Source organism: Orbicella faveolata, unplaced genomic scaffold (genome assembly GCF_042242905.1).
Source record: "Orbicella faveolata isolate gen_17 unplaced genomic scaffold, um_ofav_v1 contig_47, whole genome shotgun sequence".
Lineage (NCBI taxonomy): Eukaryota > Metazoa > Cnidaria > Anthozoa > Scleractinia > Merulinidae > Orbicella > Orbicella faveolata.
In genome coordinates this window covers 14,103,607-14,175,170 of record NW_028301577.1, presented here as the reverse complement: position 1 = coordinate 14,175,170, position 71,564 = coordinate 14,103,607, and the positions used below count along the sequence as shown (strand labels likewise).

At 39.1% G+C, this 71,564-nt stretch overlaps 4 protein-coding genes, 2 long non-coding RNA genes and 2 pseudogenes across 10 annotated transcripts; 3 read left to right on the top strand and 5 right to left on the bottom strand.

Annotated features, from left to right (window-relative positions):
• Positions 1-15,175: 15,175 nt before the first annotated feature.
• LOC110056983 (protein phosphatase 1F-like) lies at positions 15,176-52,306 on the bottom strand. Its single transcript, XM_089279655.1, has 7 exons — positions 51,661-52,306; positions 39,884-39,987; positions 39,156-39,358; positions 37,009-37,197; positions 19,348-19,491; positions 18,715-18,871; positions 15,176-18,624 (listed from the first exon to the last, which is right to left on the bottom strand). The coding sequence occupies exons 1-7, from the start codon at positions 51,846-51,848 to the stop codon at positions 18,125-18,127; spliced, it is 1,485 nt and encodes a 494-aa protein (XP_089135781.1). The 5' UTR covers positions 51,849-52,306; the 3' UTR covers positions 15,176-18,124.
• LOC110043853 (uncharacterized) lies at positions 32,766-34,426 on the bottom strand (annotated as a pseudogene).
• LOC110056952 (uncharacterized) lies at positions 34,603-36,782 on the bottom strand. The gene is made up of 3 exons (XM_020763515.2): positions 35,824-36,782; positions 35,622-35,721; positions 34,603-35,162 (listed from the first exon to the last, which is right to left on the bottom strand). Exons 1-3 carry the CDS (start codon positions 35,953-35,955, stop codon positions 35,062-35,064), a joined length of 333 nt encoding a protein of 110 aa, XP_020619174.1. The 5' UTR covers positions 35,956-36,782; the 3' UTR covers positions 34,603-35,061.
• Positions 52,269-54,370, top strand: LOC149097255 (uncharacterized). Of its 2 annotated transcripts, XM_089279657.1 has the most exons (3): positions 52,275-52,878; positions 53,145-53,244; positions 53,733-54,370. In XM_089279657.1, exons 1-3 carry the CDS (start codon positions 52,324-52,326, stop codon positions 53,777-53,779), a joined length of 702 nt encoding a protein of 233 aa, XP_089135783.1. In that variant the 5' UTR covers positions 52,275-52,323; the 3' UTR covers positions 53,780-54,370. The 2 variants fall into 2 exon arrangements, with proteins under 2 accessions (XP_089135782.1, XP_089135783.1); XM_089279656.1 differs by lacking the exon at positions 53,733-54,370 and having other exon boundaries at positions 52,269-52,878; positions 53,145-53,494.
• Positions 53,971-55,250, top strand: LOC149097254 (uncharacterized; annotated as a pseudogene).
• A 2,056-nt stretch (positions 55,251-57,306) lies between these two features.
• On the bottom strand, positions 57,307-57,948 carry LOC110060488 (uncharacterized). Its single transcript, XM_089279876.1, has 2 exons — positions 57,757-57,948; positions 57,307-57,489 (listed from the first exon to the last, which is right to left on the bottom strand). The coding sequence occupies exons 1-2, from the start codon at positions 57,946-57,948 to the stop codon at positions 57,307-57,309; spliced, it is 375 nt and encodes a 124-aa protein (XP_089136002.1).
• Positions 57,949-62,262: 4,314 nt separating this feature from the next.
• On the top strand, positions 62,263-63,511 carry LOC149097253 (uncharacterized). Of its 2 annotated transcripts, XR_016204189.1 has the most exons (3): positions 62,307-62,447; positions 62,528-62,642; positions 63,273-63,511. It is a non-coding gene; the product is annotated as an uncharacterized LOC149097253 (long non-coding RNA). The 2 variants fall into 2 exon arrangements; XR_016204188.1 differs by having other exon boundaries at positions 62,263-62,642.
• LOC149097252 (uncharacterized) lies at positions 63,235-66,008 on the bottom strand. Of its 3 annotated transcripts, none has more exons than XR_016204191.1 (3): positions 64,384-65,639; positions 63,772-64,130; positions 63,235-63,314 (listed from the first exon to the last, which is right to left on the bottom strand). It is a non-coding gene; the product is annotated as an uncharacterized LOC149097252 (long non-coding RNA). The 3 variants fall into 3 exon arrangements; XR_016204190.1 differs by having other exon boundaries at positions 63,782-64,130; XR_016204193.1 differs by lacking the exon at positions 63,772-64,130 and having other exon boundaries at positions 64,384-66,008.
• Positions 66,009-71,564: the final 5,556 nt, after the last annotated feature.

The following is a 71,564-nucleotide window of genomic DNA, read 5'->3' as shown; positions in this document are numbered from 1 at the left end:
AGGAAACCTTAACACGCAGAAAGATGAGCAGCTCTATCTCCTATACAATCATGACACTAGATATTTAAACCAAATGAAACCAGTAAACCACATTTTTCTATTTCGTTCAAACATTGACATTCATAGTGAAAGGATCAACCGACGTCAAAAAGACGGACTTAGAGCTGCTTTTAAACACCAGATCAAAGTCGATGAAAACGGTTGTGCTGTCCTAGATAAAATGAACAAAATAGTTGTGAAGAGGAAGGGGCATCAGAAGCGGAATATTGCAGGTGACATGGATGACGATGCTCAACAAGCCACTCCAAAGAAGATGAAGTCTGAATCGTGCGACCCATCTGGCTCAGGTTCAAGAAATCAACCGACAGCTGCCCAACAAGCCACTCCAAAGAAGATGGAGCCTGAATCGTCCGACCCATCAGGTTCAAGTTCAGGGAATCGACCAACAGCTGCCCAACAAGCCACTCTGAAGATAATGAGACCTGAATCTTCCGACCCATCAGTCTCGGGTACAAAAGATCAACCCACTGATAACCAACAAGCCACTACGGAGAAGATGAAACCTAAATCACCCCAGTCATCAGACTTAGGCACTCAGAATGGCCCCATTGACGTTGATGCAACTTTACAGCGCCCGCTATCTTTGGCAGATTGTTACTGGATCAAAGATTTGGGGCTTAAGAATCGGGACAAATACCTCATCATGAATGACTACTGGATAAATGATTGATTCATCAATGCGGCAATGAAACTGATGAGGAAGATAGCACCGAATTTTGCCGGTCTGGCAGACGTTATCCTAGCAAAGAAAGATGGTTTTCCCCCTTCGCTCTCTATAGACGGATTTGTCCAAATTGTAAATGTGCAGGGCAACCACTGGATAACTTTGTCTAATGTGCAAAATCTCAGGGTAGAAGTCTCCATATACGATAGCCTTCACGGGGTGGACAAAAATAAAGATACACAGATTAGGTACCCCATAAGCATTGAACAGAGCGTTTGCCAAATAATGCAGCCTCCCAAAGAGGTAACCTTTTTGGTTGACGACGTGCAACAACAGGAAGGAGGGAATGACTGTGGTTTATTTGCAATCGCCTTTGCGACATTGCTGTGCATGGGACGAGATCCAGCGAGAGAGCGTTTTGATAAAAAAATCATGCGTCAAGAGTTACTTAAGAGCTTCGAAGAAGAAGACATGGCTTTGTTCGTCGAGAAAGCCTGCAGCACTTCCAAAAAAAGACACGGATATTCTTTCTGAGTGGCGCTGTCCTGTTCACTGCCACTGTAGAATGCCTGACGATGGCAATGAGATGGTGCTATGTATTGCCTGCAAACGTTGGTTTCACGGTAAGTGCGAAATGGGTAATTTTAACAATCCACAGTGGCGGTACAAACCGTGCCAAGATGTCTTCGAAAGGGAGCAAAAGAAGGAAACTGAAAGGAAAAAAAAACGAAGGCAAAGTGCAGCAACTACGGCGTGTGGCAGCAAATTACCCAGTAGAAAGTAAGCGCGTTCAAGAGCTGTACACGGCAATTGCTGGAATTTACGAAGACTTTCCTTTCCCAGATGGCAAAACTCACATCGGATGCATGTCTGCTGAAGACCACGCAAGCGTAACCAAAGACAGTAGGAATTAGCAAGGAGTGACAGGCCTGCACAACTTCTAACAATGGAAACTTTTGTACCATGTAATATATGACCCCTTTATAGTTTTGCTCTTACGAGTATGTCTTTTAGGGATTTACCTCTTTTATACGATATTAGTGGTGGCTCTTTGAAAATTTGCCGTAGAGAAGGCTGATTTTGTATCAAGTGCCATTTTTCCATTAAAACATTTTTGAGGATGGGCACTGATGGTTGATATTGTGTTACAAAAGGCAAGAGTTCTTTCCGGCTTTCATGTTTTTGTCTTAGCGCCGATTCCCTTTCTGTGAATTTAATATCTGAAAGGAGTGTTTCGATCAGATTTTTTGGATAACCTCTAGCAAGGAGACGTGATTTGAATTTGTAAATGTTCTCTTCAAATGTTGCTCTTGAAGAGTTAGTTCGTAAGAGTCTTAGAGCTTCGCCCTTCACGAATCCCTTTTTGACACCCGGTGGGTGGCTAGAGGAAAAATGAGTGTATTGAAAGGTTTCAGTTGGCTTAAAGTGTGTTTTTATATCCAGGATGGATTGATCTCTAAATCGTTTGCCTTTGTATACAACTGTATCCAGAAATGTAGTTTCAGTATTTGAAATTTGTCCGCCGATAGCGGTTTAGGTTTGGATTTGTTATTTAAGCCTCTCGCTGGAGTTAAGCAATTTGTGGTTTTAAGCAAGACCGCGGTTTCGAATCTTCACGATTCTCGTCAGTTGCTATTTTCAACTATTTGTAAGTGGAACAGTAGAGTGTTTAACTCAATTCTGATCCACCAAGGGACTTTTTGGCAGTTTGGGTTTATATAGCCACAGCATTTTGAAGTTGGGATCGAAAAAGGCGCATTCTGATTGGTCCTTGCCAGTCAATCAGTTTGCTGTATTTTCGATCCTATATGCTCTCAAGCTCTAAGTTGTGTTTTTGTAGAGGAAGCTTGGTTGTACGCATTATCTCCACACCCCTAAGTACGACTTCTTCATTGTCATCTTTCACGAAGAGTTAGAGACAGATGCATCATTTTTGAGTGTTGTCATACACGAAATGGCACACGGTGAACAAGGTGCAATTTCTACATCTCAACAACCTCACGGTAAATTATTCAAAAAGATTGGAAAACGTCTTATCCAGTGTGTAAAAAGTAAACAGGCCGAATTACCAAAACCTTACAGTAATGTAGAAATAAACGAGGTCACTGTTCTTACGGCAAAGTGTTAAGGGTTTCCCTCCTTTTTAGCATTATCTTGATGTATGTAGTAAAGACATGCCTACTGTTGAGAAGAACAGCAGAATGCCGAAAACGCGGAAAAGTGTACATAGCTGACTCTGAATTGCTTAATTAGCCTTCAGTTGAGAAGAACAGCAGAATAGTGCTGACTCCTGAAGTTTTTTCATTAGCATTCAGTTGAGAAGAACAGCAGAATAATGCTGACTCCTGAAGTGCCTTAATTAGCCTTCAGTTGAGAAGAACAGCAGACTTGATCACACTTTAAAAGCATTGCAATGGTGAGTGACCAAGACCGTCCAACCATTCCGCATGATGGATTATGCTCGCCTGCCATGACTTGCATGTAAGAGGAAAGACATGTTTCACGGGCAAGGAAAAACAAATCGAAAAGTTCAATTTCAAATTGTCTTTCTTTCAGGGAAGCAAGACCTCGAAAATGTCGGGAGTCCAAGCGCGTGAAAGTAAGAATATGTTAAAGTTATTTTAGGCAATGCAGCACTAATCAATGTAGTAGTTTAAATTATAGCAATGTTGATTCAACTTTCTGGCACTGAAGTAGAATACAATGCCCCTATTTGTAAGACACCCCTATTTGTCTGATGCCCCTATTTGTCAGATGGCCCTATTTGTCAGATGCCCCTATATGTCAGATGCCCCTATTTGTCAGACGCCCATATTTGTCAGATGCCCCCATATGCCAGATGCACCTATTTGTAAGACGCCCCTATTTGTCACACGCCCCTGTATGTCAGACGCCCCTATTTGTCAGATGCACCTATTTGCCAGATGCACCTATTTGCCAGACACCCCTATTTGTCAGATGCCCCTACTTGTCAGATGCCCCTATTTGTCAGATGCCCCTATTTGTCAGATGCACCTATATGTCAGACGCTCCTATATGCCAGATGCACCTATTTGTAAGACGCCCCTATTTGTCAGATGCCCCTATTTGTCAGATGCCCCTATTTGTCAGATGCCCCTATATGTCAGACGCTCCTATATGCCAGATGCACCTATTTGTAAGACGCCCCTATTTGTCAGATGCCCCTATTTGTCAGATGCCCCTATATGTCAGACGCTCCTATATGCCAGATGCACCTATTTGTAAGACGCCCCTATTTGTCAGATGCCCCTATTTGTCAGATGCACCTATTTGTAAGACGCCCCTATATGTCAGACGCCCCTATATGTCAGACGCCCCTATTTGTCAGATGCCCCTATTTGTCAGATGCCCCTATATGTCAGATGCCCCTATTTGTCAGACGCCCCTATTTGTCAGATGCCCCTATATGTCAGACGCCCCTATTTGTCAGATGTCTCGAATTTTACCTCTCTAAATACGTGTACGTAGACAAAACTTGAGAGCCAGGCATAAGAGATGGTAAATTTATATCTGTTTACAATTCAAACAGAGTATTTTGATGGCAGTGGAGCGTGACATGGAACTACGATCGCGTTTGTAGAAAAATATATAACTATCTCAAGTTTTTTAGCCTTTTTAGAAGTTGGAGCATTAGGAAATGTGCTTAATTGCAAATGCTCGTTTGTTCAATACAGATAATCGATCGCCTAAATAGCTAAAGTAAGTTCCAGATGTTTAAAATATTTCCGGCCGCCATATTTAGTTGACCATGAAGATAATCCAACACGGGGTTTCAGTACTGTGGGCTCCGTAAAGTTCTGTGAAAAATTTATACGAATGTCTTAAGTTTGGGAAAACGTAAAGACCTAACACTAAGAAAAATAATGATCTTCTGTATCTATTTCTTGACTTTATCCACTGGTACTGTATTGGTGTTGTATTTATTTTTTTATTGCGTGACATTGAAAACGATCACTATTGTATTTTTCCCGTCATAGATACGATGCAGATTCCTTCGCAATAAAGGCTGCGAAAGAGACTATGCGATAAATTAATCAATTTTGAAAACATGAAGCATTTATGAATTCACCAAAACCTAACAGCCCAGATCCGCACGTGGCTTAAGTTATTTGGATCAATTCTGTAACAATTTGAGAAACAGATCGCCCCATTCAAATTAAAGTTTACTGAACTTGAGTCGCAATACATGTAGGAGACTTCGGCCATTTATGACTCTCTTAAGAATTATGAAATCCTGAAAAATATTCCGAATTTAGAAAGTTTAGGACTTAACAAATACTGACAAAGAAAGCATTCGTTGTAGTGGATCTAGATGGATCTTTCTTCAGTGGATCTAGGTGGATCTTTCTCGACACCTCCATTCTTCGAACCTCAACTCAGCGAACCAATTCATTGTTAGTCTTTTCCTTCCCCCAGAAGTCAAAAGCTGTCGTGTTAACACTTTTATAAGTCCAAAGCTGTCATTTTAAACCTTTTATTGGTAGTGTGACACATTAACCATGCAGAGGTAATGATAAACTTTTGGTATTTTGATATAGCGCCCCTATATGTCAGACGCCCCTATTTGTCAGGTAGCGTTACCAACGCCGTTCAATGCGGCACATCTCTTTTTCGTTCGATGGTATTTCGTTTGCCGCTCGATCGATTCACGTGTTGTGTTTACGTCACAATAACCGGTGTAAACAATCTGTTCCCAGATTTCCGCTCTATATACTATTTTCTTTTGACTTAAAGACAGCTAAGATTCAGTGGAATACACTATAAACAGTCTGCCTGTTTGCTGTTCAACAAAATAATAAGGTTTCTTTTGTTTTTAACCGCGCGGCCATGGGCCGAGCGCTGTTCATGGTTTACCCGTGGTTTTTTTTTTCGCAGTTTTGTCTGCGACCAGACCCAAGCTTCCACTCGGCCAAATTTTTAGTCACGCAACCTGTGATGTTTACTCGCCAAAAGCTGTTGAAACATTAATAAATCTCATCTCCGATACTGACTTTTGCGGGAAAAACTTAAAAACCCAGCGTTCGTCAAAAATTATATTTTTTCAGCAGAAATTTAGCTCGGAACATATACATATTTATATTCCTTTGAATCGTCGATGAAATGACCTTTTCCGGATATTTTTTCCTTCGGGGTCAACAAAAACCTCCGATTACAAAATCACGCTGAACCTACACGGTGCAAAAAATTCTGTTCAAAACCCTGACTTCGAAGCGATATAACACTTCAGCGTTAATAGCTACCACACATCGGCAGGCGGTAAATCTATTCGTTAACAATCCAGCCTTATCGTGTTAAAATTTCAGCGAAATCGAACAAAACCAGAATTAATTAGAATTTTTTTGTGACCTCACTCCCCAGACTTGACCTAACAAAGGAAGCAACGGTCACCCATAGCAACTGAAAAACACGAACATAACAAAGCCGAACGTTTCGGCCAAAAATCTCCAGAATTATCGCCTGAGAGCTTAAACTTGAATGGGAACATCTTTTTCGAACTTTTTTCAACTGATTTAGATGAAAGACTGGCCTCGGCGGGCTACAAGAAAGACCAAGAGAAAAACAGAACAAGACAGCAGAACAAGCCGATAACATTTCATTGCACGGCTTTCGGCATGAAAACGAAAATACAGCTTACTTCTGGATAAATTCAGCCTTAGAAGCCAGCAACTGGCCCCAAATTACTTTCTGTATCCTTACAAATGTCCTGATTTCCATCTCCGAAAGATTTTGCCCCAATTTTGAGCAAATAAACATTTCGTCGACGGTGACCGCCATTACGGTGGCTTGCATACTATATTAGTTAACTTGACAAAATTCTCCCGAGGGAGGGATATGACGAAAAGAGCTGAAAGATGGCCTATAATTGGCTAATGATGAGATCATCGAAAGTAACGCCAATTTTCTGTCACGTTTTCAATCTGTGGTCACTGGAGTGACCAAAATCGATACATTGGTCGGGATAGAGTTTTATTATTAAATTATATGACTTGTGTGACTACTTTGCTAGCCCTTTACTCGTGGAAAACACCAATTAAATTTAATCATGACTTTTAAGAAAGAAAGCTGTTAATAGTGTTATTATCGTGTCATTCATATCGCTCATGCTCATACATATCCCGAAGAAAGTTCAACAAAGATTAAGACCATTACGTCATCGGAGATTTGTCAATGGCTACCACTGATGGTGCAATAATACAGTTTGTGTTGATCAAGTGATGTGATGTCTACAGTAAGAAAAGAATCATCAATAAATGCTTTGGAATGTGCACTGCGTTCCAACGGTAGTGCTAAGCAAACAGTTAAATTTTAAAAGCGCGGTTATAAGATCTAACAGATCTTCTTGTTTGTTCAACAAAAGATCTCCAAAAGATGCCGCTTGGAAAACTGAGCTTTTTGCATTCGTTATTTCTCGAGAACGAAGAGCGCCCCAGCCAAAAAAAATTCAGAGCAATGTTTCTCAGATACAACGAAGCCTACATGCCAAAATTCAGCTATTTTTGAACACTTTCAAAATGGCCGAAAAATCTAGGGGACGTTCTTGCACGCGGCCTTTCAATTGTTCTTTTATCCATCTAAAAATTACTTACTCATATGCACATGACTATTTGAAAATTTGAAAGGAAGAATTCTCAAGTGTATCATAAAATGGTCTGAAATGGCGCAACAAACTGCCCAATCGAAAAAGGTCTATTGCTTAAAATTTGAACTTGCCCATTACCTTGACAGCCCAAAAATTTGGAAGAATTTCAAATGTATGTCATGAAGTATAGAATATAGCCTGTAATATTCTCTAATGAAAACTTCCTCCATGTTACACATTATTGAATTGTAAATTTAAATTAGGTTAATTTTTTATTTTGGTGCAGTTACAAATTTAAAAGTCCAGAATAACCCTGAGATGAGCTAATTGCATTACAATGCATTGCACTGGAAAAGTTTTTTTGTCCTCGCTGTTTCTTGCTATTATAAATCTGAGTAAAAGTGGAAATAATAATAATTATTACACAATTATTGTGAATTTCATTTTTACACCAGTACTACAATAATTTAATTTTAGGTTATTAGTTAACTCATGTGTCAGTATGATAATGGTGACAAAATGCAACATTACTCTAAGCTTGTGGGGACCTATGTAAATTATAAAAAGAACATAGCGACAGTATATACTTAACTAAATTGTACTAAAAATGGACAGTAACCATACTATTGTCGTGTAATGAAATCCTTGTAACAAAAAGTGTCCGTTTTAGATATGTACTGTAAAAACAATATTACCAGTATTAATTACCCTGTTTATAATCGAGTCACTAGTAAAAAGAGTATTGTGCTTCCAAGAGAGATTTCCCATTCCTCATTGTTATTTTAACGTTTACTTATCACAATGTTATTACGAAATAGAGAAAGTTTCCCATAATAGGCCCTTTGCAGCTGGGGTCACGTGACCAAATTTTTCCGAGAAAATTTTCATATTATGGGCTATAACTTAAAGAATACCAGAAATGGAAAGAGCGCATCAAAAACACCAAAATGGCCAAGTTTGAGGCCCCTGGCATTAAAGAGTAAGTTAATACGACAGCTTGAATTTTCGGAAAATTTAGAGGATTTGTATAGAAAATGTTGCTGGAGAGCAAGACCTTGCTCTCCAACAACTTTTTCCATACAAATCTTCTTATTCTTTTAAAAATTCAGACTGTCATAAAATCTCATTCCTTAATGATGGGGGCCTCAAACTTGGCCATTTTGATATGTTCGACATGCTTTTTCCATTTCTGGCATTTGCTAAGTCATAACCCATAATTTTATGAAAAGTAGGTCACGTGATAGCTTAGCTGCAAAGGGCCTATTTACATGTTAAATCACATCTCAAGGTAATCACCTTAAGAAGTAATTCATTGCTTAAAAATTTCTTCTTACCTGCCTTAAGAGTATTTTGTTTTTAAAAAAGTGTCTTAAATTGACCAAGAATTCTTTTCAGGTCATAACATTTTTCTTCTGACGGTTAATTATTTGTAACTATAATTATTTAGCATAACCCAACAGCTGACTCTCATCTAAGTCACAAGAGCAAAATTATCCCAAAATAATGTCAAGATTTATAGAAACTGAGACTGCGAGGCTCTGTCTAATTGTTTTAGCATAATCTACTGACCAATCCATCCAAAAATATTTTATTTCAGAAATTTCATTTTGTTTGATGGGTTATGTTAATGACTAGCAGAAGATCCACAGAGTGCGCACAAAGTTCCTTTTTTTCCATATTAGTGAACAAAGATAATTGAGGAGGCTCAATACAGTTTCCAGCACTTAGATTTTGATGGGTCGTTATAAGCACTATTCATCACTTGATGCTACAATCATGGTATCAAAACACTACCTAATCATTGGTGAACACATTGTTATCATTTTCATGACACAATGTATAGGTTACCATAACAACAGTATGACTTGCTAAAAACACCCTTACAGCTTTAGATGCTTATACAGTGAAACATGTATTAAGCGGACATCCTTGGGACACTCACTACTGTCCACTTAATACAGGGTGTCCGCTCTAAACAGGTTCTAATATATTGTGCAACAATAGTTAAAACAAGACGATCTAAGATGGTAAGTTGGGCTGTAGCTAGACGTGCTACTACAAGTGTTGATCATTTGTGGTGCACAGTGGTTCTAAAAATAGAATGTGTGATATGTACCGTACTAATCATAACAATTACAATTTTCTCAAACGTGACTGGTGCATAAACTGGTGTATTTTGCTCTAGTTAATCTGCAAAGTTGTAGTCAGACAGTGCAATTGGACAGTTGGCTGTAATAGGACACCTGTAATTGGACAGTTACATGAGCCAATCATTTTAAGTCCTCTCCACTAAATCCATCAATAACAACGTTGATTAGTCACTATAGTAATCAATTCAAGAGCCTGACTTTGTAAAATTGTGAAGGTTTAGTTTCCAGTGACTGTTTTGAAAGAAACTTAACAGCTATTTTGCAAGCTATTCGCATATTCTTAATTATATTCAAAAATGACTATTAAAAGCTATTTTTCAAATTGTGGGAAATTGTAATCATTTGGTTATGATTAATTGGTAACAGGACATCGTGTCATCCATTTCAGTCTGTAATCATACTCATGATTAATGCATCAGTCAATTCCAGCAGTGCCCATCCCCCCCCGGGCAACCGTGGGGCATTTGCTCAAGTTGTCAGTCCTGCGGGTGGGGCATCCGCAATTTTATTGCAGCCCGGGGGCTGCGCATTTGCGTACCCCGGGGCAACCCCCGGGCATTCGACACACATGTTTTGGAAAGTGCCATGGATGAGTTCATCGGGAAAGACGAGGCGTTTGTCGAACAATGGCTTGTCCGTCAGGGACTAGAGAAACTTGTTTTTAAAGTTATGTTTTCTCAATTTTAGATATTTCTTCATTACTTGTAAGCATATAAATATAAGCGACAAGGTGAACTATATTTTGTTTATCACAAAACAATAACTGCTATCCTCAAGCAAACTGTTAAAAACAAATATATATGGCATCCTCGTCTCGGAGAGGCGATGGTCAGCGCGTCACTGTCGACAGGCTCTTAAAAACAAATATAAAGAAATAAATATAATCAGAATCAACTAACACGTACTGTTGTCCTTGAAGTCTTACCGTTGCATTAAAATACTGAACAGTTGACCGTTGTATTCACTGATTAATTAAAAAACTGCGGAGGTGTTGGAAGGCGACGATCCCGGGGGCGGGGCATTTGCCCTCTTTCTTCATCCCCCCCGGGGCATTTAGACAGCTAATGTTTCCCCACCCCGGGGAATTTGCCCATTTTTTTAAAAAAATGCCAATGCCCGGGGGTTAGCCCGGGGGGGGGGGGGATGGGCACTGCTGGAATTGACTGATGCATAACAAATTGGACTCCCGCTTTGTGGTTGTTCGATTTTGTTAATCACTCCTATGATTACAGACCGAATTGGACTCCACTCAGTCCTATTACCATTATTAATTATATAGCTGCATTAAAACCCAATATTGCCAACAGATCTATTTTTGCCAACTGTCCAAATTTAAAAGAAATTGGATAGTTTTTGCTCGAACGTTTAGCTTTAAACAGACTGTCCAATTTGAGAAAAATCTGGATACCTTCCATCAACCAATCAAATGTCAAGATAAATAAACGAACCGAGTATTGGCCAATCAAATTGCAGCTATTATCACTGCCATCAAACAGCCAGCGATGGTAGCTCGCTAAGCTTTGTTATATTTTGATAATGGCAGAATTTCCCGACTTTTCTCTCCATCTTTTTGACGTCTCAAACTTTCAATTGGAGTCTTCAGCTAGGTTTGCAGAGATAGATGGTACTGATTTACTCGAGATGAGGGAGAAAAATCAAAACTAGAACGCTCAAAGAAGCACAAAAACCTGGGTTAAAGTGCTTGACCTGAGGCGTGCTGGGCGAAGCGAAGTGAGAAAGGTTGGGGAGATATTCCCGAAGACGAGCTTGACCACGTTCTTTGCCAATTTTATGTAGAGTTAAGACAGCAAAACGGAGATGAATACGAGCCAGATAGCCTTGTTGTTATGTAAGGCTCCTTAGACCGCCATCTAAAATACAACTGCAAGAGATACAGCATACTAGAGTCCGTAAGTGCGCCATGTTCATCTGTTTTTGGATGCTATATAGTTAATAGGTAATAGGAGTACATGCTTGTTCAATTTGAAAATAATCGGATTCAAAAAATTTCTGCCAATTTGGCAGTCTGAGGAATTTTTCTCATCCAATTATTTCCTAATTGGACTGCATGTAGTCCTATTACATATACTATTAATACTAATTAACAATTAGACCCGTAGCCCGCAAGGGCTACAGGTCAATAACCCATAAGGCAAAGTTGACTGGGCTGTTGCACCGTGGCCCTTGAGGGCAAAGGGTTGAATTGTTTTAGTATCACAAAACTAGTCGGACAGAAAAGGCAATAATAAAGTTAGCAAATGCAAGTTGAAGAAATATTTATTTGGGAATAAAACAAAAGAAAGCGTCATGCTAGATTGCAGCAATTTCATTACTCGAGGACTATTACTAATAGTCCTCTAGTAGAGCAGCCAATTAAAATGCAGGATTTGTATTTGTCCACTAGTTGGGTGATACTAATATTACTAATACTAATAGTACTAATTACACATAAGGCTTTGCTACTGAGTAACACACTGCATAAAGCGGTACAGCATAGCATTGTTTACGATAGCAGTTGTCTTCTTCTCTCACTGTTCACTGCAGTTATTTCGTATGTACTAATCTGCACTCCTCTGAGTTCATAATTGTCACCGAGTGAGTGTTTAATAGTCTGGAAACACTGTACTAAGCTCTCAATGGATGGCACTTCTAATAGTACACATGCACCTGAGGGTAGCCTTCTACCATATTTGTCTCTTGCACGAGAATCAAATACCTTATAACTCCCATTATCAGTATGATAGATACTGACACCAATACATTCTATTGTCAGAATAAATGAAGAATAGTTTTGTGACAAGAGTGATTCAAAAGCCCTGTCTTTAGACATAATCTACTGATATCCCTCAATTATCGAATCACAATGATGTAAATTACCAGTGCAGCTTTCACTGTAATTAATTAAGCTGGTAAATTATTTTTCTCAGACATAGCGATCTCCAATCATTGACGATAATTCTGTTTGCACTGAATACACCTGTCCTGCACACTGTGACAGCACTTGTTGAATACAATAATTGACTACTATTCCCTAATTTGCACCAGGTCATTACAGCTATGTATTCCCTTTATCTTACTATAAATCAAAGCAGTCAAAGTCATAGCAACACATTGTTTTCCAGCATCTTCACCAAAGTACATAATATCACCTTGAACATATGGTGCCTAATGATTGTTAGAGTAGGGTCAATACTATGTATAGGATTTGTTTCAATGTCACTACACAGAGTAGCACAATGACCTATGTGGCTTGCATTCTTGTACACACTTGATGATGTATTACAGCTATACATTCACAAAGATATTTGCCCAAAGACCTATTATTTTCTTTCTCATCTTTTGTACAAACTTTAAACTGTCATTATTGATCCTAATTCACGCCATCACTCATAAAAACTTAAATTAAAATTGTAACAATTCAATAAATAAAGTCAAGAATCTGGATATGATAGATAATTGATAAATAAACAACCTCGTCAAGAATTAGATTTGTGCAGTTTTTCATTTGCGTGTTATCCGGAGAAGTGTTTCACCCAAATTTTATAGAGCTTTGGCGGCCGTAATGTAACAGAAACATCTCTCATTGAGTTTTGCAACTGAAACGAAAAGTTATTACTCTAGAGTTCTGACACATTGAAACTGACACTTCTTCTAGAGCAAGAATTGTCCAGTTAGCAAGAACTGAAGCGATAACTCATCCTTTGACCTACGCGACAGCCCTCTCAGACCGCCATTTAAGGTGGCTCCCTATAGTTTTACGATTGCGCGAGCGCTGAAGAAGTAATCTGCGTGTGCTCAAATGAAAACGTCTGTTTTTCGATATTTTATTACGTCAACATGAGGACAAAACGCAAAACTGACAGTGAATTTTCTCGCGTTTCCTTCGGTGAAATTCCGTAAAATTTGGCAGATTGGTAGCAAGTATTTTACTTTAGTCGGAGCCCGTTTTTCAGGGAAATCTATAGGACCAGATTTTTTTGCAGCAGTAAAAGACATAAATTTGAAAATATCGAAAAAACTACCTTTACAAACCCTACTTTTTTCGTGTTTAAAATTCGTATCCCGCTGGAAGAGATGTGCTGTAAAACCTTTGGAAGATTTCACTGAAGGAAATTCATGAAAATCACAAATAAAGCCATAAAAACAGTAAAAAACACTTTTGTTTGGGCATTTATAATTTAAGACTAACTCTCAAAATTTTAACAGAGATGATAGCAAAACAATGTAATCATTGCTTATTACATGTAATAAGTTTGAGATGACTAGGTGTGAAAGTGAATGCAAAAACAGCATCCAAAACATAACACTTACGCGTGCAACACTGTAAACAAGAAGATCTGTTAGATCTTAAAACCGCGCTTTTAAACTTTAACTGTTTTCTTAGTACCACAGTCGCAACGCAGTGCATATTCCAAAGCAATCTTTGATGATTCATTGATTACTGTAGACATCACAGCACTTGATCAACACAAACTCTATTATCGCACCATCAGTCGTAGCCGTTGTGACATCTCCGATGACGTAATAGTCTTAATCTGGAACTTTCTTCGGGATATGTATGGGCATGAAGATATGAACACTATTACAAACCGCTTTCTTTCTTTAAAGTCACGATTAAATTTAACTGTTTTTTTCCCTTGAGTTAAGGGTTAGCAAAGAAGTCACACGAGTCACATAATTCAAGAATTGCGTTATCTACGGCTATCTTTAGTACGGTGGTTATTTCCCTATCAATGACGTAATCTTTGCACGTTCTGACACGTTCTTTGCTTGGCTTGCAAATATTTAATTTTCCTTCCGATCTATGAACTCGCTGCGATGAAACAGTCAAAGGATTTACTTCATTTGCCTAAAACCGCAAGAAATACTGGCAAAATTACAAATAAATTAATGACCGTCGCTTCTGCCGAAATAAACTTCCAAAGTAAACACGATCTTATTTGTCACGTAGCGAAAGTGAAAGCTGCAACGTCAGCGCATTCCATGGCTGACGTAATACCTTTTTTCAGCGTATTTATTATTCCCTTTAAATCCAACGCTTTGATAAAAAAAAAAGAAAATATATTTTACCTAAAAAAAAGAAAACAATATCCGTAAAATCGTCCGTGCATTTATGTTTTAACAGATTCTGGCGGAAAAACATCACACGTTGCGTGACTCAAAGTTTGGCCGAGCGGAGGTCTGCGTCTGGTCACCGACAAAAAAAAAAAAAATAAACCACGGGTAAACCTAGAACCGCGCTCGGCCCATGGCCGCGCGGTTAATGATTACCCTATGGAGCCACCTCAAGGTCATTCTCCAGTATTGCATTGCGCATCCTTACTGCGCATAATTCATGGTGTCATTAGCGCGCACATTGAAAACATGGCAGATTTGCCTTGATATTGAGTTCTGTCAGTTGAAAAATGGCTGTAATAATAAATAATAAATAAATATTTATATAGCGCCTATCCATGCCTGCTCTAGGCGCTGTACAATTCGCCGCTGTAGCTCACTAATGAGCTCGGGCACCCCAAATTTTTCTCCAGTCATTTTAATCAACTAATCATTAGCTTTGCGTGAGAAAAGACTGATCTGATTTCTATGTTTGAAAACTGAATAAATAAGAAAAATAGCAGCTGCACTGTGGTCCTTTCTATTTTGCAGTTTGATAGCGGTGGCGAGCAACTTGGTTCCAATATTTTAACAAAGATTCAGCTGTCTGTCAAAATCAAACTTAAAAAGTTTATTTGTGTCCGACACAAGTATTGACTGTAGTTTGAGGCATGTTTTCATGAGTCTGGGCTCACAAAGAGTTTATAATAACTTGGACTGTGTTCTTGTAATAAGCATTAAATAACATTTTCAATGCCTCACTGCTCCTTAACGAGCACGGGCACCCCCTTTTTTATTTTATAATTTAAGTTCTCATATGATTAATATTCATTGGACAAAGTTTGAACAAAAATCTATCTGCAGTTCTATTTCAGGGGAATTACCTCAATGTCACGCAACGGAAAAGCTTGGAAACTCAAACGCGCCCTATTACAAAACAAAGAATCTTGTCGAGCTAAAACGTTGTGAATTGTCAAGTTTCTAAAGGGTCTTATATCTGATAAAACTAAAACCTCTGAAGAAAAGGTAATTTTTTTAGAAAAAATATGACTACATCGCATGAAAACCAATACATCACCACGTTATTTGATACCACACAAACATTCCTGCGAATATAATATACACACGTAAACGACAAAACTAATGGAAAAATAACAGTTAATAATGCACTCTATTCGAGAAAAAACAAAATCAATGTAATAATCATGACAAAGGTAACATAAATATGACTATTATGTTTCTCTTCACTCTGATGAAAGCCCCTTTTGCAGTCAAACATGGCAACTTTGTTGTAGTTTCCTGAGTTTCATCACGGTGCACCTTGTCTTTATCAAAACTTAAAACTTTCGTAAATTCTGAAGTAACATTCTGTCCATATTTTCTGTTCATTGATAACTCATATAAGTAATTTGATTTCTGGTTCAGTTGGTTCTAGTAAGATCTCGCTAAATCATTCGATTCTCTTGCTGTTTTGAGTGCGAGGAACGACCCATTTCGAAATATACGCTCATTGACTACGTCATCTTTTAGAGTGGATCTACCACGAACGGTGAGCAGGTCTGTATGTTTGAACGTAGAAAAGATGGTGCCATTTGTAAACAAATTCGACGTAAATCTTTATCTTCTGGCATCGTTTCCAGCATCAACTTCGACATCCTGAAAGAAAGTTGAGCCTTAACGACGAGTCTGCCGTATTGCCCATTGCATGTGACTGAGCTTTGATACGAAAATACAGGGGTAAATAGTCAGATCGCCCGACTAATTATTAACTCTTTTTTGTAACACAGTGTAAGATCGAAGACTGCTCATAGCAAAATGTCCAGTCAGTCAATGCATCAATCTGGAATAAACTACTTAGCTTTAAAGCTACATTCAGTGAACAATGTTATAGGAGTCTGAGCTGAGCTTTTAGAAGTAAAAGGCTCTTGAAGTGTCCGTTATTGCAGGTTTTGTGTCACAAAATGACTTAACATGGGTGTCCACGTCCGCTGAATGCAGGTTTATTTTACTGTACAAGTGGGAAGAAAATTTAGGGATTCAAGCTGGTGTCCACTTGATATGGGGTCCACTTAATACAGGTTTCACTGTACTTAAAAACAGTACAGTAAAATTTTTTTTTATTGATCATGAGACGCAACTTTTGGCAAAGTTTAAAAAAATTCTGTAAATAGGGTTCAGAGCCACCTTAAATTTGCAAAACTTTAAGGTGGCTCTGAACCCTATGTACAGAATTTTTTTAAAGGTCACTCAAAAAAGCTTACTTTTTTGTCTTCACCTATAGCAAGTAAACATTCACCTTTTCCACTCACAGAAGTTTCAGCCTCTGACACGCCAGCTATCCTGACGAAATTCATCTTGAAATAAGCAACTTTGGAGGCTGCCATTTTGAAACTGACTCAGCAGCCAGGCCGTGTTTATGTGATGTCATTCCATCTGACTTGAAATTGGTGGGAAGGAGAAAAACCTGCTGACTTGGCATCCTTCACAAGGTCAGCAAAATCTATTTTTTCCAAGTGATTATGCACTTCACTATCTTCAATGCTATCATCTCCGAGTTTAGAGCATGTTTGGCTCAAAACAATATGGCTCAAGAGCAGCCAAAACCCAGCGTGTTAATTAAAAGGCTTGTCAGAAGTCATTTTGGACAAAAATCTCTTGGACAGAATGACGTCATGAAAACATGGCCTGGCTGCTGAGTACTGTTCAAAATGGCGGCAATGATGTTAGAATTTTCGGCTTCTTTAGAGACGAATTTCCTAAGGAAAACCTGCACTTTAGGGGCTGAAACTTCAGTGAGTGACTAGCCTTAGTGCAAGATTTTTACTAGCATTGGTCCAAACATGACCCGCCTAGATTAGCTCAGCTATCCGCGGGCATGTTATAATTGTAATTTTAATTTGATAACAAATAAAATGTATGTATGTATGTAATATACATATTTTGGAGTGACCTTCTCCTTTAAAACTTTGCCAAAAGTTCTGTCTTATCATGCTTATCAAAATCTGATGATATAAAAAATTTCACTGTACTTTTGTTGAATTATAAGCCCCTAAAGCTGTAATTAAGGGTGCTTTTAGCAGGTCATACTGTTGCTATGGTAACTTATTGTGTCACGAAAAAGATAACGTGTTTACCGATGACTGATTTTTGATACCATGATTGTAGCATCAAGTGATAAAGAGTTGTTATAATGACCTATCAAAATCTAACTGCTGGAAACTGTTTTCAGCCACCTTAAAAAAAGCTGTGAATAAATCTGATATTGATATACTATATTAACACTGTTACAGAACAGCCACTGGGTTACGCTAAAATATTGTCACTGTCTGCTCACTCTCAGTTTCTTTTAACTTACTGTAAATAATTGCCATGTGGGCTTTCCATCACCAACTACCAGCTAGTAGAAACCTCAAGCTCACAGTATTGTTATACATAGAGAATTTGGTGTCATTGTTTTAATTGTAAAAGTTTGCTCTTAAAATAATATCTGTATTTGAGCAACAAGTCTTCACAGTTTTACAGAAAGCCTTTTGATCCACCTTTAGTACTGAGGCACTATGTTGCAGCAGTGGATTGGAATGATTTACTACAGTGAGGTACTGGTGAATTCTGCTCTTCAGGTGTATTGCCATCCTTACAACTTGGTGATTCTTCACATGAGCTGTTTGGAGAGTTTGTTGAGAGTTTAGAAGGTAGTACTAGTGACTTTTCACCCGTGTTCTCGGAATTAATATTTTCACTAGTACCATTTTCTGAAGAATTGGTAACTTTCTCATCAGAGGAAATGTGCTCCTCCACATCAGCTAATGTTGTGCTCACAAAGTTATCACATATGTCTTTCACAGGAACATCTTTCTTGTGAGAATGTAAGAAAACAACAACCACTGAGATGTTGTCATTAGACCCTCCACTTTTGGCAGAATCCACAAGAAGTTTAGCAACAGATGATCTATCTCCTCCTTCTGCTACATGCTGGACCACTAAATCAACAGCTTCACCTGGCTTAACAACATCCCACAAGCCATCACATGCTAATATCAGGAAGTCTTCGTCACCTGTTAAAAGGAACATGCTGCCCATTAAAAAATGCAAAGCATGTGGTGGTGAAAGTGAAAAAAATCGTATGTTTTCTTCAGTCATATTACCTTCAAGATCAAACTGGTTAGTATCTGGCTCTCCACTAACGTAAGGCTTGTGTTCAGCATCACCAATTGCCCGTGATACAGAAAGGCTTCCATTTACACGCCAAGCACCAAAAAATACAACACAACCCCCAAGGGCCTCAATTCGCTGTCTTTCATCCTATAAAACGTTACAATAAGGGTTAAAATCTTGTAGCAAATCAAAATTATAAAGAAATTACAACTCACTACAATTGGTAACATTGACAGTTCCTTTATTTAGCACAGTGAATTTGAATACTAAGCAGCTTGTTGGGAGGAGAACATCAGTATTGTATCTATTCTACATATGCCTGTACATGTATGTTATGAACAGTTTATTTGGTCCCAGAGGAACAAGATTATTCACACTGAACCCGTATAATACAGACAGCTCCATAACATGATCACTTAGCTCTACTTCTTGGGGGTCTGCATTAAAGAGATTTATTAATGACAAAATATCTGCATCTATATAAAATAACCAACGGATCATGTTTTGTTCTGTTTAGCATGGTACAGATAATAGCTTTCCTTCACCCCACACTTAACCCACCCTGTGACACCACAGATACACATACAATTCCTGAAAAAGACAACTTTGATACTTCTTGTTACCTCTCTATTTGGTTTGTGGGGATTCATCAATAGACAAGGCTGTCCAGCTTTGGATAGTACAACTTGTGAATCTCCTAACCAGGCAACATAAAGTGTTTCACCCTTAATAAGAACAGCTACGCCTGTGGAACCACTTCGAAGACCCTACCAGGTTTGGAAACAATAAAATTCCATTAGCACCAATGGAGAGATTTACAACATCTTGATCACTCTTATTGTTTCATTAAGTTGACAATATTATATCAACAATGTTCCTGGCAAGTACATGTTTTTCAATGTTGGTTCCAGAAATATTTTCATCAAACATTGACAGTACATAATTGAAGGGGTGAGTGCAAAACCATGCTAAGTGACGATTTGGGTGAAAAAAAAAATTTCGCGAAAGGGCTTGAATTTTTGCATGTGGTCTTCAATGTAATAGAAAAACGCGGCCCTGTATTTTTGTTGCTTGTTTTTGCTTCGTTTTTGAGTTAACGTATGCAAAAATACTTGGCTTTTCCTAGCCATGTCTTTAGGAGTTTATTTGTTGAACAGCAAACAGGCAGACTGTTTATAGTGCATGAAGTCAAAATCAAATCTCACAGCATATACAGAGCAGAAATCTGGGAAGAGATTGTTTACATTGGTTATTGTGACGTGAACACAACACGTGAATCGATCGAGTGTCAAACGAAATTCATCGAAGAAAAAAGAGATGTGCCGCATTAGAGCTCTGTCAACTAATATCTTAAGCATTATTTTAAGGTACCTTGTATGTCTGCCTGGTGGTTGAGAAGCATCATAAAGTCTCGATAAACCCGTAAGTCATCAGCATGTTTTAAAGGATCAAAATGTGTTCTCAAACTTCGAAGGCAGCTGATATACTGTAATCGTGTTATCAGCGTTCGAAGTCAGATCGAGCCAGGCAGCAAAGTCCAAGACAGTTCTTGCCCAAGAAAAATACCCTCTGGTGAGTCGTGGCTCAATTGCCAAGTGTTGCTAGCGTCAAAGTTTGGAAAGCGAGAACTGGTTTTAGAGTGATAAAATTTGTCTTTGTATCGACCGCCATGTTTTCCCGTGCACAAGGTGTAAAGACCCTTCCCGGCATGCATTGCGATCACGTTCTGCTTGGGTTTCTCAAACTGGTAACTAGATTGCTTCGGCTTTTTTCATTTAAACATAGTAATGGCCAACAAGTAGCGATCGATTGTAACATAGATCTGTGATCCAGGTTGCGTTGATTTTATTTCATATCGGCACGATTTGTAGTGTTTTGAACTTCTGGGATCAGCGGACATGCAGATGTATGGAGACCCGTACGTTGTGCAGAAGGGTTAATTTGTTAATCTGTTAGGCGGTGCATGACATAAAGCTACGATCGCGTTTGTCGAAAACTATGTATTTATCTCGTGATTTTTAGCCATTTAAGATGTTGCTGTGTTTGGAAAAGTGCTTATTTAATGTTTATTTGTTGAGTGCAGATAATCATTGTTCCAGATAACCAAAGTAAGTTCCAGATGTTAACACTGTTTTCCGGCCGCCATATTTTACCTATTTAGACCTGAAATCAACATTTTTGAGCTTATGCGTTGCGTGAAATTAACATTTTGCGGTTTTGTAAGTGAAATCAACATCCTTTCCGTCACGCGTTAACGTGAAATCAACATTTTACCTATTTAGACCTAAAATCAATATTTTTGAACTTAAACGCTGCGTGAAATTAACATTTTGCTGTTTTCTAAGTCAAATCAACATCCTTGCCGTCGCGCGTTAACGTGAAATCAGCATTTTTTACCTATTTAGACCTGAAATCAACATTTTTGAGTGTATACGTTGCGTGAAATTAACATTTTGCTGTTTTCTAAGTGAAATCAACATCCTTGCCATCACGCATTAACGTGAAATCAGCATTTTTACCTATTTAGACCTGAAATCAACATTTTTGAGTTTATACGTTGCGTGAAATTAACATTTTGCTGTTTTCTAAGTGAAATCAACAACCTTCCCATCACGGGTTAACGTGAAATCAACATTTAAACCTTTTTCGACCTAAAATCGACATTTTTGAGCTTTTACGTTGCGTGAAATTGACACTTTGCTGCTTTCTAAGAGAAATCAACATCCTTGCCGTTGCGCGTTGACACGAGTCAACATTTTAACCACTTTTGACCTGAAATCAACAAATTTGAGCTTATGTAAGTTGCGTGAAATTGACATTTTGCTGGTTTCTAAGTAAAATCAACCTCCTTGCCGTCACGCGTTAACGTCAAATCAACATATAAACCTATTTAGACCTGAAATCAACATCGAGCTTATACATTGCGTGAAATTGACATTTTGGTGGTTTCTAAGAGAAATCAACCTCCCTGCCGTCACGCGTTAACGTGAAATCAACATTTAAACCTTTTTTTGACCTAAAATCAACATTTTTGAGCTTATACGTTGCGTGAAATTGACATTTTGCTGCTTTCTAAGGGCCCGGACGCACTAGGCAAATTTTTGTTTATTTTGCGAAAAAATCTGTCATCAATTCCCTGAGACAAGTGCGTCCGGTGATTTTTAGATCTACCAAATTTTGTCAAGGCTTACCAAACTTCAAAGACGCCGTCGTCCTGCCTCGGAGCAGGACAAATTTTTGTCAGGCGTGAAATCTGACAGATTTGTCAATTTACACGCCACGATTTGAAGGAAAATGTCAATCAAGAAAATTTGATCTCTCTTTTTAGTCGGAGTATTTCAGTCCGACGCCCGCGAAAATTAAATTTATATTTGCGCGGCAATCAAACGATAAACATGGACGATTCGTACCTCGGTATGCTCCATGACGATCCGTTCGCACAGTACAACTATTACGGTTCCCAAGTCTACGTTAACGTTCCAGCTGCATCTCCAGGACCAAGCTCTGCTCAATTTGTACATCCGTATGTCCACCCGAGTCAGCCGAGTACATGTACAAGTGCAAGTTTCACGACCACATGTAATCAAATTGAAAGCAGCCAAGCTGAGGATTCAAGAGCAGACGAGAGCAGAAAAAGGGGCAAAGGTTAAAAGAAACAAGCGGCAAAGTACCACTCGTTTGAGCCAGAGGAAGAGCGGTGATTGTGATTGACACTTTTGGTTAACAAATATTTTGCTGTGATTCAGTGCGCCCACGCTTGACAAATTAAAAATTTGGCAGAGACAAATTTTGTCGAGATTTTTGGAAGGGCCAAACAAATTTTGTCAGTCCAGTGCGTCCGGACCCTAAGTGAAATCAAAGTCCTTGCGGTCGCAGCGGGCTGATCCTTTGTTATGATAAACTGAGGCGAGACTTCGACTTATAACAAAGGCTTGGCTTGGCTATTATAACAAAGGATCGGCTCTGTTTATCATAACAAAGGCCCGGCTTCGTTTATTTGAAGGCCTCAGCGGGGGAAAGGGCGCTAGGTATTTTAATCAAAAGTGAACTTTGTCGAAAACGCTCCAAATTTCGCATGCAGTTTTGTTTAGGTATGTTTAACAATGTCCCATAGTTCTTCCGCTAAGCTTCGCTTTCGAGATATTGCGTATGCAGAAAAACCACTCAGTTTTCCTAGCGTCGTCTTTATGAACGAAGCAAAAACCAGCGACAAAAATACAGGACCACGTTTTTCTACTACATTGAAGACCACATGCAAAAATTCAAGCCCTTTCGCGAAAAATTTTTTTTCCACCCAAATCATCACTTAGCATGGTTTTGCACTCACCCCTTCAATTATTACAGGTGTTATAAATTTTCTTTATATTCTCATCCCCTGCTGGCCTGATGACCTTTTGGAAGTGTAAGGAGGCAATAGTTGTTCATACACTTTAGCATGAAATAAAACACACAGTCATGAAAACTAAACTAGGACATGGCATGAGAAAGAAACAAGACTTCTAGCCGACACAAAATTGCTAACTGCACACAAGCCCAAACACAAGTGGCCACCTTACTACCATGACCAAGAATTTTACGATCATTTTACTCTTATTGAAACCATAGATCTCACAAGCTAAGGCCTAGGTCTTTACTCCCTTGGACTTCCATTGTTTACTACAATGTCAAACTGCCTGAAGAAAACGTAGGCCAGAGTGTAGCTGTAAAAAGGCAGCATGGGAGGGAGGTTTGGAAGGTTTGCAAAATCTATTACTGTAGATGATGATCTTTTGGGGTTTTAGCCCCTTCACTACCAAGGACTTGAAATACATGTATAAACTTCCACAGGAACGTATTGAATAAATTTTAAAAACTGATTTGTAGCCAGGTGGTTCCATGATGAATATAAAAATGTTACACTGGTTAAGAAAAGCTTTTAAAAATCTTCAAAACCCAATGGTATTACCTGTGAAGAAGGCTTATGTTAATAGCCGAAACGTTGGATTTTGTAGTTTTTTAATAACTTTTCTTAACCGGTGTAACATTGAATAAAATGTTGGTTGTCAAGAAGTGATTGCCAGGAATAATAATACCCACAATAATAAATCATATTTATTGTGAAAACATTAATTAAAAGTGCTTCATAGGCGTAAGATAAAAACTGAAATCATAATGTCCCTCCCTGTTTTCACGTTGGGAGGTTCTGATTGTTCAGTACCAGCTACTCAGCACTCCAAGCTGTAACTGTTTTGGTCGCCATGGTGACTGAAAAAAAAAACATTTGGCAACAAATTTTGTAAACAGGTCACCAATTTGGTGACTAGTGCAGCACAAAAAGGCCAATTGCTCATCAACAAGGTTTTGTAGTTACTTTTTTAAAAGGAAAAATACCTCTTAGTCATCAGGGCTGGACTACATCCTATGTTATGAGTGAATGAGTCAGAGATGTGAGTATGTCGCACCAATCAGATTAGGGCTACCATAAACAATCAATCAGATTGCCACTTGTAAAGGTGAATCATGTGTGTGAAAATAAAACGGCCATCTTTGAAACAAGTAGTCTTGTATCGTCCTTATTCCGACATTTCCAATGCTGCACTTATATCAATGGTTAAGGTAATTCCATCGAAATAGAACTCACAACAAATTTTCTCTCAAACTTTGCCTGTTAGCTGCTTATATCGAGGGAACTTAAAATTTGAAATAAAAAAGGGGGTCCCCATGTTTATTTAGGAGCAGGAGGACCTTAGAAAAACCCCATAATTCCTGAAATTATCTGCTTTCGGAAACATTTATATTTGAACCGTTCACCTCACGCATTAACAGAGGATAAAAATAGAGAGAAAGTTAAGCGAGAAATACAACAATGGATGTATTGCATAGATGTTAAGGACCAATTTGATGTACGTGCCATTATAAAGGCACTCATATTTAGTCGACAGGGATACAATATGTTCCAAGCATGCAGTGTTCTGGGGCCACATATTATCTTTTACGAGTGCTAGCTATGCTCTCATTTTCCGTGATAATTTTTTACTCTGCAGTAGAAATTGGTCCATATTCACTGTATAGAAAGAAGGTGATTTCTACATTCAAACTAAATAAACAAATCGTTAGGTCCCGGTACTCATTTCCGACAAAAACACAACGATTTATCTCTCGCAAGCCAAGAGCCACCATTTTGTATATGTTGTGTACGTGCATGTGCTCGTGAGCACGCGCTAATGACGTGAAAATGGTGCACAGTAGGGATGCGCAATGCAATTCTAAGGAATCACCTAAAGGTTATTTCCCACCTTCAGAGGCCAAAAAAATCGTTTTTTCTTTTATTTGACAAAATTTAAGTGCGTCATTTTATCTAGTGTTTCCAAAAGAAAAACATTAAAAATCTCAAAAAGCGGCCAAGTTATTTAGAAAAAACGTATTTTCAAATAAAGTTAATAAACAGGGAAGGTGTCACAATCTTGTCAACGGGCGAGAACCCTTTGTTTGGCCAAACACCTTCGACAATCTTGGCATCTGCTGAAGATCTGGAGCATTCGAATATCCTTGGAGAAAGTAGCTTAAAAATCAAAGTCAACGTCAGCGCAGGCTGCAAACAAGATTCTTCATCAGAATCTGGCGGAAGTGACGAAGAAAATGAAACTTACCCAAGGGAACTCATTTCAGCAAAAAGAGTATTTCTTAAGCTGTCTGTCGATTCCTTAACGTCTTGTTTTTCAGTGGCACATTTCCGCCTTCAACTTTTTTGGCGCAGGTTTTGCCTTTGCCTTTGGCATCTTTGCCCATTACATTACGTCGCCGTACTGAATTGAACTCCACTGAGCGAGACATAAAAAACATGTTGCGATGGGATGCTTTTCCCGGGAAATCTCGATCTATTGTCATAAATACTAAGAGGTCCTGTTGTTCCATTGGTTTGCGGTTTTATCAGGCATGATAATCTCTGGGTGTGGCGCGACTTGTTTACGAACCTTTACAAGCCAAAATCTTGCATTTGATTTTTGGAGGAATACATCCACTTTGAGCGAATTTATAGGGTATGCAGATTTGATGGGTTTTCGTGAAATTTTGCCAGAACATTCCAGAGATAACGACAAACCAAAAAGTGTTGGGAAATTTTGATATTTAACACAGTTTTCCTGTGGCGTCCATTTACACAACACATCTCGCATATTTTTAGCTACTCCATTTTTAGACGTGGATATCTAGACAACCAATCAGAATATTGAAAAAGCCCGACACACTTTTGTTGATTGATGCCTTGTGAATAAGACTGTGCAGCCATTTTGCTTCTAGTGCGGAATCCGATACCTGATAAATTCTGTCAATAGAAGACGCCTCGGTCGTTTCCCACCTCACTGCCTCCTGACACTTCCTAAAAGAAAACATTGCTGAAATTTTTTTTTATTTATTAAGCTTTCTTATGATATATAGTTTGTTGGGGTTTTATTGAAACTGGCATGCGTACGATTTTTTTCCCAAAGGACACCTGCAAAGGTGGGAAGTAACCTTAAGCCCAGGACTTTGTAGATGGGTTTCAAAAGATTTCAAAATTCGATAACCAGCCGAGGAGTCATAGTCTTTGGCATATACTAACATGTCATCAAGGCTTTGCTTTTCACATCACATGAAATTTCGAATGAAATGAGTCTTACAAACAACTTGGTGATTTCTAGGACAGGAATGATTGTTTTAGTCTAAAATGCACTATTGGGATGGCGAGGGAACTTTTGCCTGTGATGATATTCACCATGGTGCCATCAATACCATTTGCATTATGTGCAGTTCACACCATTTATGTTTATGCAAAATCTTTCAGTTTGTCAATGCAAGTCTCGGTTACGTAGCTTTGTTCATAAAGTAATACTGTCTTCTTGTTGAAACATTTCTTGGAATCGATACCGAGATACTCATTTGAAGTGGTTTTCTCTATCAAAACCAAAGAAATTATGGACGGCTAGTTACAAATGAGAACACTGCTGAGTTTTGAAATTTGCTTTTGTTGCAGGTAAATGTAACAAGATATTTTTATTTCTTAGTTTCAAATGGTAACTTGACACTTTTGTTTTTCAGAATAAACAAGCAAGAAGTCCATTTAGTGGCACATCCAGAAACTTTAACTTAACATAAATGTTTGGATGTCTCTTTTGTTAGTGTCTTGTCAGCAGCATTTCGATATCTTGCATTAATAATGGCAAATATTCTTAATGAATATTAAAAGAATAAAACTATGACATTTCAAAGTCTTCTTGGCTCCATTATCAAGTAGAGGTGTTAGCTGTAGTTTCGAGATTAAATACAAATAAAGGTGACAGAGTACATTAAAATAAGTGTTTCATTGTCATTGGTGTTTGACATGACAGTGCATGCAGTATATACATGTTTCACTAAATACTTTTGCACGTGTTTGTATTCAACTAACGGATAAAATCATGTTATGAGAGGAGAGGTAGGAGAGGTTTGGCATGCTGATCGTGGTATAACTTTTGCTGTTGGCGTTTAAGCTTCAAATGTGAGGAGACGTGCCTGGTGTTGAGTGCTTTTGGAATAAGGAGTTTCCTCGCAACAGGAAGAACATATCTGGTACGCCTTGACATTAACTGCTGACCAGGAGAGGCTAGGACTTGATTCCAGAGGTTAAGAAGGCCAAGCAAGGGGTCAGAACAATCCTTCTTAGACTTTTCAAGAAGGCTCTTGGCTTGTTTGACTACATTCTCCGCGAAACCATTAGACTGAGGAAAGTAGGGGCTGCTAGTAACATGCTCGAAGCTCCATTCGCTCCCTACTTGCAAATTGTGGACCATTGTCCGTCAGCAACTTGGATGGAATGCCATGAACAGCAAAATGTTGTTCAATCTTCATGATCACACTTTTAGATAAGTCGCTGAGAGTGCTCATCTCAAACCAACCGGAGTAGGAGTCGACGAGTATCAGGTACATCAGTCCACTCCAGTCGAATATGTCTGCACTCACTAAGGACCAAGGGAGGTCTGGAACCGGGTGAATGAGAAGCAGTTCTTTCTGCTGGTGGGGTCGAGCACTGTTGCAAGGCTAGCATGACGCTACGTCAGAATCAATATTGGGCGAGTGTCAAAGAAGGCCAATACACGGTTTCTCTTGCTCTCCTCTTTTTAGCGTCCATTCCAGGATGCCCCTTGTGGGGTTGTGGAGGTACTCCTTACTTAAGGTCTGTGGAACCACAACTCTCAGCCTTTCAAGATGACTCCATGGTCCACAATACGCTCATCTCTGATTGGAAAGAAAGGCTGTGCCTCTGGGGGTACACTCTTGGACTTTGCTGGCCAGCCATTAGAAATGAAATGGGTAACTTTCTGCATCACAGGATCTGCAAGAGTGTGTTTCTGAAGTTTGGCCTTACGTGCTGGAGAAATTGATGTAAGGGACAGGATGTCAACCTGCTCATTCATGTTTGGATCAGATTTCTCATCGATGTAGGAGCATGACAGCGTGTCTGCGACGTAAAGTTCAGTCCCTTTCTTGTAGATAAACCTCAAATCATACTTCTGAAGCTGCAAAAGCATACACTGAAGACGAGCTGGGGCTAAATGAAGAGGCTTGTTTACAATTGCTGTGAGAGGCTTGTGATCGGTCTCGATATTAGTTTGCTGACCATAGATGAAATCATGGAATTTTCTGCCTGCAAATGTGGCAAAAAGCAGCTCCTTCTCAATTTGCGCATATTGAGTTTCTGCCTCTGTTACGGCTTGTGAGGCGTGGGCCACAGGATAACCATCCTGTAAGCACGCAGCACCAAGACCACTCTTTGAGGCATCGACAGACAGCGTGACAGGCTTTGAGGGGTCGAAGTACCACAGGACTGGAGGTTGGGAGATGTCTGCCTTGAGGGCGTCGAAAGCTTGTTGCTGTGCTGGCTCCCATCTCCAGTGTACATCATTCCGCAGCAATTCGCGTAGTGGCGCTGTCTTCTCACTGAAGTTGCTAATGAACTTGTGGAGATAATTGGTTCTGCCAAGAAATCGACGCAGTGCCTCTGGTCCATCCGATGTTGGCATTTCTTTAATAGCTGCAACTTTGGCTTCATCAGGCTTGAGACCGTCATTTCTGAACTGATGAACATAGGATACTTGGTTAAGGCGAAACTTGCATTTCTTCGGAGCTAGTTTCATGCCAACTTCTTGCACTCTTTCTAGCACTTTCTTCAAGTTAACATTATGGTCTGCTGTTCCCTTGCCACATGCTAGCAGGTCATCAACGATGATGGCACAGGGATACCCAGCAAATAGCTCTTCCATCTCACGCTGGAAGACTTCTGAGGCAGAAGTGATGCCAAACGGCATGTGCAGAAAGCGGAATCTTCCAAATGGTGTGCTGAAGGTTGTGAGTAGTGAAAATTCATGATCAAGTTTTATTTGCCAGAAACCACTTCTCGTGTCAAGGGTGGAGAATACTGTGGCATTGAACATACGTGATGCAACATCTTCAACCGTCCTCGTAGGATGATGGGGTTGTTTAAGGGCTTTATTGAGATCCCTCGGGTCTATGCAGATGCAAATACTGCTATCTTTCTTCTTCACTGCTACCATTTGTGAGACCCACTCGGTTTGGACAGGGGTGTGATTGCTCCAATCTTGACCATCCTATCAAGCTCTCTTTTAACACTCTCCACCATTGTAAGGGGTATTCTGCACGACGGTCTAATCACAGGGGTTACATTGGCATCAAGCCTCATTTTGTAAACAACGGCTTTATTGCCAAGATTGCCTTGGAATAAGTCTTTGTACTCATAAAGTATTGCTGCGCGGAAGGCATCAGTGGTATCAACCTCATGGACCATGCTGTGCAACTGAATGAGATTCAAGCTTAAAGAGTCCATGAGACCAAGCAATGGTGTTACCAGTTAGTCAATGACGTGAAATTCCAGGTTACAGGACATCGACTGTAAATGAACTTCGAGCTTCACACTGCCCAGGGTAGTTAACATGTCTCCGCCATAGGCAACCAACTGCACTGCTTTCATCCTATCAATCTTCTCATTGCGGCTGATCCTTTTGAATATATTGAGTGTGATCACATTACATTTGGCGCCAGTGTCAATTATAATTTCAACTGGTTGGCCATTGATTTCCATTGTGCAGAAAATTTCACTTTTCTTTCCCGGCTTGGATGTAATTGCATCGATAATGAATAAATCCTCATCTTGTCCGATAGGATATTGTGGATTGACCGTTTGGACAGAACGCCTAGGACGCCGTTGAGGATCTTGAGTGTTTGGATGCCCACCATCATGTTTATAACGGCAAACTTTTTCAAAATGATTGGGCTTTCCGCAATGAAGACATTTCTTGCCAAACGCTGGACATGATTTCTGCTTGGCTGCATGGTTACCACCACAATTTTGACAATTTTCGATACTAGGTTTGGAATCTTTCTTCGATAAACCCCCTTTGTCGACACCATGGACCTCTTCCTTTGGATCACTGACTTGGTTCGACGAGAGCTCGGTGTTGTTTCTGTCTGATAATTCGTTGGTAATGCCAATGTCAGTAGCGCGATTGAGTGTGAGATCCCGTTCTTTTAAGAGTTGCTTTCGAACGTGCCGAGAGCTGACACCACATACAATTTTATCACGAATAAGCTCATCCTTCAAAATGCCATACTCACATGTATTTGCTAGGATTCTGAGATCAGCTACAAATGACTGAAATGATTCCCCTTCTTTCTCGATTCGGGTGTTGAATTTGTGCCTTTCCATAATGACATTTCCACGAGGGTCGCAAAATTTCAGCAAATTTTCTTTTCAGCACTTCGATACTCTCGCAAGATTCTGCTTCATCTCGAACGGTTCCATCTTCGCTCAGTACAGCGTAAATAAAAGATTTCTCCTTTTCAATCGCTTCTCTTCCTGCCAAATTCAAGAAGATGTACGCTTTGGTTCTGTCATCCTTTTCTCCGTGAGCGGTGGCGATGAATATTTCCACCTCTTGGGCGAAATGTTTCCAGTTTGGCACGACACTACCCTTGAAGCTCAATGGTTCGGGTTTTCGGAGACCATCTGCCGTAATTGACTGTTAGATTGTCAGAGAGACCAGGTAATGCGGATTCCCTTTACTCCTGACACCAGTTTTCAAGAGATGACCTTTACTCATCGAGTCCATTTATTCAACTAACAGATAAAATCATGTTATGAAACTGATTTGCATTACTCACACACATTCCACGCACATTCCACACCCACACATTAACATGCTCATTCCACAGTATTGAGTCTGACTGCTTGTTTAACGAAACACTTATTATTCTAATGTACTCTATCACCTTTATTTGTATTTAATCTCAAAAAACAGCTAGCACCTCTACTTGACAATGGAGTCAAGATGACTTCAAAACGTCATAGTTTTATTCTTTTAATATTCATTGTCAAATGTATTTCAAAATGTTCTCAAATATTCTTAAAAATGGGAATTTTTAGCAGAGATTTTCTTAAAGGCTTGTGGTATGGAAACTCTCCAAATTTTCCTGAAGACTTCTTGGCAGCAAGTTAAACTGCAAATTAATGAGAATATTTTGAGGCGACACAGTGGTTCTTTGGTTTTGAAACAGTAATCCTTGCGCAGTTAAAAGAGGTGAACTTATGTCTCTCGTAAAGAGATGAAACGTTTTCTGTAACTGACTTTTTCCACCAAAAACAAACTCAGGCGTTGGGAAGGGTAACATGACAATAAATGTGTGACAAGGCAACTTCCAAACTCTGCAGATCTCATGGAATCTTATAAAATTTATACAGTTTTCCATGCATGTGTCTGGTTGTTTCAAGTCTCAAGTTAGTTAGTGCTGTTTACCTTTAACGTCTTCTCATTATTAATGGGTTCTGAAATCGATATTAATTTGAAGGGGTTTCGTGGAATATCAAAACTGAAAAAATCTATGATCATTGCTGGCAACAGAATAAAACTACCCTACTGCGTGACGATGTTATAATTAAATTGGTTCTTGTTATAAAATGAGTCAGAAAAGCTATACAGAAACAACACTAATCTGCAGTTTACCATTACTTGGATTAGCTACTATTACAGACATCACATGATGTTTAGCTGTCTTGCTGGTAACAGTTCTGTATAGTTCTAATAAACAAAGCCACTGACCGACTGGTAAAAAAGTAGGCTTGATATCACATTTCCTAAAGTGCAAATTCTTAAGGTGGCTCCCTACAGTATCAACAACATCTACCCCTATAGAAGGATGAAGAACTAAAAATGATTTTTTTGTTTCACCTTTGGGTTTAAGCTCCTGGCATTTGCACTAAAGATTAGCAAGACACCAAGGGTTTTGTTTTCGTTTATACAAGTGCATCGCAGACTGTTGCCATGGCAACAACGAATCGTAAATATAACCATTTTTTGCTATTTTACACCTATTTGCTTCCCTTTCTGAAGTTACCTTCTTTAAACTACATCTCGAAACTCGGCAGTCTTGTGAAAACGATTTTGGACAATACTTTAATTTGCAAAAGTGAAAAGTTAATCTTGTGGATTCTTAAAAATTTTACAATTTCCTATTTTTGATTAAAAAAGAGAAATCCTGAGATAAAATTTTGTTTCAAAATGATATTGTAAAGTAGGCTTTTATATCATGAAGTATACAAACTTTCACAAAATTTCACCAAAGGAAACATGAGAAAAGTGAGCATGGTTTTTCTTCGTTTGCTTCTTTGTGACGCCATAGAATTTCGAGATGACCATGTGCGCATGCGTATCAATGGCCCACTGCCGTCAGTGGCGTGTTCTAACAACAAGGTAAATTGTTTTGAGCTCTTATGTCCTACCTAAAAGCTATTTTTGGAAATATTATGACATATGTTTAGAGATGGAAATTTAAGCGAAGGAAATCTTACCCTATGGACAGCTAGCACATTGGATATGAGCAACGACGGCTGCTAAAATTCGGTCAGTGCGAGTAACTCATGGTGATCTTGATGTTGCACATGATGGTGGTCTCGACAAAATTGCGATGACTCCTTCTTGCCTGTAATGGCTGTACACGTTCTTCAAATCTTCATATGCCAAACCACTCCCGGCAATTTCTTCTGCTATGCTTTTCGTTATGGCGCCATCGTTTCTTTCTGGATTGTATGGCTTACCACGGAAGGATTGCAATATTTTGTGGCGACCATCAAGATAACCAAGTCCTCGAATGCATGATTTGTGTCGGCGAGTGACGAGTTTTCTACGATGGTCTTATTTGACATTTCCAATTTTGAAGAAAAGAGAATATTTCTTCAGGCAAGAACATCTTCCAAGGCATCGTGTGCCTCGAAGGTTTGATTAAACAGGGTCTTGTAGAGAGAGGGCTGATTAGTCTTCGGAAATGTGCCATTAGCATTCCATAAAGCAGTAAGTTGACTTTTAAAGAGGTCTTTGAACAGAGAAAGAGAATCAGCAAACTAGACATTCATAGATTGCAGCTTTGAAGGGAATTCCTTTCCAACATTTCTTAAAAGAACTGGAGTGTCGAACGTGGAGGCATTGTGTCCAATGAGAACCATAGGGACTTGTTTGTTGGTGGTGTTCTTGGCTATGTTTATGGACTGTGAGAGATAGCCCTTAAATTGAGCAATCGCAGTATCAAAAGGTATAGCTCTTACAACTTTCTCATCCTTGTACAGTTTACGCTCTCCGTTGAACTTTACTATTTTTAGTTTATTGACTTTTGAAGCATGCAAATTGATGTCCTGTGTGGGCATAATGTAGACTGAGAACTTGTGTGAAGCAGATTTGTTAGTTACTGATAGTTGCCAGATTTCGGCAGATTTACCAGTTGCATTTGTTTCGGTGTCAAAAATCAAGAAGTTGTAGAATATGTTATCGTCGTAGTTAACTTGTTTTGCTACAGGCCTAAGGGTAATCTTGGGCGCAAAGTTCTCAATGTCTTTAAACTGGTTTGGTAGCATTGCCATTACACATGCTTGACAATAGGTAGTAGTAGAGGACATGATAGATGTCAAGTCAAAGTTTAGGCCAATACCTGTTTCATAAACTTTGCCCTCTTGAGCTTCTTTCCTGGCTGTCTGTGAACACTTTTGGGAATTAAGTTGAGATCTTCTGTGTTTAAAATCCACAGTTGATTTTCTGATTTTATCATGAAGAACTTTGGTTGTCATTCTGTCATTATACTCTGTGCAGTATTTTCCAGGCTTGATATTGAGTGCTTCAAGGGTTTGGCTAACATATCCATATCTTAAGTTAGTTTGTGCAACTTTGCACGCTACACGAAAGTCATTGTTTTTGCTATCTGCATAGAACTTGATTTTTGGATATTTCGAACCAACTACACTGTTTAGAGCTTCGTTCCTTTGTGAATTTGTCACGGGGGCTAATTTGTCAGCCACTGCATCAGTAATCACCGAATATGTTTTCAAGGGCAGATCTCAATTTGTCTCCAAACAAGTCTTTCCCATATGGAAGGTCATGATGTTTATATGAAGCTGGATCTTGCTTGAATTTACACCACTTATTGTCACAGTTTTTATGGTCACCAAATGCATGGGGAACAATGCAGTAAATGGTTGCCTTGATTGCTCTTGCATTTCCTTTGTTCTGTGCAACACCATAGGAGAAACATTTTACCAGGTAATTTATTACCTTTTGCAACAAGATGGAGCTATCAGGAAATTTTGCATTCTGGCTTAAATTATATAATCGTGTAGTTAAGGATTTCTTCATATGTATTATATCACTACACTCCATACCTCCATAGGAGACTTTCTGTCGAATGTGAGCCTCAGTTGTGGAGTGGTCATCTCCAGTATAAAAGGCATACTTCACTTTCTTTGGGGGGGCATTGTTAAACATCTCCAAAGCTGAGGCATGCTCCATTGCCGTTGATGAAGCATTGTGATTTTTGTGACAATCATGGACTTTAATTTTTTTGTTGCTATTTTCCCCGTGGTCACAGAATCTGCAAGTCTTGGTTCATGTAATGTAATCCAAAACTTCACCAGTTGTAAGGTTCATTACTGCTGCATGACCAGTATGTTAATTATGGCCTTTGTCCCTCTTCTGCCAGCCCATGTCAAATGAGCAAGGAACTGAAACCAAATTATCCTTATCTAGGTGGAAGCCATCATTAAGGATTTGTGCCTTCTCATTGCTTAGTGCCTCTTGACAGCTTGCTGTGGCTACAGTTTCAATGATTTTACCTACTTCCCTTTCTCTCCGTTTAAATGTGGAAGAATTGATAGTTGGAATGTTACTAGTTGACAGTACATTGTCGATGTTCATTTGCCCTATCCCAGCAGGCAGACAACCCAAAGTAACTCTGGTGTTTATATCAAAAGGTGAAGGTCCACGCTTGCCACTTTTTTGTTCCCCAGAAGTTTAAATCTCATTGGTTTTGCCACAAAATGAGCAGGGTATCAAGAATGTACCGGCTAGGCCATGTTGAATCTCATTCTTCACATTGCAAAATGACAGTGGACCTAAGTGTGTTAATAAAAAAACTTAACTTGGAACTATAGTACTTTTGTGGTGGGATAATAAGAGATACATTACACCATGGCTAAATTTGGTTTGTGCAAAGCTTAGTTTCTCCACTTAAATAATTCTGAAAAAATAATGTAATCAAAAGCTTTGAACAATACTGTATTGTATACCAACTTTTAGACAGGAAAAAAACTATGAAATGGGTTTCCTGTAATTTAAAATTAAATAAATCTCTGTAGGGGCTTCTGAAGATGTTTAGATGTTTATGCTTGTAAACAATGTTGCCTTATTTCTGTTTTGTCTTCTTTTTTGGGGGGGGGATGGTATTTGCGTTCATTGTTAAGAGGGCGATTAGATTCGGAAATTCAAAAAGAAGTGAATTAAAAAAGTTGAGGAAAGAAAATGCTTTTCCTATATAAATTGTGCTTGTTATCATCTAGATCTTCTAATGTTACCTGAATGGCAAAAGTGACACTGTTTGATATTTTGATGGAAGACGTCTAGATCAATAAGGCGGGTTCCATGTGGAACAGACTCTTCTTGTAACATGGCAGCCTATGAAGAAGTTCATCACATGCGATTTAGATTTACTGACTTCCGAACTCGATTTATACTTTTTGCATGAACAAGAGCAATGCTTGAAGAATTGTACTTTACCTTTGCACCTCTTGTCTGACATTTGGAAGGTGGCTTGTTTTCATCTGTGGCGCTTTCAAGGACAAGTTTCCTTTTAGCACTCCAAGATTTTGACGCCTCTCTCATGGGGCCAATGTTCTTTTGTTGTTTCATTTTTTTAAAGCACTCATTCGTGCACTGTCAGCTTGTTGGACAACCTGCTGTTCGAACTGGGGAGTTACATCCTGGCTTATTCCAGATTTAGCGGGATTTCATTTGAGTTTGAGTTTGCTCCACAAACACCACCAAAGACTGCAAATACATGAGGTAACAAACTGTGCTGTTTCGCCCCATCCAAGTAATTTGCGTGACTATTGGACAAATCAATTGAAGCTACAGCAAACCTCTTATGTTTCTCTTTTGTATTAAGTACAGAAGGGCAGTGTCTTCTGTTTACTCGATAAATGTTTTGAAACTGGAAGAGACTCACGTAACTGCTCTGAAATTTTTTTTTACAAATTTGGACACCATGTTTGTTGACATTTTATTGCGTGATCTCGCGCACGACTTTTGCATAGATTTTTTAGAGCTCAGGCCATTGCGATTTCGAAACCAGTTCATGCGTGGTCAAAAAACTATAAGGAGCCACCTTAAGTTGTTTTCTTATCTGCTGTACATGTTGGATTAAGCTTATCATAACTGTCAAGATTCCACCGAGGGCTGGTAACTCCAAGGGTGTTTAATTCACAAAAAAAACTTAAGCACACCTTGTGTGCTTATGTTTGAAGTATAATTACCAAACCTAATTTTTGTATGTTTGTCTTTCTTACCTGCTCCTTTTTTCTTTCATCTACTTTCCTAACAGCCTCAGATGAACATGCATCATTTGCATCTGTGTATAGATACACAGCTGGAAATTTTTGTCAAGAGCACACAGGTCCCAGATGTTGTGTTGCAAGTGCAATCACTGCCCTTTTTCAGATAATTTCCACTTTTTCAAGCTATATTCTAACAAAAAAGAAGATGGTGTTCACTATGTTTTCTACATGTAGGAAAACAATGCCCTTTTGAGTTCTAGAAAAACTGCTGAATGCACTCTTGTTCTGCTTGTGCTTCCACTAGCAATTTTTCTAAACCTCAAATGTGCATTATTTTCTTAGAGAATATGGAAAACCATCTTCTATTAATTTTGTCAATTAAAGTCAAGGTTATAGTAATACTTCTAACCTCTCTTTTAGCCTTTGCAACAAAGCATTCATCAGTCTTTTCAAATGCTTCTTTCAAAGCCAATGTTGGGTCAGTATCGATGTTTTTGTTTCTTGCCAGATGACAATGAAGGTGGGTGGCAGCATAACTGGAAGCATCAACTCCACTATGGCCATCATAAACAGCAAAGAAGGCCTGATTCGTGTACTCCTTAAAATGGAAAAAATTGAAGTTATAAATCCAGATCTACTAAGATCCAGTAGTTCGATTGACATTTTTAAACGGCATTTAAAAACAGATCTTTTTAAACAAGCTTTTTAACTCTTTTAATTTTTAGATGATTTTTTAAAATTTTTTTTTCCCCTTCCCTTTTTTAGCTTTTTAAATATTTTTTTATTTAAGGTAAAGCACCATGGACAAATAGTGGATTGGCGCTATATAAATATTTTATTATTATTATTATTATTATTATTAAATCATATTCTGAAGTACTTAGTCACTGCAAAGTGATTTTACGCTGTGAAATTTGTTGTTCATGGTTTATGTCCACGAATCTATTTTACAGTTAAGCTGTATTGTTGCAGATACCATAGGAACCACAGCAAGTGTCCATATTTTTATGGTGTCACTACGCGGCAAGTTAATGAAGAGTAAATGTATGAGTTATTCAGGACCAAAATCACAATCTTCAAACTAAGTATAATAATTCATGACACAAAATGGAAGTAATTAACTGGCTTGTTGAATGTAATAACCTGTCTGACTTGCTTGTAATCTTCCTAGTTTTGATCATTTTCATGTTTGTGTACTTGCTTGCTCTTTCCTGGATTACATGCTGGGTATCTTCAAAAGTCCTTGAATCAATGTCTTCAATCCGTAAAAGGTTGATCTCAACTCCTTGAACATTAAACTGCATCTGCTACATCTTGCTGAACTCCAAAAAAATCATTTTGAAGAGAAGCGCGTAGAATTAAAAACATGTAGAATAAAAAAAACCCCAACAATTTGGCTTCTCCTCTTCAGTTTTGAAACAGGCCCAACTCTAGTCGAATTTGTTAAGCCAGCAAGTACATTTTACTTTTCATTTGGGTGGCTGAAAAATAGTTTCAGTTGAGTGAAAACGTCTTTGTTTGAATGGAAAACCATTGCCTGTCAAAATCCAGGAACACTGAAAGTTTTTTTGGTGACTTTCTAAACAATTTCTTTTTAATTGTATTAAAAACACTTTTTATTTTGCACAGTGGCGCCTAAGTAAGCTCATGCTTCTACCAGAAAACTTGTATGTTTTGCCCAAGATCAACACAGGGATTTAGTTGCTGGCAAGGGCTTCATTTTGTGGTAGAAATATACGGCTTCTTTTTGCGTACAGCTTCTACAGCAGTAATACAATCATGTCAAGTTTGTTTTTGTACAGTGAAACTGGTAAATGCTTGCAAAAAAACTGCTAAAATTTTAAGAACCAAACACAGCGTTTTTGAGTTGTACAGGGCTATTGTTAGTTGTAGAAAGAAATTTGATTGGGGCAGATTTTGATCACCTGCTAGGTAACCATGTCTGAACGATGAACAGGTATCACAAAATCAACAAAACAACAATATAATTTATAACTTTTGTCGAGCTTCATCTAAACACTTTTATTTCACACGTCCCCAAAATTTACTCGTTTCAAAATTCGTTTTCAAAAATTTAGTTGGCGGACGGCTTGCCTGGGTTCTTGCCCATGGGGCAAATGAGGAGATAAAGTTATTTGCACGAATGGAAAATGCACTTGCCCCAGACGAGCAGACAGTGGTTTTTTCAAGCCCTGTGGAGGCGTTCAAGAATTACTTGGTGTCTGATATAGAAAATCTGAACAGCATATAGCCCTAGGAGATGTGTGTTAACAACAAAACAATATTAATTTTACATTGTACAGTACTCAGAACCACACATGTAGATTTATTTCCATCTACCAATATCTAAAAAAATATATTATTTGAAGGATAATAAAATAAAAGAGCCTCAGGCTTGTCCATAACTTGTTCCTGAAAACTAATACTTATATAATATCCATGACTAAAATGGATCAAACAAATGTTCAGTCTACTGACTGAATGTGTCATCCAATATCAAAATAATGGCACAACTTTATCACATGTCCAGCATTACTATCTAGAGAAGAGAGTTACCTGTGGAAATCCAAACATATTGTTATACTGAGGAAAGATAACATGTTTATCCTCCATTTTCCTCCTTGTGTTTTTAATGGCATGAACATATGATTCATACAGCATCTTTGATCTATAAAAGCATGGAGGTTCTCTGTCCCACTGCTTGCAAACCTCTATAACTTTGTTTATAACATCTTTGGCAATTTTGGGGGCATCAAGCACTGGTAAAAGGAGAAAATACTGTTGAATAGTTGAATCAATAGCATATATTTATCATTTTACCCATGCTGTGACTAGTGTTGGGAATCAGTTGAGATTTTGTATTCAATAGTAAGCCTGTAACAGAGCACCTGTACTTTCCCATTGATAATAGTGTTCAATGCTACATGAGTTTTCTGGGAATTTTTCCTGCATCAAGCAAAATCAACTTTTGAGTTTGTTTAAATTTTCAATCAATGTTCAATAATTATAATTATAATTGATGATCGGCACACCACTAATTAAGTACCTTAATTTTATCACTACCAGTATTTGTTTGCTATTAAAATTATTTCTTAGAACTGTAATTTCAGTATAAATTTATATCTTTTTCTCTCAGTCTTTTACGGTCATTTTAGAAAAGACAGAGCTACATATAATACTACAGCCATACATGCACATGACACATACTATCTATAGCCCTGAACATTCCTAGACCAAAAACATCTAAAAAAGATATAAGCATATCTGAGTACTCAACAACTTACAAGTATCCTCTGATTCATCAGTTCTGTAGGTAGAAAGATCTCTTTCAGTGATTTGCTTCACAGCAGCATGAGTGAGAAGCGCTGTGATAATTTCTGGAGCTTCACTAAAAGATTTAATTAAGAAAAAAGAAACTCATACAGTCATTTAAATATGTTCCTATTACAGCATGGCATTGTCCCTGCATTCTGCATGACTCAGGCTGAGGGACTCTATCACTTTTGTTCAATTAAGAGGTAATCATTTGTGTAGGTCCCTATCAAGTGGTTCTCAGTTGATTCAACCATTTGTGATTACTATTTTTGAGTGTATGTTATGGGCGGGTTGATGGATGAGTGAGTGAGTGAGTACGCGAGTGGGTGACTGAGTGAAGTATGTATGTATGGCACACCAATCAGATTGGGCTACTATAAACAACCAATCAAATTGTCACTTGTAAAAGTGAATCATGTTTGTGAAGATTTCATCCTGATTTTAGAATGGCCATCTTTGTTTTTCTATAAACAGAAACAGGTATAAGTTTTGGCCTTATTCCGACATTTCTGATGCTGTGTTTACTGTGGTTAAGCCCAGGACTTAGTAGAGGGGTTTCAAAAGATTTCAAAATTTGATAATCAGCTGAGGAATCATAGTCTTTGGTATACACAAACATGTCATCAAGGCTTTGCCTTGATGACCTTTGTGAATGCAAGTCTCAATTAAGAAGCGCCGTTTACAGAGTAATACTGTCTTCTTGTTAAAACGTTTCTTGGAATCAATACTGAGATATTCATCTCTGTCAAACCCAACAAATTATCAACAGCTAGTTATGAATGGGAACACTGCTGGAGTTTTGAAATTTGTTTTAGCTACAGGTAAATGTAACAAGATATTAAATGGTAACTTGACACTTTTGTTTTTCATGCACAAGTAGTTTCAATTAAAACTGACGAATCAGTGACTCTTGTTCACATGGTCGGAATAAACAAACAAGAAGCCAATCTAGCAGCATGTCTCTTCAGAGGCATTTTAATATCTTACATTAATGGTAATTGAAGGTTTTCGTGCAAAAAGGGTGTATGTGACATTTTGGGCTGATTTTTATTTTTTGCAGGATCGAGCTAATTTTGGCAGACTGACTTGTTTTGACATGAAAAGCATCATTGCATAATTGTTTTTGTTGATTTGTGCTTCGTTTTCGAGAAATAACGTATGCAAAAAAACTTAGTTTTCCAAGCAGCATCTATTGGAGTGAATCCTTCCAAGGTGGATTTTGACACAGTGCCAACTTAAACGGTTACTTTTAGCAGCTTTGACAGCACGGTATTTTTTAAATAGATGTTTTGATTTTTGAAAGAAGTAGAGAAATAGACCGGAAAAAAAATTGACAGACGTCGTATCGAACCAGTGTCACGACAAAACAAACTTGCATCCAGCCAGTTCAGTGCCTTATTCACTTGCGCTAACGAAGCAACAGTATGAGAAACGCGTAATTAGATGAATAATAAAACTAGTCAGTCTGCCAAAAATTAGCTCAATCCTGCAAAAAATAAAAATCAGCCCAAAATGTCACATACACCCTTTTTGCACGAAAGCCTTCAATTCTTAAAAACCGAAAGTTAGCAGAGATTTTCTTAAAGGTTAGTTTTATGGAAACTCTTTAATTTTATGTTTGAAACTTTCATTTTACATATTTTTCTTGTAATTATTCGATGTTCCGGAATGTTCTGGAATGTTCCTTGTTCTGAGTTTTATCGACACCCGGCTTGATATCACATATCCTAAGGTGAAATAAATGCTAATTTTTTTTCGCTGTACATCGTAACCTAACAAACTTGTTCAATTAATCTTATCATAACTGTTAAGAAGAGTCCACCGAGGCTGCTACATCCAGGGGCTTTTAATTCACAAAAAATAACTCTTGCACGCCTTGCATGCCTATGTTAATTCTTGTGTGTTGTATAGTTATTTCTATGGTGCTAATTATTGGGAGTGTCAACAAAGAATTGCATTATACATAATATTACGTAAATTGTGTCATTGAACTGCAATTAATGAATAGTGTCATTATCTCTCTACATTCCAGTAAATCTCTCTTGATTCCACTTAAAAAGAAGGAGTATTAAAGCGCCACTTAATGATCCTCTTTCAAGGCCTGGTCTGAGCTGCCACTAACGATACTACATTTAGGAAATAACACACTGGCTGTGGGTAAAATTTGGGTGGCAGGGAAGGACGACTTGGGAGTAGGGGCCTAGGAAGGGGCCCCTCCTGGGGGAGTACAGATCAGGTGTTGCCGGGGGTAGTCACCCTGGAATAAAAGTTCCAGACCTGCCTCCAGGGGTGAGGCCCACATCCCACAGTCCCGGGAGACTGAGGGAACCAGGAGGGGGAGCCCCTCCTAGGGGTGTACAGATCAGGTGGTACCGGGGGTAGCCACCTTGGAATAGGTAATTTCTCCGGACCTGTCTCCAGTGGGAACACGTTTTTCTATTACATTGAAGACCACATGCAAAAATTCAGCTAATTTGGTGCAAGAAAAAAGAAAAGCAACCAAAATCGTCACTTATCCCCTTTTATGACTAGCTTCTTCAGATGTAGATAACAGTGGCCTTACTTAGGAAATGAAAGGTTTGTTGTGATATCTAAAGGGGGTGATTGTTTTCAACTGGGAATCCCTGATGGACCTTGAGATCAGGAATTGGTGGCATGTTACTCATGTTACTGGGATTTACCTATGAGCGTGACAAGAGGTTCATAGTGTTACATGTCTCTGAAATAAAGTGTTACAATGCAGAATGTGTGTACCTGTCTTTGTCTCTAAGGTCTCATTAACATCAGTTTATGGATACCATAAACTTAAACTAACCCCAAACAAGAAGATCTGTTCAATCTTATAACTGTGCTCCTAATATTTAACTGTTTTCTTAGCACTACATTTGCAACACATTGCACATTCCAAAGCAATCCTTAATGATTCATTGATTACTGTAGACACCACATCACTTGATCAACACAAACTGTATTATTGCACCATCAGTCGTAGCCATTGTGGAATCTCTGATGACGTAATGTTCTTGATCTGGAACTTTCTTCGGGATATGTATGGGCATGAAGATACAAACACTATTAACAACAGCTTTCTTTCTTTAAAGTCACAATTAAGTTGAATTGTTTTTTCCCTTAAGTAAAGGGCTAGCAAAGAAGTCACATGAGTCACATAATTCAAGAATTGCCTTATCCACAGCTATCATTAGTACAGTGGTTATTTCCCTACCAATGACGTAATCCTTGCATGTTCTGACATGTTCTTTTCTTGGCTTGCAAACATTTAATTTTCCTTCTGATCTATGAACTTGCTGTGATGAAACAGCCAAAGAATTTACTTCATTTGCCCAAAACCTCAAGAAATACTCTCTAAATTGAAAATAAATTAATGACTGTCGCTTTTGGCAAAATCAACTTGCAAAGTAAACACGATCTTATTTGTCACCTAGTGAAATTGAAAGCTGCAACGTCAGCGCATTCCATGGCTGACGTAATACTTTTTTTAGCGTATTTATTATTCCCTTTGAATCAAACACTTTGATAAAACCAAAAGAAAATATAGTTTACCCGCAACAAAGAAAACAATACCCGTAAAATTGTCCTTGTATTAATGTTTTAACAGCTGCTGGCGGAAAAACATCACACGTTGCGTGACTTAAAATTTGGCCCAGAGGGAGCTTGGGGCTGGTCACTGACAAAACTCAAAAAAAAAAAAAAAAAACCAAGGGTAGAACATGAACCGCACTCGGCCCATGGCTGTGCGGTTAAAAACATTTTTCCTTAAATAAAATCTACTAGTTTCCTCAACTACTTCAGCAAAAAATAACCTTGATTGACAAAATCCCTGCATTTCTACAGGCGTTTGAACTTGTAACTTGTAATTTCTATGTTCACGACTGTGCAAAGTGGAATCTGGGTCGGGCTACTAGTGACGTCGTGAACATGGAAAAGGCTAATTTTACAAACTTTGAAAATCCATTGGAAATTAATGAAAATAGCCACAACAATAATTTTCTTGCAGTGATGATCAGGAAAAGGAGATTTATATTTAGTGAAAAACAATTTTTGAAGTGGCACTTTAAAAAAATTCTCAAACTTCATCTAGTTGGTGATCATGTTAGACTGCAAAACAGTTGTATTTTTTGCGAACGCGAGCAACGGTCAATACTGGATTGAAAGGTCTGGAACAAGTGTAAAAACGGCGAGGACGAATGGGGAGAGGCACTAAAAAATACGACTGTCTGCCATGCATGTGTTAAATTCGTTCAAAATTACCTGTTCTTCCAGCAATGGGAAATTCCCACTGGTTTAATTCTGACACAACCTGTCATCAAATGTCACTCACACCTCATCAAAAAGATATAGACACTGTTTCAGTTTCACAGTAAAGACAGTAATTCTCGCAGGAAAATGGATGACGTTGACTTGGATGCGCTTCTGAGCGATTTAGCAGCGGTCCACTCATAAAAATTATCATTTTACTTTCAGTATGAACGGCTAGCTCACTAAATACATTGACAACATTCCTTGAAATTTATAACTGAAGATGGGCAGGTCGGGTTTCTCAACGGCCATTCACATGCATGAATGACCCTGTGAGCAAGCAAATATACACACAAATTATTTCTGCATGTATTTGTCTTCTAAACCTTATAATTTTGTAAGGTCATAAGTTACAAGTTTTATAGGACTTTATAGGATTAAGTATTGTTCAGTCTTTAACACCAAGAAAAACAGGAAAAATATGTGCAGAAATTATTTGTTTGTGTGTAGATTAGCATGCTCTCAGGGTCATGCATGCGAATGGCCGTTGAAAACCCCGACAAATGTCTTCATTTATAGATTTCAAGAAATATTTAATGCCAAGGTATTTAGTGAGCTAGCCGTATATACCGAAAGTAAAATGATAATTTTTACGAGTGGACCGCTGCAAGGTTTCACTTTTTCAGGTAAATTTTGCACACAGTTGCCAACGAGACGTCCACCAAAACTTAGGTTTTGTCTAGACCCGTTTGCGCTGAAGGTCGCGTGTGACTGAAAGATTCACCACTGGAAGACAGGGGTGGAGCTGTCAAGCAATTTCTGTCACCTCAGTGACATTATACGATCCCCACTTAGAACAAATTCATTGTATGAAAAGCCGACAGTCGTTTTCTTACCTCAAACACCCTACGGGCATGTGAGGCTCACGCGCTTCACATGTGTATCAATCAGCTAAACTCAAGAAAGACGGGACAACTGAAGTCCGGCAAGAAAACACAAGCACAGGCTTTATTTCAAGTGAAGTCCACATGGAACTGACGCCATCTAACATACGGGAACTAAATGACGTAACGATGTAACGATATGTCACGCAACATGTCACATCTCCCCCAATATAGAAAAAGCAAGTAAAAATGAAATATGAAATAAAATAAAATAAGAAAATAATGAGCCATGCAAATCTAGCATAATAAATGTTCATTGGCAAGTGTTCAATGTCTATAACCCCTTCAAAGTCCAATGATCATGGGCCTGGCCTTGTAGCCACACAGCAAGTTCTATTAAGTCTCTTTAGTATTCAAATGTCAATGTTCAATAATAGTGAACCATAACAAGTGTTCAACAAACTAATCAAACATGCGATGCTAAAGTTAGGTTCAGTGTTCAGTACTCAAGGTTCAGTAACTGAGGCCAAGAAGCATGACAGTCAAGTATTGTAATCTGCGAGATAGGATGGTCTTTTTACAATCCGTCCTGAGCGGGTCCTTGTTATCACACCACAGTCCGACTCAGCTATCTCTCGGTTGAGTTCAACAAGGGAAGTACCGGTATCCAGGGTGCTGCTTGACTCTCCTTGACAAGTTGAGTCACTGGTTGTGTCAGGAGTGTTTGAGACTTGTGGTGGTAAATTAGTAGTAACCTCAGGAGGCAGATCATTGACTCTCTTCAGATGAACTCTATTTCGTCTGTAAGACGTCCCATCTCCTGTCTCCACTTCATATGACCTCTCATCGAGCCTTTCCACGACAACTCCCTTCTTCCACTCCTTCTTTCCCAGTACAAACGGCTTCATTCGCACAGTGTCACCCTCGCTCAGAGGGGGTAGATCTCAGGCGTTGGTGTTGTAATACCGGGCTTGCCTTTGCTGGACTTCCTTCAATTTCTCTCTCTCGTGAGCCGAGTTGAGTGTCCTTGGCTCCAACAGGGTGCTAGTTGTAGGCAGTAGAGTTCTTGTTCTTCTATTCATGAGCCTCTGGACTGGACTGCTTCCAATGCCTTGTGATGGGGTGTTGCGTTCAGCAAGGAGCCCCAAGTAGAAATCGTCTCCAGCTTTGGCAGTCTTGCGAAGCAGTCGTTTGGCAGATTTGACAGCTGCCTCTACCTTGCCATTGGCTTTGCTGTTGTAGGGGGATGTAACACTATGCTCAATGTCCCAGGTCTTTGTCATTCTCTTGAATTCTGCAGCTGTAAATTGAGCGCCATTGTCACTTACGAGCTGACATGGACTGCCATGTCTGGCAAAATGAGCCTTGAGTTTCTTCACCACAGTCTCAGCATCTACACGGTGCAGCTTGTCCAGTTCCCAATAGCCACTATAGTAATCCACTGTCACCAGGTAGTCTGTCTGGTTCAGGGAGAATAGATCAACAGCTACTTTCTCCCACGGCCTCTGTGGCACTTCATGGGACATGAGGGTCTCTTTGCCATGCGAGATTTCAAACAGCCTACAGGGCTCGCAGGTTGAAATCCAGTGTGTGAGTTCAGAGTTCATGCCAGGCCAATACACACTTTCCCGTGCCCTCCTGAGACAGCCTTCAACACCAGCATGGGATGCATGTATGTCTCTCTTTACTTCGGCCCTAAGTCCCTGGGGTACAACAAGGCGCTCACCTTTGAAAACGAGCCCATCATAAATGCTAAGCTCATCTCTCATGCTGTAGTAGGGGACCAGTTGGGAAGGAACGTTGGGCTTGTCCTCAGGCCAGCCTTTCAGTATGGTGCTCTTCAGGGCTTGTAAGGTGTCGTCTTGTTCAGTCTCCACTCGAAACTTCTGTAACTTCCCTTGTCCAATGGGCAGGAATTGGACGGCATTGACAACTTCAAATTCATTACAGGTTTCTTGGCCATCAGTTGGTAGGTATGATCGGCTCATCATGTCTGCCAAGTGCTGTGTGTGACCCGGAGAATACTGCACTTCTATGTCATAGGCCAGACTTCTGAGCAACATGCCTTGTAGACGTTTCGGTGCCCTGTCAAGCGGTTTTTTGGTGATGGCTTCAAGTGGCTTGTGGTCCGATCTGACAACTACCCGGCGACCAAAGGCAAAGTGGTGCCACTTCTCCAGTGCAAAGACAATAGCAAGCATCTCCTTTTCTATGGTGGCATAACGGGTCTCAGGATCTGTAAGTGCTCTGCTAGCGTATGCCAGTGGTCAACCTTCTTGCATAAGTGCGGCACCAATTCCCAGGCTGCTGGCATCACACTGTATAACAAGCTCTTTGTCAGGACTGTAGTAGGCAAGGATTGGAGCCTGGGTGACTAGTTGTTTCACTTCATTGAAAGCTTTGTCTTCAGCATCGCCCCGGTACCATTCGACTCCCTTTTGTGTAAGTCTTCTGAGTGGTTCCATTACTTGGGAAAGCTTTGGAAGGAATTTTGCAAGATAATTAACAGTTCCGTTAAGTCTTTCAATGTCCTCCTTGGTCTTTGGTGTTTGCAGCTTTAGGATAGCTTCTACCTTACTTGGATCTGGTTTCAGACCCTCTGTAGTGAGTTGGTGCCCCATGAAATCCAGTTGTTTCACTCTCAGGGTCACTTTCTCCTTGTTGAGGCGGATGGATTTCTCTTCGCAGCGCTGGAAGAGTGATGTGAGGTTTCTGTCATGGTCCTGCGTGGCATCCTCAATGGTGTCTCCAACACCATAGATCAATATGTCATCAGCTATACAGGCAACACCCACCAGTCCTTCCAGGGCTTGATGGAGTCGTTTTTGGAAGATCTCAGAGCTAACAGAGAGTCCAAAGGGAAGACGTCTCCACCTGTACCTCCCGAATGGGGTAGAGAAAGTGGTAAGCAGACTGGACTCTTCTTCCAAGGTACAGTGCCAATAACCATGACTCAGATCAACTTTGCTGAAAACTTTCGCCTTCGCAAGGTCAGGGAGGATGTCATCCAGTACAGGAAGCTGGTAGTGTTCCCGCTTTAACGCGAGGTTAAGGGATCGTGGATCTATGCAGATCCGAAGACTTCCATCCTTTTTGGTTGCAATTGCCATCTGATTTACCCAGTCGGTGGGTTCGTCTACGGGAACGAGAACTCCTACCCCGACCAGTCTGTCAAGCTCCTGCTTAACCTGGTCTCGCAGCTCAACAGGCAGCCTTTTCGGTGGACGAAGTACCGGCTCTGCATCGGGCTTGATGGTCAGACGTACAGAGCCAGATAAGGTGCCAATGTCGCCATTGAATACATCAGGAAAAGCTTTTAAGACGTCTTGCTGGCCTTCAACTACTCCATTAACACTTTCAAACTTATCATAGTTGACTGTGATCAGCTTCATCTTCTCAGCTGCCTTGCGACTCAGCAGTGGGGTTAGTTCAGCTTCAACAACAACAAACTTCACCATGTACTTCTTGGAGGTTTTGGGGTTCTCTAGGAGGAGTTTACAGGTATCAAGTGCTTTCATTTTTGCTTTGTTCCACATTTCGAGGGAAATGTTGGATGGCTGAATTTCACTGTTGCCTATGCAATTTCTGGGAATGATGCTGACAGTAGCTCCACAGTCTATTTGCAGTTTGACTGGGCTGGAGTTAATGTTCATTTCACAATAGATTGGCTTATCCTTCCTAGATGCAACACCATTGACAAAAGCATTAAGGGTCTTTACAGAGGCCACATCCGAGTCGGAGTCAGAGGAGTCACAGTCCTGATTCACTAGGTGCACCTTTCCTTTCGTCTCACAGACCACAGAGCCCTTCCAGTGATTCATTTTCCGGCATGCATTGCACCGTTTACCCCATGCAGGACACAATTCTTTTTTCAGAACATGAGTCTGCAAGCAGAATTTGCACTTGAGCTTTCGTGACTGCGTGGTTTTCCTGTCAGATGATGGTTCAGGGGGGTCACTCCGTTTGCCATTCGCTCTACGTGATTGGTTTACCCAGTGGACTTCCTCAACTTTTTCACTCGCACCAATTGCCTGCAGTTGAGTTGTGGCACTTTCAGATGTGCGGCAAATATCAATACATCTCGTTAAATCCAGCTTTCGTTCTTGAAGGAGCCTTTTTCTGGCATCGCCATTTCTGATGCCGAGAACAATACGGTCTCGAAGAATAGAATCAGTCATTCGAGGGCAAGTGCAAAAGTTACATGTTTCAGCCATGTTTCGTAGTGCGATCAGGTATGCATTGAAGCTTTCGCTGACTTCTTGATTTCTTTGGTTGAACTTGAAGCGTTCATACGTCTCGTTGACTTCACCTGTGAAGTACTCGTCAAACTTGGCTATTATGGTGTCGACCTTTTCGGGGTCTTCGCCGGTGTTGTACCGAAAGGCGTTGAAGATCTCCAATGCACCTTGACCGATGGTACAGAGAAAAAGGGCTTTTTGATATTGAGCATCTTGGCTGGTAATCTTCGCTACAACCGCGTAGTTAATCCAGGTTTGTTTCCATAATTTCCACTTTTTCAGCGAACAGTCCGCAAGGTTGAGTGGAGCAGGAGGTTTTACATGTGGTAATGGCGGGCGATTCGGTTGAGCAGCGCTCAAGGTTTGTGCAGAAACGGCGTCAGCTTCAACTCCGGTTGCAGGCATGACTTGCAGCGGTTCTGAGCAGATTCTCAACCACTGCCACCATGTATCAATCAGCTAAACTCAAGAAAGACGGGACAACAGAAGTCCGGCAAGAAAACACAAGCACAGGCTTTATTTCAAGTGAAGTCCACATGGAACTGACGCCATCTAACATACGGGAACTAAATGACGTAACGATGTAACGATATGTCACGCAACATGTCACACATGCAAGGATCGCGCTCGCGGGGCTTCACACCTTCCGAAAACGTCTGAAAACGACTGTTTTGCGGTCTATGATCATGTTATGTATATAAGAAAAATGCAACAAAAAATAGGGGTCACCAAGCTCATTCTTGCACAACATGGATGGCCTTTATAGCAACTTTGCAACCAACAAAGTTGTCATTACTTAACCTTAGTTATCAGAAAGGGACACTAGAAATTCTAAGAAAAGCACTTATTGGATTAATTTATTAGGGATTAAACAAACTATACCCTGAACTTACATTTTAAACCATGTTAGTTAAAGAGGAGTTACAATTGTACTACAAACTTAAGAATTTTTTGAGTGTGCACATACATGCACCTAGCACTACCTAAAGACATGTTCTTTACAGCATTGAAATCAAAATATTTTTAGGCAGAATTTTAAACTCTTCTTCAAATCGAGATATATTGTAGATAACCTTGTGTAATTTAAATTCATGAATTAAAAGGTGGGAGTCACCATGCTCTTTAAGAGAAAACGGGCATTTATTTTGCTGTCAAGCTCAGTTTGAGGGCAATCTCCTACGTTTTGTATGTGCACGCACTCATGTGCACATGCTAATGATGCAAAAATCGTGTGCAGTGGGGATGCACAATGCAATACTGAGGAATCACCTCAAGGGTATGGCACAGGGCAAATTGACTGGCTGTGATGGGTTGCCCATCTGGGGGAAAGTTTTCCTCACAAAGAAGTTCAGTTTAAAAAGTTTTGCCTGCCTGTGAAAACCCATAATATTGCCTTCCTGCTGAAAACCTTAATGAAACCCCTGCTGTTCCTTTTAAGAAGTCTATAGTCAGTAAGCCATATCATTCTGTCCACTCTGAACGCGCGTTTGCATACCCGTGGGTTATTCAGTGGCTTAATGAGATGGATTATAATGAAACTATTTACTTTAAAACACGAGAACAATGTGGACTCCAAAGCTTAATGAATGCAGCACAAATATTGCCCCCGTGTAGGTTATCTGAATGACTGCTGTGAAAATAACTTCAATACATGTAAGCTTATATGTTCCTAGTTAAACTTACGTCTTGCTTAACCGCCCAATTGAAATTCCTCATTCTCCTGTTTATTAATTGTTTTAACCTGTTGCTAGAACTCTGCAGTAATTTTTTATCTCAATTGAGGCCAGCTTGCAATAAAATAGTTTCAAAGAAACGACATATAAGATCCATCAATTGCGAATATCGACTCTTTTTGCCTTTAAAGAAAGGGAACATAACAAATACACATTTCTTGAAATAATGCGACTTTCTTTGACGACCAAAATATCGTCGACTGAATTTCGCTCGCTGGAGTTGGTAGTGAGCTAATGGTTACACTCATTTAAATTTATCAATTCAAACTTTACTGAGTTTTTGGTTAATACATTTGACCTAACAGTGCAAGGTTGATTCAATCCTCCTGTGAAGCTCACTAACCATGACGTTTGTGAACGTAAACAGAAGCTTTTTTAGTTTAATAAGACACCACTACAAAGTATTTTGAAGTGTTTAAACACGTTTCCTTTTTCAATAAACGAAGGGGGCCATTCTAATGTTTTAAACAGAACATTTGTGAATTCCTTTCGTCTTAAGTATTCAACGCATTTGTAAGCACACGCAAGCTAAGCGATCGACTTTGCTCAAAAGTAAACAGTCTTAGGACTACTAGTTCACGCTAAAATACCTGGGTTTAGCAACTGCTTGGATTACAATCAAGCCAGTACCAACCTTTTCTTCAGATATTGTAAGCACCAGTCGATGCATTCTCCTTCTACTTCGGAGACAGAAATCGATAGCGCCATTACTCTAAACGGTAAAGGTTCATCTCCACCAAAAGCGTTGGGACGAACCGCCACAAAATGGCGCAAGAATTCAACAGTCTCCCGCTTTTCCTCCTCTGTGAACTGGACACTCATGGCAAACTTAGATTCATAACCTTGGAACACAAATGGCAAAGAACGTCATAAAATTCATCTGGCATTATCGTAGCACACAAAAATCCATCCGTGTACTCCTGTGTATACTCTGACCTACCGTCACGATAGGTGTATTGAAAGGCGCATTCGAAAAGGATTATGGGTCACGTATATATCAAGTTAACGGTCACGGCCACCGTCACGGAACACTGCACAAGTACAACATCTAAGCAACGAGACCCTATTTTTCCGCGCATCATGGATATCATACTATTTTCCCCTGACATTAGTCACGGTACAATTGAACTGAAATATTCACTTAGTTTTGATGCCTCACGTAAAATACAGTGAAACCTCTATTAAAAATGGGTCCGCAATGCGTACTTGTGAACTTGTGCTTAGTTTTATTCCATTCGGTTGGAATTTGTTAAGGTGGCTCTAAAAAGTTTTTTTGGCGCGCGAAGCATGGGTACGAATGGCGCGAGCGCGCGAGTATTTAAAAGAAAAGAAAAAAACAAAAATAAACATGGCGGCGAGACCTTTATCGCGAGTCGCGTTCCACTTACCGCTATCCTTTTTGTCCCGAACAAGTGTTCATCAAAAAACGCCTAGAAATTTGTTTAAACTTGCACTTCTTTCGTCTTCTCCTGACGTGGTTAAACTGAGAAGCCAATTCGCAGCACTTATCGCGCCGACATCGGAGAGAGAAGACGGTCGTGATCGCACGCGAGGGAAGTCACAGAGTGGTCACAGTGTACTTCTTATGGTTGGAGGCTTCGCTTTGAGTTCCCTGGGCGATGAAACACCGAAAACAGCTGGAGTGTCTGCAAAGGCGCAACTGACACCGGAAACACAACCACCATCGCGTGACAAGAAGGGTCGGTTCTCACGAAAGAAACCCACTCAAAGTGAAAACATGGACGACAGGACTCGTGGGATAAAGGAGTGGAGGGCAAAGAGGAAATTACAGTTTCAAGGAATAGTCGAAGATTGGTCCCCACCGAAGAAAAGAGAAACCCGTTTAAGTCAGGTGTGGTTTAAATCTTGTTTTCGCTATACGTGGCACCAAGCGATTCCCTAAAAGTTTTAAGACAAGTGCTTCATCAAGGCTTTCTTTGCTCTAAGATAGTTCTCAATTTGAACTTTTGTATTATACCACAGGTAGTTCATAGCAAATTGTCAACATGATTATACCTGAACATTTTGACATTTCATTTTAAAATTCCAACAAATTTTTTGTTACAGTTACAACCTAATAATTACCATTAAAACGTATAAGTTTTTAATTTTTATCAGAAACAAACAAAGAAGGAAAATTGCATTCCACGCGGAAGTAGAATTATGGACTTGGATGTATTGAGAAGTTCATTGAAATGTTGTCAGCATTGTAAAGCAGGTGAGAAGAACCATTTTTCAGCCCAAGGAAAAAGAAAAGTCAAAATGAATTCTTAGTTTTATAGCAAGTACACACAGCTCTAAGGCTATAAAATTAACAGGTTTCCAAAAAAAAAAATGAGATTGATTATAAATGAATATCTTCAATACATTACAAAACGTCTCATATGCAATCAGCCATAAAAAGCCCGGGGTTTGCCCTTAAATTTTTGGGCAAGTTCTGAAACCCTTACCCTCAAAATTACCCTATAACAAGCGTTACACAATTGTTTGTCTATTGTTGGCAACAAAAATGTTTTTGGTAAATTTGGAACAAACAAGCAGTTGTAAATTTTCCACAGACCACAAATTGCATTCACTGCATTTCAAAATGTTGTTAGTTTTTGCAAAAATTTACTTGTGCTCATTTATTCCAAATTAAAGGAGAAAACACTGCCAGAATAAAGTATCAGATCTTCCTGAGTATCAATATATTCACTTTATTTTCAGCCAATTTGTCATTGTGGAACATAACAGCAGAAAAAAGTGTGGGTTAGCCTCAGTGTTCTCAGTTACCTGTGCAGTGTGTGGTACAGAGAATGTTGTCAAGACCTCCAGTGAACACAGGAGCGGTCAAAGAGGTCCACTCAGTCAGGATGTTAATTCAAGAGCTGTTCTTGGGTGTCTACATACAGGAATCGGTGAAACCCACCTAAATAATTTACTGTGTACATTAAATATTCCCTCTATGAATCCAGTAATTTTCAAGAGTAGAGAAAACGAGATTGGGCATGCAGTAGAGCAACTAACAAAGAAAAGTTGCAAAACTGCAATGTCAGAAGAAAGAAGTGCTGCCATCAAAAAGGGTGTAAAAGCAGATGACCAAGGCTGCATCAATATCCCCTACTCATATTACATGGGTTGGCAAAAACGGGGAAAGGGGCATAACTCGTCAACTGGTCATGCTGCAGTCATGGGTTTAACTTATGGGAAGGTTATGGATTATACTACGAGAACAAAATCCTGCAGGGTTTGCACAAATGCTAAAAAAACTGGAAAACAAGCCAAGCAACACAATTGTCGACTCAATCATACAGCATCATCAAAAGCAATGGAGCCTATGGCAGCAGTCCATTTGTTTACTGAAAGCCTAAATTCTAATGTCAAACTATCTGTTTATGTCAGGGATGAAGACTCCACAACAGCTACACTTATAAAAGAGAAGGTCCCTTATCCTTTAGAAAAGTGGACAGACATTGTGCATGCCAAAAGATCCCTTACTACAAGGCTGTATAATCTAAGCCAACGTGGGAAATTCTTCAACTCTCTCACAGAAAGTTATCAACTACTTCGTCAAATGTTTTACTTATAGCGTGTCTCAAAATAAGGGAAATCCATCAGCCCTTCAAAAATCCTTAAAAAGCATTCTACCACATTAGTTTGGAAACCACAAAAATTGCAATGAATCATGGTGTGGTGCCAGGAAAGACCCTATTACCTATAAACACTCTGACTTACCCTATGGCAAAGATCTCTATGGCGACAACTGTTTCAAGTTCCGTTTAATCAACCACTCAATAGCTAACAGCACAGTAAGACACGAGGATGAAACTCGATACTAGTCTAGTTGAACATTGATAGTAATCACATGCATATTGTAACAACAACTTAAAGAAAGCTTTGGAGAGAATTTTTGATGAATATTGTACTGACATAGTAGTTGCAAAGTTATCACCTGGGTCAAATGCGCAGAGAAATGATGCCCTAAACAGTGTTATAGGCTCAAAAAATCCCAAGACATCTCGCAAGTAAACCTTGGATATCAGTACATTAGCCAAACACTTGAGCGCCTCAACATTGAACCTGGTATACACTGTATCAGCTACATTAAAAGGATGGATCACAAGGCTACCCAAGACAAACTAAGAAAAAACAGCATTAATTTCAAACGCTGAAGAGCTCAACTACATAAGCAGAAGTTAAATCTTGATGGTAAAAAACAAGCTAAGGAAGGAAACACATACCAAAGTGGAATAGGACTTACCCTGAATCCAAACAATTCTACCAAACTGATCCAAGAATTCGACATCATCAATTTAAAAATTTCAAGTGAGGAGCTGAAAAACCTTGAAACATGCATTCCTGAATTAACGATGAGACCAGTGGTGGAGAAATTTCTCTATGACAGAAACACTGTTAACAATTTCATCATTTACGATATTGAAACAAACACGTCTGGAAAAACCGCAGAAATATGCCAACTTTCAGCAGTTGATCAATCAAGTTTGCACTGTTTCAACAACTACATATTACCTTTGAGGGATGTAGATATTCATGCTACAAGGGTAAATGGTTTAAGTGTCCGAACAGTCAGAGACGTCAGGACCCTGTTCAAAGACAATCAACCAGTTGAAACTGTGTCACTTGGAAAGTCACTCGAAAATTTTCTAAGCTAATTGGAGAAAACTGTCAGGCGTATGAAAAGCGATAATAATATTTATACTGTTTTAATCGGGCACAACTCTCAGGTTTTCGATAATCCAACTCTTCTTCGTCAAGGTGGACATCAACTTTGTGAAAAACTTTCCTGTCTTAACGTTTTCTTTTCTGACACTCTCCCTGTGATGAAGAACTTGGTCAAACGTAAACATCCCTCTCTGGTCTTACCGGATGGTTCCACAGTTGAATGTCAGACAACTCGCCCCCTGGACAATTCACCCCAGACAACTCGCCCGCGATCTTCAGACAACTTGCCCCCGATCTTCAGACAACTGGCCCCCAATGTGAAAACACCTATGTTACGTTGGACAAATATATTTTATGCTTGTAAGGTAATAATTTCTTGAAAGAAGAAGAAAGTATGTTTTTTAAAGTACATTAGGAGACCAAGACTTACGTTTGTAGCCTTCGATTGTAACAATCACGTAAACACATGAACGTGACCATTTTGTAATCCAGCCACAACATTTGAAGTAATTGAAGTGAAACAGATCTAACTGTTTATGTTTTTTTGGTTTGAAGCATTCTGGAAGGAAGGTTGAGGTTGGAGAAACAAATGACGTGAATATGTAAATACACTGCCATCTTGGTTATAGCATGTGTTCAAGCGTATTATGATGTAATCAATGAATATTTCTTTTGAATGCTGGATACTCATTCCATAACTGAGAATTCTAAGAATTCGTTCATTTATTCTTAAACACAAATAAACATGGACAAATTGCTTAACTTATGTTTTGATGATACCAAATTACATGTAAACTTAACTCGATATCTCTATTATTCCTTATGCTACAATAATTATTACAGACTAGGTCAGGTTTCAATGGTTACTCATGCATTGATAACAATAAATCACATGCAACATAACTTGATATCTCGATAATTTCTTGTGTTCAGTTCCTTGTGCTACAATAATTATTACACACTAGGTCACGAAGCTGGATTCTCAATGGATTCTCAAAACACTAAATCAACTTATGCATTGACAATACTAATTCACATGCAAACTTAACTTGATATCTCGATAATTTCTTGTGTTCAATTAATTATGCTACAATAATTATTACAGACTAAGTCAAGAAGCTGGATCCTCAATGGATTCTCAAAACACTCAATCAACTTATGCATTGGTAATACTAAATTACATGTAAACTTAACTTGATATCTTGTGACAATTGATTCTCAAAATACTAAATTAACTTGAAAGTGCAATTCAAGTGGTACTACAAAACAGATTTTTAACTTAAAACGGATTCACTAAATGCGAACAGGCTTCTAGTAGTTGTTTACTGTTCTTCTCACCTTCTTCGTACTACTGCCATAAGCTAAACAGCTTCTTCTGCATTTTCTTGTACATTGTGCATTGATGTCTTCGCAGTCTTCTCTCTGACACGAGTCTGATCTGAAGCGACACCAGATCTGCTTCCTTGTGCAGGAGTTGTATTAGGACGTACAGTGGCATGTTGGACTTGCCCTTGGCGCGTCGATTCAGGCTGTTATGCCATCCCTCTAGGTCATTGTTGGTTCTCACTGTTTCCATGTACACGCTCCAGGTGGCCGGTGGGAAAGTGTGACTGGTAACCTAGTTGTCTGCTACATAGCTGGCGAATTTCTTCAAACCTTCTGTTGTTGCTTGTTGCTGTATCTCATTAAATCTTCTCTGGATCTTGTCTGTCGGTAGGAATGGAAGAGCCATCAGCTTTCTGATGTACTCGTGGGTGCCACGGTCTTGCGTGTAGGCCTCCTGCAGTCCAAGCTCTTGTACCTAGTAGAAATGGAAAGTATGTTAGATATACTGCATTTGAACACAATTCACAGTTTACCAGTTCATACTTGGCACAATTGATAGTGTCATGACATTGAAAAAATGCAATAAAAAGACGACACGACGACGATGTCAAAGCAAATACGCCATGTTTCTAAATGACACCATAAATTATGCGCAGCAAGTATGCGCCATACAATTATAAGGAAACACCTTAAATTCTTGTATTAACTTTCAGAATATATTTTAATTGATCATTGTACTAACCTTCCTCCACAGGGCCTGTGTCCAATGGAAGGAGCACCCCATCAGCTCAGTGTCCAGCAGGTCCTGGCAGACCGCACTCCACATCGCCTTTTCAAAATCTAGGGTTACCTTCTTCACTCTTGGCTGGTAAGGCAGGATTGACAAAAGTGCCTCTAGGACTGATTTGTAGTTTCGCTTCTTCCTTCCCGACATGATAACAAAAATGAGAGGTACTTGTTTCACATGGTCATCGTTCTTAACAAAGGCATTCACGGTCCACAATTGTGAAAACGGGTGACGACAAAGTTTAAACGTTGCATCCACATACCAGCTCTTCGATTTGCTACGAACTTACAACTGCCGGTCTGATGCGAATATCAAATGACGGCGTCCATGTATCTGAAACATAAAGCGAATTTATTTGGCCCCACACACAAAACGTTTAAAATTTCAGCCTCGGTGTGAATTTAGAACCCCTACAAATAGCGAATCCTCTTCTCGAAAAGGAGGGAAACGATTGAAAATGAAACGTGAGGTATGTAAGCTATTTAAAAAATTTGGTAGTTAATTTTAGAATGCACTTTAATAAGAAAGTTCATTCTTTTCATAGCCCATGTAAACAGTTTCCAAGAGATGAACATTCTATCACACAGTCTTGTTAGTCTTTTCTTTGCGAAAAAATTGTGATGCATGTTTAATTTTCGGCTATCTTACCCTAACATCTTTGCGAAAGAAGTTATCAGGGATGTGCTGTCTCCAATTCAAATTCCAAGTCTTTAGGATCTTGTAGGCGCAATTGCTCACGGAAATCGGCAGGTATATTTTGCAGGGTGCAGGGTGCAGGGTGCAGGTTGAAATTTAATTATAACTGGAAAACCGCTGGCACTAAAAATAATTAATAACCTACATACTCGTCAGGGGTTCTTACATAAATTAGTTCGCCTCTCACATAGTGAAGACACGATCGATCCGCGGTAAGTGTCGCGATAAATAGTTATCAATCGACATGCTGAGACCAGTGAAGTCTCTTGAAAACCATCTGGATGGCCGCTCGACAGATGTTTCCATCGATTCCAGATTTGGCTTGGATCTTCCTTCAACAACAGAAGATTGCCATCACAAATGAAGCAAACAAATAAAGAAATGAAATAACATAAGATTTTAACCGACGGAATATACTAGCACAAGCTCAGTGTGCTTTCATTTTTGTACTCACAGGGAAAAAACCAAATTCAGCAGATATTTCAGATGATATTTCAGATGTTTCTTCAAAAACAATAATTCATTGCAGGTTTAAAATCATAGGAATATACTCTCCTCCCATCGCTTCGGCCGGTTTGGCACTTAGGTGGAAGCCGCCTTTCTGAGCGATTGTAAGCAGACTCATGTAACAGTCACGGTAAGTCTACCAGCTGTACGTTTCTTTTAAGTGCCAGCGGTTTTCAAGTTATAATTAAATTTCAACCTGCAACCTGCAAAATATACCTGCCGCACGGAAACGGTTGGCTGTTCACTGTAGGCTGTCTACACGTGGCAGGCTGGGGCAAGGGGCATTGGTTAATTCGCTAAGAAGGATATCGTTTACCACCGCAGAAGCAGGCCTGAAAACGTCCTTCGATGCTTCCTGTTTTATTATTGATTTGATCTTAACAGCAACCGCTGCTCCTACTGGAGCCGCATGGTTATGGTCGTTCTTGCCAAATTCAAACACATTCTGAGATCTCTGAATCACCGTAGCCTTGCAGCGGTTACCCTGAAAACAGTAAGAGAAGATCATGATCAAAAACAAAATTAAAAATGGATAAGTTAATAGTTGTTGAATACATTACATACTTCATGAATTACTGTAGTCTTGTGATTTACCATTTACTCAGCAAAGATATATATCCTCGAGAAGGAGGCGCTAGTTTCGCTTTGGTAAGTACTTAGAGAAATTGTAAACCTCATTGAATGTTCCAAAAGCATGTTTCTTATGTTCACAGGAGTGAACGATTGGGAGTGCTTGTGCTCCTCGCCTAGTAGAACATGTTAGACGTGCCATTGTACCCTTGCCCTCAACAGTTTTTTATGTCTAAGTCATAACCCAGAGGGGGGGGGGGGGGTTCCGGAACCCCTGGAACCTTCCCCTGGCTACGCCCCTGATAACAACTGTTTGTGCGGTAAAATAATCAAGAGTAAATCATGATCAGTATTCACAGTATTGCTAACTTGCACTCTCTGGGCTCTGGTTCAAATAACCAAACAAACAATTTCTTACCATTGGTCGTATGGTGCATTGCCAATCCGTGGCACTGACACGCTGCCTTTTTATGTTATAGCTATATCCCCAGCTGTCAATGAGTTTTTGTTTCCCCCTTTCACTACCACCCTCCACAATTTCGAAGGCAAGCGGTTGGTTGACTGGTTCCACTGGTAATGGCACAGGACCCTCGATGGACGATTCTTCGATAACTGGCTGGGCCGGGGACTGATCTGCATAGTCGGCCAATTCACCGTTCACTGGAGGGTTGGCTGACTGCTCTACGAATAAGTCGGCTGATTCATTGCTCACAGGAGGGTTGGTGGACTGATCTGTGAATAAGTCGGCTGACTCATCTCTCACTGGAGGGTTGAATTCGTCAGATTCTAAGATGCCCGTTGATGTCTCCGTGACTCTGGTGCTTTCTGTGATTGGACACTCTGGACCACAGGACGGACAAAACCAAACAATATCGGCACCTGCCCTCACAGCAGCACGATAGTCTTGTTGAGAAATACCTGTGAGAAAAATACTGTAAACTAAGCAACGATTGCTACAACACCTATCCTGTATCAAAAATCACTAGTGAAATCAGGCACCAGCATTCTTGAGCCGCGAACGTCAGCCGGAATTAAGGTGTTTTCTCATTTTACTTGGCTTGGCGCTAACATGATTGGATTACTAAGTGTCTTTACTCTCACAGAGCCGGCGAATTACTTGAACATTTGAGCACAATCACTATTCGCGCGAAAGTACTTCTTTAGAACATTTTATCGCGCGCACACTAATTCTTTGGCTGACGTTAAAAACAACCACTTAATTTAAACTTGAAACTATACTTGCGATGTTCGGCTGTCATAAAAACAAGTTTAGATGTATGTCACTTACCAGTGCTATGATTCCATTTCAGGCAACCATCGCACTGAACACCTTGCTGCCATTCTCTCACAGGTTCTTTACACAGTATACAATTGTCGCTTATGGAAGCCATAGTTGTTCGCATGTTGTAGTTCTGAGATGATTCTCGGTTGGTGATCAATGATCGAGTGACTGTCTTGTTAGCCTTTCAGCTTTTTATAAACAATCATTTTAAACGTGATTTGTATTTTCATTCATTCACTTGAATAGGTGCTAACTTCTTAATCACAATATAGTGCGCGTGTGTTTTCTGAGAGGTAAATTACGTATTCATGACACTTGTTCACTTTAAGAGGCTCCATACAAAAGTTACTTCGTTCCGTACAGAAGTTACTTCGCTCCATGTAAATTACTGAAATATTGTCGTGAACTTTTTGTTTTGATGCTGGAGTTGGACAACACAGATAGCTGAGGTTAAGGTCGTATTCCGAATTTTCAAATACACAAGTCTTTTAAAGGTCGGCGCGTTGTGCTGAAAAAAAAGTCTCACCTTGAATTAACATAAGTTCACACATTATGCGTGGGTACGTGTGGCGAGAAAACAACAAGACAGTTTTGTGCAACTACACGAGCAATAAATCAAATACACTTTGAATCAATAAAAAGGTTTTGAGGGTAGTTTATTAAACAATGCATGTAAAGCCGTGGATGGTTTTCAAAGTTTTTCAAATATGATCGCTACAAGTGAATTGCAAACATGTCTAGCCTGCGAAACACTTTGCTCCCGGCCCGAGTGGTGTTTCACAAGAAAACATCAGTCAGGCAAATACAATCTTGTTAGCATATCTACACTTTAATAATATCATGGAGCGAACTGAGTTTTGGTTGGGGTGAAGTGATTGGGGGCGAAATGACCATGGGGCGAAGTGACTGGATATTGTGTTAACTAGTGATAATAGCACGGGTGCGTGTTTCCTGAGAGGTAAGCTGTGCTGTGTCTATCCGACAGGTCTGGGTTGATATTCCCTGGGCTCAAATATTGCACATTCAATATGGCGGCTATGTTTACGATCAAAATTGTTTGTTTTTTGCGTCTGGTGTTTGTTCTTTCACAGCGGAATACTCCAAAACATAAAACATAAACAGTTAGATCTGATTCACTTCAATTACATCAAACGTTGTGGCTGGATTACGAAATGGTCACGTTCATGTGTTTACGCGATCGTTACAATCGAAGGCTACAAACGTAAGTCTTGGTCTTGTAATGTACTTTAAAAAACAAACTTTCTTCTTCTTTCAAGAAATTATTACCTTATGAACATAAAAATATATTTGTCCTACGTAACATAAGTGTTTTCATATTGGGAGCCAGTTGTCTAAAGATCGCGGGCGAGTTGTCTGGGGTGAATTGTCCAGGGGGCGAGTTGTCCGGATACCAGTCCGGAATATCCCGATAAATTAGGACATCTGTGATGTCACGAAACTCACGTTTCAACCAATAAGAATGTGTGTTTTGATTGGAGTGTTGTGTTTCACAACAAACCAAGAGATTCAAGATGGCGGACAAAGAGAGTCGCGAATACTTTCCAATGCCATGAATGCGGGCCTTGAGGAGGTATATATCTATCTCGAATTGAGTTAAATAGTCCAAATTATAAAATAAAAGGAAGTCTGTGTTCGCGTTCCATGTCACAGACAATTCTGCCCAGATAACAATTATCCTCGGACCAAAGGAAGCACAACAGGATGCAATGCGGACGACGTTTGACGAGCTGCTGTTATCATTCTTTGGAAAGAGACCGTACAATCGGTAAGCATCTTTACTCTGCATTTTTCTAAGCACAGAAATGATCGATAAGAGAATTGAGGCTTTCCTCTTATCTAGGGATTATCGGGTTGAAATCGACAGCAAGCGCGTGTTCTTATATGCCAGCAAAGATAAATTGTAGATGTCCAAAATGTTATACGTTTTGGCTAAATTGAGGAAATGAAATCATCATTAAAACAGAATTTTCAATAACGCATACGAGTGAGAAATTCTTGTTCTTTTATACAAAATAAACTAAGCTCGAAAAAATGTATCCAAAATTTTAGTGTTGTCAGATGCAGGGATAGCCAAAAATTTTGTTAATATATTCATTGTAAATCTGTAATTTCTCCATTTTGGTATTTATTTCAAATATTTCTTGTATCTATTTGTTACTATGCTAAAAGATATCATGTCTGATTTCCACATTTAAATTATGAAAACTTACATATAATTGCTGACTTTCACAAGTTATTTACCCAAAAATATCAAAATATAATTCCTGGACAGGTTGACAGGGGAGCATTCACAATCCATCCACATGTCCGAAGGTTTTATTATATATTTATTTAAAGTATACAAAACAAATTCAGTCTTGAAAGTGAAATCCATTTTATTTTATTCACTCTTTAGGTACTCTCAACCTTGAATTTGCCTCTTAGCAGAATGCAGGACCTGAAACAAATCACAAGCACTTAGAAGATTATTACATTGCTTACAGATGTCAATATTATTACAAATGTATTTTTCGTTTTAACATATGAATTTATTTTGAATGTAGTTACCACATTAGTCTCACTAAATAAGAGATTGCCCTCAAGTGGTCTGATAACTCTTATGTTTTCTATTTTTATTACATATTCTTAACCAAACTGATATGTTTCCTGTTCACAACCAATTAATGTTTTGCATTAGTTTCACAATTAGTAATGTTCAACACTCGACACTACATTCTAAACTCTCGTACCTTTTCAGTCTTTGCGTTCATAAAAATTATTTTGCAAAAACATTACTTTCTGGTACATTCAAGCTTCATGGGGAGGTGAAAAGAATCATCATCTACTAGGAACAGCTGCAGTGTGTATAGTTTTTGAAAAATGCCAAAACAAAGAGTACAATACCCCCTACAAACCTTAACTTACGTGTTTGCATGGCCCTCAACCTATGGTAAATGAGCACAAACAATCTCTCTACCCTTTGTGCCATTCCTTGGGATACTGATAGCATCCATTTACAGGGAATCACTGCACTACCCCTGGCCTGTCTGTTTCGCTGCCACTTCTGTGCTGTAGGTGGTTTTCAACAGGCTGCTGGCTCTCCAGTGATAAAACTGGGGTGCACATTCGGTGAATCCACCAAAACAGAGACCTCCCAAATTTGTTTAATTTCGTCCGCGTACTTAGCGACGTCTTATTTCCTCTCTTTTCCCTATGTTTTTTCCCCAAAAATTCGGCAAAGTACCTCGAGCAGTCGAGTATGCCCTCCCATGTACTTAAGAGAGAGAAATTGAAAACAACTGTCATAAAAATGAAGGAACGATGCATTACTCAAGCCTTATAACAACAGCGGTTCAGGTACACTTGTAACGCCTCAAATTCAAAGAGAGTTTACAAAATATCGACGTTGTTTACAACCGTGTAATTTGGCATGATGAAACTTTAACAATACTAGAACCAGTAAAAAATATACACAGCTCAATGAAAAATACGTGAACACTAGAAAATAACGCGTACACTTTACTAACCTTAATATTTGGCCACAAAATCGCGTCTATATCGTCGCCTGACATCAAAAAAACTCAATGATTAGAAGACAGTCAACGTTCTCCCACTACCAAAATGGCCGCTTATTCTCCTTCTCAACGTTTGGTCGCAAAAAGTCCTGGATAATGCTGGCCAGACTCTATGCGAGACTGGAAACAACATATTTTCTTGGTCCGCACAAAAGGTCCGCCATTTTCCCTGCTAACAATAGCTTCATGACGTCATGACTGTCCTAATTTATCGGGATATTCCGGACTGGATACCCCACAGTTAAATTAAATCAACAATCCATTTATCAGACACTTTTCCATAAACCTTTCCCCGCACACGATTCAATGGAGGATGTTAGAGCTTTAAGAAGAATAGTCTTTGACTCCCGTTTGAACATTTCAGAGGACATGTTGACAGAGAACATGTCGACAACACAGTACGCAGAAAACGACATGAAATACCTTGATCGTCGCCACGAACTCCTGCAGACGTCCCGAGGAACTCTTTATCATCCAACAAACGCGGAATTCCCCATCAAGCAACAGATTGCTGAAAAAATAGCCGGAAGTGGCATTTCATATCGAGACCTTAAGAATGTTTTCGAGAAGTTCGGGGCAAAAGGGCTTGTTAGCGTATTGTCTCTACCTCCATCTTCAGCAACTAGCAAGGCCCGCGAGTGACAAAAACGACCGGGTGTCTGGAAAACCCGAATAGCGAATAGCGAATAGTCGAGTCGCGAATAGCGAACAGCGAATAGTCCCGATTAGTGCGTATAGTCTCGAATAGTGCGAACAGTGGCGAACAGTCGCGAAAAGTGACGAATAGTGACGAATAGTCGTCAATATAGTCACCGCTTTAGATCTAATATCCTGCGTTAATTAATTATCCAAATAAGCAACAGAATTTCAGTGAATTTATTACCTTTTCTTCTCCGGACTCAGGCTAGTAGGCTGTCCATCGCCGACATTAAGAAAACTGAAAACACAAGGATAACCTAATAAAGACGTATTTACGCTTTTGCAGCGGTTAAAACAGAAGAAATTACGTTTAGAAACACCTTTTGTCCTGATAAGCGTCTGTGCTTTTTAGCGGGAAAATCCCATCCTACGTCGGCAGGTTTCTTTCACAGGTCACCAAAAAATATGCCAAAACGTCATAAAACAGATGCATACAAGTGCGTCCCAAGTTCTTTTCTGCAAAAAAAAACAAAAAAAAAAAAACACAAAACGCGTAGGGGAAATCAGTTGTAGCACTGAAATAAAAAACAATTCATCCAAAGAAAGCCAAGACTTACTTCTGTTGAAAACATAAATTGTTTGTAGCCTTTCAATATAATATGAAAACGAAAGAGGCTTACACTGATCCGTGAATTATGCATTTACTTACGCGTGATTTGTGAACCAACGACTTTTGCGGGAATAATTGTCCACTTTTTTTGGAGATTTTAGCGTCATTAGAGCTCGTAAACTACACTAAACTAGATGAGACGCGACTGAGAACTAACCACGGCGACAGTGAACCAGGAGAACCAAGAATCTAGTCTGTCACGATGTGTCACACATGCACACGGCATTTCGATGCATCAAAATGAAGGGTTCTGTATGTTTTGCGAAACGTGGATGGAATTTGTATTTTTATGTGACGCATGATTTAGCCTTTGCATTTTTACGTGGAAAGTGATTTTTTCTGTTAACGTGAAGCTGTTTTCGAATTTTTTGTGATGCATGAAAAGGCCAATTACTTATGCGTGAAATTGTTTTCAGAGTAGGTATAGGGGACCCTCTTGTTTCTGTTTAGTACATACTCGTTGTAAAGATTTCCAAAAAAAAATATATAGAAATAAAACAGTTCAATTTGCTATCATAATGAATTATCTTATTACGGTAAAATATATTAACACTACATGTCTGAAAGCTACATTTCAACCCATTTCGTACATATACCACCCCTAGAACCTTTTTCATTAAAATTATAGAGTAAAACATTTTTAGTGTTTTGATTGTGACCTGTGACCTGTGACCTGTGACCTGTGACCTGTGACCTGTGACCTGTGAAAGAAACCTGCCGATCCTACGTTGTTGCAAGCTCGACTGCGAGATACTGGGTACCCTATTTGCCATTATTTGCCACTATTTGCCACTATTCGTCACTATTCGAGACTGTTCGCCACTATTCTCACTATTCGTACTATTCGCTATTCGCTATTCGGGACTATTCGCTGTTCGCTATTCGCGACTATTCGCTATTCGCCATTCGGGTTTTCCAGACACCCAAAACAACCCGTATTCTTGCCAAGATCGTTGAGCATTTCAAAGCAGCGGAGGAAACCACAAGTTAAAACGCATTTGCATAAGTATTACAACACTTAGGTATACTTTTCGCCGTAGTGGGGAAAAATAAGCTTCTGCTTCTCGACTAATTTTCAACTAGCATGTGTGAAGAAAGCGTAACATGAGAATACGCATTACCGTAACTTGAAGAATTTCTATTTTGATGACGTCACGAAAAACAAGGGTCTTTGAGTGATCTAAAACGCATATTAAGCGCGTTCCAGACGGTGAATTTTTTTGAAAACTGGCACATGGATAGGATTTTTCTTTTTCTCGCTGTTGAGAAAAAATCAACAAATTTTATACATACATTAATCCAATACGCGTCAAAAACGAAAATTGCGAATTCCTCCGAAAATTATGTGCAGATTTTCTTGTAGCTTTGTCAGTCGAAACTCCTTGTATGTTTACTCTGTTTCTCCCAAAACAACGAAAATTGAACGTGTAGAAACCTAGAAACACTGTCTAGAAGTCAGGTAGGTTAAAAAAAACAACCAAGCATTTCTATCAGTAGTTGTCATAGCAACAACATTTAGGTTCTGAAAGTGTCCTCCATACGTAGTTTAAGGGTGTAGGTTTTTTATTATTGACCTTCTACCGAGTGCTATGTTGTACACATTTGCCAAGGGAGAAATTACTTATGCATAGGTAATATCCAAAGCTTTGTGAAATACTATATAGAGCCACCCTAAAAGTCAGGTTTTGGGAGTTTAATTGCTATAAGTGAGAAGGCAATCACTGCAAAGATAAGGGAATTATTTTGAAACTGGAGACATTATATTCATGGCTGAAAACTAGTGGCCCCTTGGTTGCATCCTCAAAGTAAAACCAAGCAAGAGAGATGGGCCTGTGATCGGGTTGTCGCATTTACAAAGCGGTAGACAAGGTGATATCTGAAATGTAAACTGCCTTTGATTCTAGTCAAATCCCTTCTAAACGGCTCAAACAGACCCAGAAACACAGGTAAATAACAGTGCATTTATTTTGTAAATAATTATGTTATTGCTGATACAGTGTTCGGGTCCCCCTGTAGCCCCTTCCGATTATGCTAGCATTTTTTTTTAGCATCATCATTCGAGCAAGATTTTTAAGCTCTAGTCCCCTTCAAAAGTAATTAAATCAAGTATTTAAATCCAAGCCATCAGAGGGAATCTGCCATTGAAGCTGCCCTAGGTTAAGGTCCTGTTTAAGGACCTTCCCCTTTGAAAATCGTGGGGGTGTTCTTTGAGGCAACACAGGTCCCATTTATATGGTCTCGGGTACCCGAGATAACCCTCCCCCTGAGGCAACTTAATCAAGTGTTTGTATGTGAAAATGTAGCCCCTGTAGGCCGAGTTAAAGTTGACCCTGCATGATTATTCGTAACTCTTATTGAATAATCAAATGTGCAACTATCCCTCTTTGTTTAAGTTTCCCTTAGTCATTTGATCACAGTGGGTTTTGCTGAGTTAATTTTCTCTTCTTTGATACAAATTGCTGCTATAAATCTTAAATCTAGGCATTACGTGACACTCACCATGTCAAGAGTTGTTCCAGTGAGGCGAGCCAAAGTGTTTATGTATACTCAAAGAAAAGTTGTTGGTTACTTTAGCTGCCAAGGTGAGTCAACTTGCCCACCTGAATTGTCTTGCCCCCAAGTCTGGTTCGTCATCCTCGTGTAAACGGTTGGTTGAATTTTGCAAAGAAATAAGTGAAAAGTTAGCTCCGCCAAGGTAACTCGGGGAAAGGGTTGTCTCTGGAACAGAAGAGCCATTCTATTTTATTTCCATCTTCCCTCTTCCTCTTCCAACTGATTATGCAAAATATACTGTCCAAAATCTTTATGGGTACTGATGTTTGAGAGTGTCATCTTTATCACTACTGTGGAATGTACCTCACCATACAGCCACCCCCATTAACACAGCCACCTTGTTATTATGGCCACTCTATTCTGGCTCAAACAAAAGCTCAGTCGGTCATTTTCTTATTTATTAATTATACAGTCAGATTTTTGTGGCCTGTTGGTAACCAGATTAACAGAATTCTGGCACATTGTAGGAGTAATTTATATACAATTTACAGCAAGCAACAGGCATCATTTTGTTAGTGAAGTCCCATGCATATATGTAACTCTTGATTATTTTGAGATTTTATCTTTATTATGTCATCGCGTATCAAGGCAATAATATTTTGATTCCTGCTCCAGCGGGAGGGGAGGCAGGAACTCTCCTCTATGTGCTATATATAGCTATGTGCAGTCCCAAACGGTATGGTTATTCAGCCGTTTTGGTCATAAATACTCTAGGGTAAGGCTTTTGCCCTCTAGTCTTTAATTTGTTATGTTTTTTAGAATAAGCAACCTCAATTTTTATCATTATTGATAAGAACATCAACAAAAGTCCTTCAAAACTTATGTTTAGGGCAACTGTTAAGCAGTCGCAACAGTCATAAATGGGGTACGGAAAATTGCAGATTATGGTCATAAATAGGTTAAGGGTTTAACTTTTGTGAAGAGGGCCGCACTGACCCCCACCCAATTTTTCTGGGATGTACCAAACACATTTTCTTAGCAGTTACTACGGTCTTGCTTTAGTAAATCAAAATAGTACTTGCTGCCAGGTACTTTGTAAAAGTATAACCCCTCCAGAAGCCTTTACAAAGTACATGTAATATCAGGTGCTGACAATTTTGTTTTGCGGCTGATTAAAATTTGGTATTAAATTGTACTGAACTGGTGCAGATTTAATATACATTATATTTTGTCACGCTTAGTTCACTTATATATTTTAAGACTACTCAGTAGCAACTAGTACCTCTTGTATGACCATGCAGTAACAGTGTATTCCAAACAAAAAAAAACTACATGTATATGTATTACTATCCTGTCTGGAAAAGTGTGTAGAGAGAGCACACAGTGCAGTGCCCTACTGTATGTCTTTTGTTAGGTATAATAATCTTAAATTTAGAAGACTCATATTGATCTTTTAGAATTCACAAAAAAGTTGATTTCTTGACAACTGTCCTTTAGCTGCGTCACTTCATAATAAATTAGCAGTTTGGTGTGTTGTAGCATAGAACTTTAATTAATTAAGTTATTGCACTGGTATCACAGAGGTCATGGGTTGGAATCCAGTTCACACCTAATTTTTTTTTCAGGTTATAATTTCACCTTTGCTTAAGTTGTGTATTAAGTTGCAATGATCAATCATGTCTTTATGAGTTGATCAATGTATATATGTCCCACTGACTTATACTTTAACATTTTATCTTAAAGTTTGTTTACTTGTTTTATTGTGTGGTTCTAGAAAATGTCCATACCCACCCCAAGGAGATTATTGGAAATTCCAGGGATGGGGAGGGTCTCAAAGGCCAAACTTTTTAAAGAAAAGTATTAATAAAAATTTGGAATTTCCATAGGGATGGGATGGGAGATCTCTGTTTAATAAATACATAAATAATATGTACAGACCCATTATCTGATGTGAAGACTGTGCAACAAATCCTTGCCAACAAGTTGCCAAGGTGTAGCATCCTTGTTAAAGTACCAAATTAAAGAAGATCAGCATGTTGGATGGGAGAGGGGAATTTTTCAAAATGTCATAAACTAAAAATATATATATTTTCCAAACTCAATCATGTTAGTAGTGTTAGTGTCTATTTATTTATTTATTTATTTATTTATTTATTTATTTATGAATACCTGTAAAGAGATAGTCATACATTCTTGCAAATACTCTGGGAGTCTCCCACATACCATTTAGATCATCCAGGCCCCCAGGAAAGTTATGAAAATTATTGTCCAAGTAAACTACTGAACCATGGGCTCCAGTGGGGACAGTGCTATTACGATGCAATTTGCAGATGTGCTACATAATATGACCGTAACAGTTTTGTTACCATGGCAACAGACTGCATTTCAGACCTTCCCTGATATTCTAGGCTTTTCTGGCCACCTCATGGCCTTGATTAATGTTTTTCAAGCTGAAAATCACTGCGTTATTGAAATTGGGTTAAAGGGGACTGGAAAAGATTGAGTTGCCAATTAGGAAAATATTTTTATAGCCATAATAGTGTGTTGCCTGTAGAACTATAAGGCTACCAAGTTTCAATGATCTCTGCTGTATATATGGTCTGCACTTGATGTAATATTGGGTTTGGTGTATGACATCATCAGTCCTCTCATTTGCATATATTTTACACATTTTAAACTTAAATATCTCCAGAACTAATGCAGATATTTGCAAAAGTAAACAGCATTTGTAATCTGTAGTGGAATTCTATTTGATACTCCTAAAAATTCTGAATCAAGGGATAAAAATTTGATGATAGTAGCATGCCAAATCATTGAGTTGAATTTATGCTGCTGACATTTACATATACTGTAAGGTGTTGAAGAGAATTTTGGAGGAGAATTTGGTGTGTTTATTGAATTGCCAGAGGTTGGTTGGCTGGTTTTGTTATTGCTTTGTCATTATCTTCCAGGTGTTTTTTTTTAAAGCAGAGTGGTTGGTGGCAAAAGCAAAACTGGCAATATTTTCACTTACTTGTGTTTCTAAAGTCATGTTTTTAGGTTTTTGTGGTCAATCTATTAGTAGCTGTACTGTTGTCTCTGAGACATTTTCAAGATAAAAAAATAATTTGTATATAAAATTTGAATTTTTTGGGGGGGTGGGGGGGGTGGGGACCTTTTCAGAATTTCCTTAAAAAGATCACAAGGTACAAGGGAAGGGGCAAAAATAGAATTTTAAGTGTTAAAACATGTTTTCACTATCACTTTGGGCCTCTCTGTGAAGCTGCATAGTATACTTGGGGATCATGTTATACCCATGTTAATTCAAAATACAAATGGAAACTTGCATTGA

Coding starts and splice junctions, on each gene's coding strand:
- LOC110056952 (XM_020763515.2), bottom strand. CDS start 35,955: ATGAAACAACAAAAGAACATTGGCCCCATGAGAGAGGCGTCAAAATCT. Junction 35,722..35,823: donor GTCAGACAAGAGGTGCAAAG/GTAAAGTACAAT, acceptor ACTTCTTCATAG/GCTGCCATGTTACAAGAAGA. Junction 35,163..35,621: donor GTGTCACTTTTGCCATTCAG/GTAACATTAGAA, acceptor TAACACACTTAG/GTCCACTGTCATTTTGCAAT.
- LOC110056983 (XM_089279655.1), bottom strand. CDS start 51,848: ATGAGTGTCCAGTTCACAGAGGAGGAAAAGCGGGAGACTGTTGAATTC. Junction 39,988..51,660: donor TTACAATATCTGAAGAAAAG/GTTGGTACTGGC, acceptor TAAATCTTTTAG/TGAAGCTCCAGAAATTATCA. Junction 18,872..19,347: donor CCCACAAACCAAATAGAGAG/GTAACAAGAAGT, acceptor AACGTTTTATAG/GATGAAAGACAGCGAATTGA.
- LOC149097255 (XM_089279656.1), top strand. CDS start 52,324: ATGGCGCGAGCGCGCGAGTATTTAAAAGAAAAGAAAAAAACAAAAATA. Junction 52,879..53,144: donor GAGAAACCCGTTTAAGTCAG/GTGTGGTTTAAA, acceptor AATTTTTATCAG/AAACAAACAAAGAAGGAAAA.
- LOC110060488 (XM_089279876.1), bottom strand. CDS start 57,948: ATGTCGGGAAGGAAGAAGCGAAACTACAAATCAGTCCTAGAGGCACTT. Junction 57,490..57,756: donor CACAGGCCCTGTGGAGGAAG/GTTAGTACAATG, acceptor CATTTCTACTAG/GTACAAGAGCTTGGACTGCA.